The sequence below is a fragment of the Molossus molossus genome, unplaced genomic scaffold (genome assembly GCF_014108415.1).
Source record: "Molossus molossus isolate mMolMol1 unplaced genomic scaffold, mMolMol1.p scaffold_m16_p_9, whole genome shotgun sequence".
Lineage (NCBI taxonomy): Eukaryota > Metazoa > Chordata > Mammalia > Chiroptera > Molossidae > Molossus > Molossus molossus.
This window is the reverse complement of record NW_023425403.1, coordinates 2,154,634-2,226,449: the sequence shown is the minus strand read 5'-3', so window position 1 is coordinate 2,226,449 and position 71,816 is coordinate 2,154,634. Positions and strand designations below refer to the sequence as shown.

The window sequence follows — 71,816 nt, the reverse complement described above, 5'->3', positions numbered from 1 at the left end:
ATCATCAAACAACAAATGTTGGTGAGGGTGTGGAGAAAAGGGGACACTAGTACACAGCAGTTTTATCAAGCTTCCCTTGTTTATTTGGGCTACTTTTCCACCAAACATCTTCCAATATACATTTTCATGTACCATTTTGCTTTTTGATTTATTAGCAGAATTATTCAAACTGTTAAAACCAAGGAAGAAGAAGGAGGAGGAGGAGGAGGAGGAGGAGGAGGAGGAAGAGGAGAAAAGGAAGGAAGGGAGGGAGGGAGGGAGGAAGGGAGGGAGGGAGGGAGGGAGGGAGGGAACTGGTCCCATGTTCTGTTTTTAAAATAACTGACTTAATTTGTTATTTTAGAATAAATAATTTCTGGATCATTTGATTCAGCATAAAGTCCTTATTTTAATGAAGGACACTTATGCACATGAGCATTTTGATGGTCGGTTCGCACATATTAAACTGTAAGTGGTTGCAGGAAGAGCTGGCCGTGTGCAGCAGTGTGGGTGTGGAGTTGTGAATGCGACCTGTGTGTTCAGTGCTACTGTACTTTCTGGTTCTCTAGTTCCTCAGCCAGGTGGGAACACAGACTCAGGCTTACGAACACCGTCGGGGCAGGGACGGCAGCTCCCGACATCCGTGGGGCGGGGGGCACACCTCTCAGCGAATTAACAGGTGAAGAGAGGTGGCCCGATTGTGCTTTCGCGGATGTGGCTTCTCTGATCGGAAGAGAAACATTGTTTCTAAACCGTGTAAACACCGTGTGTCGAAGGTTAAATGAGTAGTATCCACACTTGAAAAATAAAAGAATTGAGTGAAATGTATTCTGAGAAAGGGTCACAGTAATATGTGCCACTATCCCCATTTGCACATGTGGTCAACAGAGAAATGATGAAGGCAGTGTGTCTCCCGGGGGCGGGCTCGCCTTCCAAAGATATGCGCCTTGCCCTTGGCTGCCGGCCCCAGCCAGGGATCTCAGGTTTCCTCCTCATTGGGAGGGTTTGGACAGTGCTCGAGGTGTGGAAGTCAGGGTCACCTACCCCTGGTAACAGACGGGCATTTCCTGCAGCACCTGACTGTCATGCACTTCTGTCCCCAGCGAGGGTGGAGGTCGCGGTCGCATCCCACACTCCCCAGGGGAATATGAAGGGGCTGAGTTTTAGCACTAAAACCACCAAGTTGGTCTCAAATACGTCAACCCACCTATGAGTAAGCGTCAGATAGCTATTTCACTGAGACTTTTTCCACGCTTTCTCAAAGTCAGCGATGTGAGCTGTGTAGTAGAAATGCCAGTTTTCATTCATAGTTCCTTGCTGGTGCGACAGATCTTATTAAATATTATTTTTGCCACTGAGTTTGCCAAAGGGCTTCCCTCAGATGGAATCATTTTCATCACACAATCCACATCGAAAAATATGGAGAAATGAAAAGACAAAATGGTGTCCGTTATACCAAAATATTTACAAAGTAATGTTTTGGTGCATTGGCGATGGATGTTCCTTTTCCACATGTAGTTATTCTAGGGGTACATGGCTAAGTGGAGGAGGCAGGGGAGCAGCCGTGGTGGTGGTGATGGTTTTCACCATAAGCTTGAACTTCTCCCCACACTCAATGAGTTTTATGCACTGAATGTGTACAATGTGTTACATGCATCACACCTGACATGATACGGCTAGAGCATATTTAATTTAAAACGTGCTGCTTTGTGGGAAAATTAATGAGCGTTAATTCACACAAAGCTTCAGTGTTGCTCAGTAACAAAGTAGGCACTTACGACCTACCCTTGACCCTCAAAGCCATGGCCCTCAGGTGAACTGAGCGGAGAGTTTAACCCCACTGGTCTCCAGACAGAGGCCCTCCGTCCTCACCAGGACAGCAGCCCAGGAGCTTATAAACAAGTGGAAGGGTATCTTGCATGTCCCACATCATGTCTGCCATTTACCTCCCAGCAGAAATGTCCTGCGTGTGATTGGTGCGGGAGTGGGTAATAGTTGCTTCAAAGTGGTTCATGGTGACGGCACATGGTTCTCCCCAGGACGCTGTGGGCCAGTGAGGTCATCGAGGCCTTTCCACGCCACACGTGCTGGTGTGCCGTCCCCTCGGCCCTCCCCTGGCACTGTGGGCTCTGAGGGCTCCTGAGTGACGCCCCCTGGCATTTTTCACAGGTTGAAGGGAGCTCCTCCCCCGAGGTCTCGCCCCTCCGGGGGCATCCAGGTGCTCTGGGCACGGTGGGCTCCCACAGTCCTCCACCCCTTGCCTCCAGTCAAGACATCTCCAAAGGGTTGATCTCAGCTCCCCAAGGCCAAGGCTTACTGATGGTTCGTGGTCCAACTCTTCCCTCCCTCACCCACAGGTTTGCTCCCCGAGATCGTGTCTCCAGGACTGTCCCCAAGGGGACTTTATCATCCCCTCTGTTTCCCTGGGAGCCTGACCCAAGGGCGTCGTTCACGAAGACCGATCACAAATGTAACTGTGTGGGGGCCACCCCCACCCCCGCCGGGAGACCTCTCTCCTCATCAAGGGTTTTGCTCTGTCCCTGCTCCCCTCCCGAAGCCCCTACGGACCGCACAGGCTGGAGGGGCTGCATCTCGAACGCCGGCGCAGTTTCTCCCACGGGCTCCCCGACGGCCGGCAAAGGCCAGACCCTGCCACTTCCTCAAGATCTGATGCAACTTCAGATGAAAGCATGGGATCCATAGGAGGAGGTCAGTTATAAAAGTTATAAATAGCAGAAAGGCACAGGTCAGGGGAACCACACATGGGAATTGGAAGGAGAGGGAGGAACCGCAGGCTCCCCCGGTGTGTGGTGGACACGGTCACTGTGGGCCGCGGTCCGGGACCGCGTGCTGGTGAATTGCTGAGAGAGGAAATCTCCAAAGTTCTCATCACAAGAAAAAGAGGCAGAGCCCGGGCGCAGGGAGAAATACCCGTCCTCAGGAAGAAGGGGGCAAGAGACATAGGAGCTGTGCCGCTCTTACTATCAGAAAACAGAAAACCCACAGAGAGCGGCATCGGGTCCCCGGCACAGAGGAGTGTTCCCTGTGCCTGGATGGGACGGGCGTCTCCCGGGGGCTTCCTGTCACTGGCTCTGAGCGAGGAAAGAAACAGACCTAGAAAGTGTGGGCGGTCAGGCCTGGGCCAGGCTCCACACCCCTGTTTCTGGAAACATATGATGTGTTCTCAACAAAAGCTAAAGAGGTGTGTCTGTCCGGCGACCTCCAGCCCGTCGAGTCACACGGTTTGCCTCAGTGGACCGCCTGCGCTATAGACCGGGTGTCCTTGCAGCTCCATGGGGCCTGTTTTCTCACCGACGACTCAGATTCTTACAAGGTACAAAGGTCTGATCTGCGCGGATACGTCTCACTCCGGGAACACACGTTTCATGTGCAACTAAAACCATTATTGTAGGGTTATTGACAGGAAGGGGCTGCGGGAAAGGGTCCTATGTACCCTTCGCTCAGAGGTTGTGTGGACTCTCACATGTAACGTGTGGTCAGGAAGCAACGCTCACTGAGGCTGCGCCCGCACACGGGTCAGGGTCAGAGCCGACGACCGGTGGCGGGGCGGATGCTAACCAGTGTCAGCTGCTCAGCACGTTTATTTCCCTGCAGCCTACGCACTGGATCTTGTTTTTTCACTTTGCAAATTTCACTTATTGATTTTAGGGAGAGAGGAAGGGAGAGGGAGAGAGAGATGGAAACATTGATGAGAGAGAACATCGACTGGCCACCTCCTGCACGCCCCCCACTGGGGATGGGCCCACAACCTGGGCATGTGCCCTGACCGGGAATCGCACCGGCGACCTCTTGGTGCAGGGTTGACGCTCAGCCACTGAGTCACGCTGGCCGGACAGAAGTTTGTACTTCTTCCCTCTCCCCTTTTCCGTCAGCACCCACCCAGCCCCCTCTGGCAACAGACAGTTTGTTCTCCGTGTCTAGGACTCTATTTCTGTTTGTCTTGTTTGTTTATTTTGTTCTGTAGATTCCACATATAAGTGAAATAAGACAGAGTATTTGTCCTCTCCGTCCAATTTATTTCACTTTATATAGTACTTTCTAGGTCTATCCTTGTTGTCACAAACGGCGAGATGTCATTCTCCTTTGTTCTTCAGCTTCTTGTCTGTTGATGAACGCCCGGGGTGCTCTCGTGTCTCGGCTGTTGTAGCGGGGCTGCCATGGACATGGGGGTGAAGAGGTCTTTTCAAACGACCGCTTTTCCTTTCTTTGGATAAATAAGCAGGAGTGGAATGGCCGGCTGTAGGGTGGTTCAATTCTTAGTTTGTTGAGGGGCCTCCGCTCTGTTTTCCATAGTGGAACCAGGGGACCCGAATGGAGGTGAGGAAGCTGAATTGCTCCCTCGTGCTGGTGGGGGTGCAGTGGGGGGACCCTCGAAGTAAGAGGGCGAGTTTCTTGAATACTTGCCTTAGTGGGACATGTGTTGGCACACGTTTACAAAGCTGATGATACAACGTCGGTCTTAGACTTTTTAACGACTCACCAAACATGAAATTATATTTCATAGAAAATCCATGTTAATTTTTTTAGCATTCTCTTGGAGACCCCTCTTCAGGCCTCACCCACATGCTCGGATGTTAGACCGAGTCCTGCTGCAGATCCTGAGACGTCCCACCAGCACACGATGTCAGTGGGAACTGCTCCCCGAGGAGCCCCCCAGTTCCCCGCTAGCAGCGCCGAGCCCATTCCTTACCGTTCACAGTAAAAGAGAGATCTGCAAACCCCGTGTCTGTCCCACATCTGCGTGCTCACTGGGTCGTGAGCATGGTGCCGTGTCTTGACGTTCACACCCTGAACCTCGGGAAAGGAGCAGTAAACCAGGCTGTCGGTTACACCGTCTGTGTCTGTGACTCCGGTAGTTGAACAACGTGTTTCCGTCCTCATGTGTTGGGGACACGCCTCGTCCCGCCCCACCTGCTAGCCAGCGCGCACCCCGCTTGTCTAGAGGTTCCTCTTACACTCCAGGCAAACCACCCTGGTCCTGTCGCATCCAAAGGAAACGCCTTTCTATGCAAGTGCATTTCATCGGAGACAGTGAGCTCCGCATCCTCCAGCAGAAAGTGACTTTTCTTTTCTTCTCAGCTTTTTATGTTGTTTTGCTGATTGAGATTTTTTGTTTGTTGGATTCTAGTAAAATGAAGGCACCCTGAGGGTCCTGGCCCTGGGCGAAGGGGACCTCAGTAGACGGATGTGGTGGAGCTTAGCTGGAGGTCCCTTGTCGGGGGGCCCTGGAGAAGGGCCTCCATCCATACCTGTCCCCAGCGGGCGGGGCGCGCCGAGCCCTGTGTTTGCACCCGTGCCCTAAAGGTTGGCGCTGGGTAAGTTGACTCGCTGAAGAAAGTCCATTAGCAGAGCCAGCACTTGGCATGACGTGCAGAAGCCTGAACATATGGCAGGTTCGGCAAGAGTGGCAGTTTGTCTTCCCCCGGGGCAGCTGCCAACATCCCGGTGTGCGTGATGACAGAAGGAACCTGAGCACGCCGTGGACGCAGACACTTACAAATGAGGCTCTGGCTGGGCTTGGGAGCTGACTCTCAGCCTTTTGCTCAGACTTTTGAATGGTCTTGACGTGCTTGGGCCTCAGAGCCCCGGCGTCTCCTCCATCGGGCGCACTGTGTGAGGACGACACAGACACCAAAGGGCCACGAGGACGCTGCCTCCGGAAGAAATGGCTGGTGGCAGACACACCGTTCAGATCGTTTAGTAGATGACAAAGGGTCTGTCCTTGCTGCAGCAGACCCACCAACGAAGCCACGTTGACGGAGGTGGATTCGCTGTGAGTTGCGCGATATTTCTCCGCGTCGGGGGGCCATTCTCTCCTTTCCTGCTTCGTTTTCCCCGATGTCCTGGTCACCGCTTAACATTGTTTCCATATTTCTGTAGGGGGTGGTCTGTCTCCCTCAAAGAGGCTGCATTCTAAAACATTAACCAGCGCACTGCACACTCCGTGCGTTTTCACGGAACGAGCGATTCGGGGGTGAACGCGCCGTGAAGAGCAGAGCGCGTCCTGTTCCGACGGAGGCGGGCGGGGCTTGTGTTCGCTCCTCTCGGTGCTAAGTGTCTCCTTCGCTACAGGTGGACACTGTCTCGGGGGGAAGGCGCGGGGCCGCGTTCCTCTGTCCCTCTGAGGAAAGATGGGCTGCAGCCCCGATGGTGTGGGAGCAGCCCCGGGAGCACAGGCCCCCTGGCACCTGGGTTCTCCCTGTGTCGCGGGGCAGCTGCCTCCTGGACCAGGTGGGACGGCTCCGGGTCGAGACCCCTCCCTGACTCCCCAGGGCTGCTCCCCGGGTTCCTCCGAGAGGTGCGGGCTGCTTCCCTGCCTCGGACCCGAAGCCACACCCGGGTCGCCACACCAGGGTCACCAACTTTATAGCATCAGAACTTCCCACAACCCTCTTCTAATCTAGGACACGTTTACTTTCCTATTTATTCATTTATTTTTCTTGATTGATTTTAGAGAGAGAGGAAGGGAGAGGGAGAGAGATGGAAACATCGATGAGAGAGAACATTGACTGGCCGCCTCCTACACGCCCCCCACGGGGGATCGGCCCACAACCTGGGCACGTGTCCTGACCGGGAATCGAACTGGTGACCTCTTGGTGCAGGGTTGATGCTCAACCACTGGGCCACACCGGCCGGGCAGGACAAGTTTACTTTGAAAGACTATTTCTAGAGTATGTCACCAGCCACGGAACACTTTCTCTCCTGATAGAGGACCACTCGCTCCGGCGGCCATGCACTGGTGCTGGGGGCCTCCAGGACCTCGACATGCCTCCACGGAGCTGCTGTGAGCCCTCAGAGCGGATCCGCGCTGGCCGGCTCGCCGGGAACGTGCGCAGGGGTGGAGGGGTGACGAGCTGGGTGCAGGCCCCCCGCAGGGTCTCGGCCTGCTCAGGGTGCAGTTCGCAATCTTGCCGGTGCAGTGGAGAAGGTGCCGGCGCTTAGCAGGGATGTCCTCACCGGCGGGCGGCTGCCATGTCCTCCTCCTCCTTCTGGGAGCCGGTTCGCTCTCTGCGGCGCTCGGTGTTGGGAAGCAGAAAGCAGTCACTCTGGGCAGAGCCTGCGTCGTGGCGAGCAAACCTCATCGTGTCCGTACAGCGGAAGCAGCTTTGCCTTAAAATGAACCTGCAGGAGGAGGAGAGCCCTCATCACTTCCAAACACGGCCGTCGCCCTGGCCGGTGTGGTTCAGCAGTTAGAGCGCCGGCCCGTGGACCCATGAGTCGTGGGTTCGATTCCAGCCAAGGGCACGCACCTTGGTTTTGTTTCTCTCTTTCTCTCGCTCTCCTTCCCTCTCACTCTATCTGAAGATCAATGGAAAAATATCCTCAGGTGAGGATTTTTAGAAAAGAACAGAAAACACAACCCTTGAGTCCGTGCGGTGCGCCTGTGGCCTCTGTTCTGGGGGCCTCTCTCTGGACAGTGCCCAAGAGGCGCCGCACCTGCGTTCCCTGGCGAAGGCTGCTCCCCTGGAGTGTCTGCCACGCTTTCTGGACGATTCTGGGGGGAAGGGGTGTGTAGGATGGAATACCGAGAACTCCGGACAAGAACGTGTCACCTGGAGACGGGACAGAGAGGTTAAGGTGACAGGAGAAAGGGACAGTGGGGGCCTCCGGGTTTCATGTGGGAACTGGAGATAGAAGCAAAATTGTCTCAATAACATCTTTACAGTGTTTATCATTTCTGGGGTTATTCACACAAACTGTATCTCGGGCCTCAGGCTGCTGGCGGGTGGATGGTTGAGACTTGACGATTGTCACCCGTTCTCAGGTGAGGGAATGATCGCTCTGACCTCAGACCGGCTTGGTCACAGGGATGGAGTGGCTGAGCCCTTACCTGCGGCCGCTCCCAAGACCCTCAGCGCAGCAGAGGTGGTCCGTGTTCTGTGCCTACAGCCTCACTCCGCACACAGTAGGAGTTTATACAGGGACATGGGTTCAAGGGTGTTGAGCCCTGGCCGGTTTGGCTCAGTGGTTAGAGTGTCGGCCCACGGGCCAAAGGGTCGCAGGTTCAAGTCCGGTCAAGGGCACGTACTTTGGTTGAGGTTCATCCCCCGGCCCTGGTCAGGGTCATGCGGGAGGCAGCCAATCGATGTCTCTCTCTCTCTCTCTCTCTCTCTCTCTCTCTCCCTCTCTCTCTCCTCCCCCTGGCCCGTCTGAAGATAAATGGAAAAATACCCTTGGGAGAAGATTTAAAAAAAAAAAGAACGTTGAGTCCTTTGAAGTGGGCTAGAATACAATTAGTCCTCAGTAGCTAAGAATCAGGAAGGTGTAAATTATGTTTTCTTTTTTTATTCCTAGAACCTAAGACACGGCTGCTTTGTTTAAAACAGTGAACTCAAATGAGCAGGTAGAAGCGGGCTCTCGAGCAGTGTGGAGGCCAGGAGCTCGGGGACCCGAGCGGGGAGGGGCCGCGCACCTCACGCGTCTGGTCTGCAACACGCTCCCTCGAGAGCCAAGACCACGGCTACAGCCGAGACCACGGCTACAGCCGAGACCACGGCTACAGCCGGAGACGCGTCCGTGCTGCTCACGCCCCTGTTTTCACAAAGCTGCCTTGCGTCCCTACCTCTTAGAGGCAAAAGGAGCAGAGTCCATTAGGCTGCAGCCGTTGTAATGAAGACTGTCTTAAAAGCCTTCATTTTCCTTCCAAGACAAACAATTGATTCTGTGTGGGAGCCGCAAAGTGCTCAGGAGATTAAATCTCTGACTTTGTGCGCTACATTGGCGCCTGGCTGGTTAGAAGTTGTCTGCATAGTTGTGTCTGTTTTGTTTTGTGGTTTTTTTTTTAATCCTCACCCGAGGACATTTTTCCATTTTTTATTCAGATAGGGTTGGAGGAAAAGAGAGGAAGAGAGAGAGAGAAACATCGACGTGAAAGGGACACATCGAGTGGTTGCCACCCGCATGACCAACCTGGGCCGGGGACAAACTGCAACCGAGGTACATGCCCTTAGCGGGAACCGAACCCGGGTCTCTCCAGACCGCAGGCTGACGCTCTAACCGCTGAGCCAAACCGGCCAGGGTGCATCAGGTTTTAAAAGTTTGAGTTTGAGTTACGGTTTAGCGTGGAAATTGTGGGTCTTTCTTAAGATTTGACTCATCAAAGAATAGGTTGTGGTCTGGCCAGTGTGGCTCAGTGGTTGAGTGTCGACCCTGCACCAAGAGGTCGCCGGTCTGATTCCTGGTCAGGGCACAGGCCCAGGTTGTGGGCCCGATCCCCAGTGGGGAAAATCCAGTCGATGTTCTGTCTCACCAATGTTTCCATCTCTCTTTCCCTCTTTTCCTCTCTCTCTCAAATCAATAAAGGAAAAAAAATTTGTTTTGAGTAGGTTGTGTTTGCATAAAAAAGACGAGTTCTTGGTGCCTCAGTTCAATTTAACGATAGTTTGTGATAAAATGCTTATGTTCGAAATAACCCTATGCCTTTAAGTTGGTCTGATTTGAAAAAAATCGAAGGATTTTTGTTTTTTCGAATTTGAATGTGAATTTTTATATAAGCTGGACCATTAGAATCACATCTAAAAATTTTGATTCCATTTCAGTCCTTGAGAGTATGAAACCGGGAAAACATATTTTCCTAAAGAAACTTTCTATTGTTTGATTCCCGAAAGCGAATCAGTGAAGAAAGTCTGCAAGGCTCCAGTAAGTCACAACGCTGCGTTCACGTGCTAAGCGGCATCGTCACTACTTCGGTGCGACCTGAGAAACGCACGTCATGAAACAGCGCCTGCCCAGGCCCACGAGTTCCCTCTGCTGCAAACTGAAGATGCTGAGATGGGTGGACACTGCTCGGGGAAGCGGGTCTGTGCGCTGACCCCGGCTGGCGCTGTCCGTGGTTCTGCTTGCAGGCTGGTGGCGGGGCTGGTCGCCCTGCGTCCAGTGTGTGTAGCACCACCACCGAGTCCGCACTGAGGAGGGCAGAGCCCGCCCAGAGGTGCTCTCCCTGCCCAGTGGGTCAGGCTCCGCACGAGAGCTGCGCCGGCGGCTCAGGACTGAACCGAAGTGTCTGGGGACAACCTTACGTCTGCGAGGTGATGAGCTGTCAGTGGCAGTGAATTGTTTGTCATTAGCGGAGGAACAGAGATAATAAGAGGGGTCGGTGGAGGAGGAACATGGGAGCGTGAGGTGAGGGCACAGCGCGTGGGAAGGGCTTTCTGGACAGGCGACAAGGGCCCCGGCTTCATGGGCACCTCGCTAGGTACTCTGCGTCGAGCTCGCCCCTGCTCGTCAGTGTGGCGTTGCGTCATCACAGGGAAGCTCCGCGGGCTGTGCCCCGTCCCGTGCAGGGAAGGTCGGTGGTTCGATTCCCAGTCGGGGCACATGCCCGGGTCGGGCTCTGTCTCTGGCAGGGACGTGCAGGAGCCCCCGATTCGTGTTTGCCCTCACCCCAATGTTTCTCTCTCTTTATCCCTGCCTTTCTCTCTAAAACAAAATCAATTAAAGAAAAAAAAACTTAAAAAAAAAGAGTCATCATAACAGCCCCATTAGAAAAGCGAGGCTTGTGCACCTGACCGAGGGGTGGCTCCGGAGAGGTGGCCGCGGGTCCCCCTGTGTGGTCAGGCAGTGGGCACAGCGCGGAGCAAAGGCTGTGGTCTGCGAGGTTGTCTTTACTGGAGCCGACGGCAGAGAGGGAGAGAGAAGGGACTGCGTGGGTGGCGCGGGAATGGGCAGCACATGAGTGGGTGGACACAGGCCAGCAGCACTCGGCTTCGTCTCTGGGATGAAGCCCTTGGAACAGCACCTGAGGGCACCGGGCACCACACGGGGTCCCTGTGCAGAATCGGTGCACAGAAAACCCATTCACACGTCAGCAGCTGCCTAGGTCAGAGGCGAGCTCAGACTCGTACTAACTAAACTCACTAAGCAGTAATGTATACATCAGAATGACAGGAGCTCAGACTCGTACTAACTAAACTCACTAAGGAGTAATGTATACATCAGAATGACAGTGTAGAGAATCCTAATAACAAGTGACGGTCAGGGGAAGGGCCCTGTGGTCAGTCAGTCGCACCTGGCTTGTAGGTTTGAGTTTCTAACACATCCATCCTTCCGATGCATGCTGTCCTCTGGCCATTCTTCAGGCACACTCACACACACACACACACTCATACACTCGCACACACATATGCACTCACACACTCACACATACACATTCACACACTCACATGTACACAACTAACGTACTCGCTCACATACACACATGCACTCACACACATACACAGTCACATACACACTCACTCTCACACACAGTTACACTCACACAGTCGCATGCACCCACACACATGCACACGCACACACTCACACACACATATGCACTCACACACTCACATTCACACTCACATACTCATACACAATTAACATGTACTCACGCTCACATACGCACACACTCATACTCACATATACACACACATACACACTTGCTCTCACACACAGTTGCACTCACACAGTCACATACACATACACTCACACTCACATACACACACATGTACTCTCATACACACTCACACACACAGAAACACATTCTTGGTCTGAGATACCGTTTCCTGGGTTTCACAAAGACAATTTCTAATTCTGTGAAAACTGAGGATTCTTCTTGACCAGAATTTGGTTCTTCCTAAAATTCTTCACACATTTAAAAATATTTCTAAGAACATGATCTCTCTATTGCAAGTTTGACAATTTTTTTCCTGATACAGTATTCTCAGGTAGTACTGCTAGCCACAGGTTTCAGACACACCATATACTGAACCAAAGCAGAGTCAGTGTTAATGCAATAATGTAATAAAAGACAACAGAAACAATTGGAAAATAACTGAAAAGCTTTAAACACAGGGACACGTGGTTAATGAAATGAGCCTGTCTTTATTCTTTAGTGCTAGAGAATGCAGCCTCTTGTATAACTTATACATGTGATCATTTGTTTTCAGAGGTACTCAAGCAGTTCTGATAGGCGCATGGCCCTTATACAAATTAAATCAGAGTAACTGAAATGTTCTGAGTCAAAGCACTCTACGGGGAAGTCTTCCATGGTGTACATGGTTTGCATTTGTTGGTGTATTTACCGGACCCTCCACTGGTGTTTCGTCCTGCCGTGTACATTTCACAGTTTCAGCTTTAGAAACCCAGCCCGACATCAGCACCAATGCCCACTGCCCTCAAGTATTGTATTTTTTTGCCCAGCTGGTGTGGCTCAGTGCTTGAGCATCAGCCAAGAGGTTGCTGGATGGATTCCGGGTCAGGGCACGTGCCCAGGTTGTGGGCGCGATCCCCAGTGGGGGCGTGCAGGAGGTGGCCAATCAATGTTCTCTCTCATCAGTGTTTCTCTCTCTCTCTCCCTCCCCCTTCCTCTCTCTCTCAAATCATAAAGGAAAAAAATTGTGTTTTTCACTTTGACTCCTACTGTTGAAGCACCATATAAACATGTTGCCTTACGAATGATGATGACTAAATAAAAGCAAAATAGTTCTATTTACTCAGACCATGCTCTAGATTGTCCCTGAGAATGCTGTATTACATATACAATGGTAATAAATGTTCCATCCACCTAATCTTCATCCTAAGAAGGATGAATGGAACAGATTCTACTATTTAAAACAGCCATTGATCTGGGTCCCTCTGGGCTGCTGCAATACATTACCGTGGACGGGGTAGCGTGGAAACCACACGCAGGTATTTCTCTCGGTTCTAGAGGCTGGAAGTCCGCGATCAAGGCTCCTCCGCGTCTGGTGCCGGCCTCTTCCCGGTTCATAGACACCGTCTTCTTGCCACGTTCTCCCTTGGCGGAAGGGACATGGGATCTCTGCGGGGTCCTTGTATAAGGCCACCAACCCCACTTGTGAGACCTGCTCCAGCCCAGAGGCCCCGCCTCCTGCTACCGTTGCCTTGGGGACTGGGTCTCCGCTGTGAGTTTGGGGATGACGCGCTCACTGGGACCTAAGCACAGTTGTACATTCATCACCACACAACTGGTCACTTAGTGCGAACCTTCGAGGGTACTGAGGTCACCTGGATCTGGGGTAGGACCAGAGATTCCTAACTTTGAACACGTTTCCAGTTGACGCGTAATGTGGGACCCACTGGGCAGCAAAGAGGTCCCTCACTACGTGGATCTTATTTCTTTAAAATGTGTGTATTCTGGTCATCGCGCTGTTCCCTGAATATCCGGCAAAGCAGTCCTGAGACAACGGCTAAGACCTAAAATTTTCGATGCATTCTATTATTACTCATTGGACGCAACCACCTATTGATGTTTGATCGTATTTAGACATTTTTCTACCACAATTTTTCTGTGTACCTCCGTTATGGATATAAACTATCAGATGTATTTTTCGACATTCCCTCATTTAAAAATAACAAAATGCTTTTAACTCCTGGTCATTTATTATTTAAGTAAGTTTGCGGCATGAACAGCATTTTGTTTACAACACATCAAGGTAGCATAGAATAGAAATAGTTTCATCGGAGAGAGAAACTTCAAACTTTTGTATTGCAATATTGATATTCATGATGACATATTGGTAATAAAATTTGACAATGATGCTTTTCTCTAAGCCTCACTGAAGGGAGATTCGTGACTTGGTGTGTCACTGGAGTTTGCTATTAAGAGCTGCCCTCTGACAACTACTAAATATCTATGCACCTGAGGAAGAGCTGTAGACTCAGCGAATGAGGAGGCGCCTCAGGAAAAGGGGAAGCTGATAGGATGGTGTTTGTGAGGAGCAGATACTTTTATTCCTTAAATCTTTTTTTTATGTATCTTACTGCTGAATATATTACAGATATCCCTCCTTCCCCCCCCACTGACCCCCTCCTTCCGCCCCCTTCACTGCACTGCTGTCTGTGTCCACTGGTTATGCACATGTGCTTGTCCGTTCTGTGGTTACCTCTCCTCACCCCTCCCAGCCCCTTCCCTCTGAGGTTTGTCCGTCTGTTCCCTGCTTCCATGTCTCTGGATCTATTTTGTTTGCCAGTTTATTTTGTTCATTAGATTCCACTTATACGTGAGATCACATGGTACTTGTCTTTCTCTGACTGGCTTATTTTGCTCAGCGTAATACTCTCCAGGTCCCTCCATGTCGTCTCAAAGGATAAGAGATCTTTCTTTCTTACAGCTGCATAGTACTCCATTGTGTACATGTACCACAGCTTTTTTATCCACTCATCTACTGATGGGCACTTGGGCTGTTTCCAGATCTTAGCTATTGTAAATAGTGCTGCTATGAACATGGAGGTACATATATTCCTTCTGATTGGTGTTTCCGGCTTCTTAGGCTATATTCCTAGAAGTGGGATCACTAAATCGTATACACTAATGACAGAGTTGTTTAACTTGGATAATAGGTTATCGGGTTCTAGTAAATTATTTTCTGTAAATTTTCTTATGCTTATTTTTATAAGAAAGAGCAGTAAATGAGGATATGCATGATACACGTTAGTAATTTTATTAGGTTTACTTCAAAACTTCGTATATAAAATGAGGTGCTTTATCTATCAGAAAAAGTTAAAAGACGTGATGTCCCGGGGTGGGAAATTGGTTCAAGCTCATCTGGAGTGAGGACCCATCCAGAACTAGGAGACGGGGTGCAGCTCTTCCCCTGCTTCTCGGCCTCAGGTAGAAGCCCTGGAGAGCCCCTCCTGGGGGAGGTCCCCCTCCCACTGCCGTTCATCATCTGGGCTTGCTCCTCTACCTGAGGCTGTAATACAAGTGAGTCAAACCCTGGCTGGTTGGCTCAGCAGCAGAGCATCGGCCTGCCGACCAGTGAGTCTCGGGTTCGATTCCAGCCAAGGGCACGCACCTTGGTTGCAGTTCGTCCCCGGCCCTGGTGGGCCTTGTGTGGAAGGCAGCCAGTCGATCGATGTGTCCCTCTCACGCCCATGTTTCTCTCTCTCCCTTTCTCGTCCTCTCTCTCCCCTGCTCTATCTGAAGAGAAGTAGAAGTGTATCCTCTTGCACATGTGTAGAGACAGAAAGATTCCTTCCACCACCCACTGTTGTGCCTTTTCCTGAGTGCATCCTGCTGGGTCTTTTACCCAAAACTCGGATGACCAGGGCCTCGTGCACTGGGCTGCTCCTGCTTCGTGCCGAACCTGTGTTTCCAAAGTAAAGCCTGGGATGAAAACATCTTCTTTCTGATCGCTGCAGCCCAGTATTGGGTTTGGTTCATTTTTTAAAAAAAATTTAAAGCCATATACCGCCCGGCTGGTGTGGCTCAGTGGTTAAGCACTGACCCATGCACTGGGAGGTCACCAGTTTGATTCCCGGTCAGGGCACATGCCCAGGTTGTGGGTCTGATCCCCAGTGGGGGGCATGCAGGAGGCAGCCAGTCAATGTTCTCTCTCATTGATCCTTCTATCTCTCTCTCCCTCTTCCTCTCTCTCTAAAATCAATAAAGAAAATAAAATTAAAAAAACAACAACAGAAAAACCATGTACCTCTTGCCCACTGATGTAGAAGCCAGAACTTCGAGCTGGTCCCTGGAAGGGTTTGGTTGTGACAGTCATGTTTCCCTCGGGGGCCTGGATATAAACTTGAGTACGGGAGGACCTTCTTCTTGTGCACTTGACCCACTGCATCCATCTAACACAAATCGGAGGGATTCGGATATTTGCTACTAAACCGATTCATAACCCCCCTCCCCCCGTGAAAGAAAACTCATCCTGGTACAGGCCAGAGTAAATGAAGCGTAATTGATTTAATTGAGAAAATGGGTTCCTCCACCTGGGAAATTACTATGTGCAACACTTCGGATCCTCACGTCTCTGAAACTCTCTCAGGCAGCTCATCGTGCAGCAGTCCGAGTGCACAGCCACCGCTCGCGGGCAGAGCAATGGCAGGTGATACGAGCGTCACCCGATTCCTCGGGGGAGGGGTGCGGCCGGCGGGCTCCCGAGACAGAGCACCGCGCACACATTTGCTTTTTCATCTAGAAGTTTAACTCACATTGGTCGTTCCTGATATTTTAAAAAGCAAGGGGAAAAAAATCAAAACAACCAACCTAGATCTTTCCTTTAATCAAATCTGAAACTATATATATAGAGAGATATATAAAATATATATATATATTTTTTATCCTCACTTGAGGACATTTTGTTGATATTTTGTTCAGATAGAGTGGGAGGGAGAGAGAGAGAGAGAAACATCGATGTGAAAGGGACACATCAAGCGGTTGCCACCCGCACGACCCAACCAGGGCCGGGGACAAACTGCAACCGAGGTACATGCCCTTAGCGGGAACCAAACCCTGGTCTCTCTGGACCACAGGCCGACTTTCTAACCGCTGAGCCAAACCGGTCAGGGCTGAAACTAAATATTGTTAGAACATCTTCAAACCATTTAGCTCTAGAAAAGCCATGCTTGTCTTTCAATAATACAACAGGTTAAGTAATTCAAGACTCAACTCCACTGAGATCTTCACGCCAATAAAATGAATCACTAGCCTGTATTATAGGCTATGCAGTAGGATCCAAAGATCAGAATTTCAGTCTTGGAGGGTTCCTTTCATTTTGATAGAGGAAATTAGTTTTTCTCATTAGAATACTTGAGAACAATAAAAGGGTATATGGCTTATAACTTTAACAAAACCAATTAAATTTACTTGAATTTGATATTTTTTATTCTAATTTATTTAATCCAGTACATATACATATAATGTTTTCATCGATTTTTTTAGAGAGAGAGGAAGGGAGAGAGAGATAGAAATATGACGTAAGAGAGAAACATCCATCTGCTGCCTCCTGCACGCCCCCTACTGGAGATCAAGCTGCAAGGCAGCATGTGCCCTGACCTGGAATCGAACCGGGCCCTCTCAGTGTGGGGGCGCTCACCTGGGTGTCCCCACGCCCCACACCGCTGAGCGCTGAGCTCACAAGCGGACCTTCGAGGTGGCCTGTTCTCCCACAGAGCTGAAGGCTCCTCTAGGGCTGAGTGTATTATTTTTTCCCTGAGTTACTGAAAGTGAGTCACAGTGCAGAAGAATTTTGTTGTTTTAATTCTCTATCAATGTTTTTTTTTTTTTTATGCATATAAGTTCTTTGGTTTATTTCTTCCCACCCCCCCAACCCCTTTCCCTTTGAGGTTTGTCAGTCTAGCAATGAATTTGTGCTTCTTTGGCTTCTTTTTTTTTTATCCTCACCCGAGGATATTTTTCCATTTTTTGTACAGATAGAGTGGGAGGGAGAGAGAGAGAGAGAGAGAGAAACATCGATGTGAAAGGGACACATCGAGTGGCTGCCACCCGCACGACCAACCAGGGCCGGGGACAAACTGCAACTGAGGTACATGCCCTTAGCGGGAACCGAACCCGGGTCTCTCGGGACCACAGGCTGACGCTCTAACCGCTGAGCCAAACTGGCCAGGGCCAATTTGTGCTTCTTAATCCCTTCACCTTTTTCACCCATTCCCCCAACCCCCTTCCCAACTGGCAACCAACACAATGTTCTCTGTATCTATGAGAATGTTTCTGTTCTTCCTGTTCATTTTGTTTGTAGATTCCATTGTCGATAGATATGTATTCATTGCCATTTTGTTTGTTCATACATTTTATCTTTTTCTTCCAAACGACCCTTCATCATTTCATATAATAACAGTTTGGTGGTGATGAACTCCTTTAACTTTTTCTTGTCTGGGAAAGTTTTTATATGTCCATCAATTCTAAATGACAGCTTTGCAGGATAGAGTAATCTTGGTTGTAGGTTCTTGGTTTTCATCACTCTGAATATTTCTTGCCACTCCCTTCTGGCCTGCAAAGTTTCTTTTGAGAAATCAGCTGACAGCCTAATGGGTACTCCCTTCTGCTAGGCCCTTATGCCTGCTTGTCCTATAGAAAGTGAGGGTGTACTGGAATCAGAGGCAATCAGTGGGGTTCTGGTCGGAGCTGCTCACCTGGGAAGCTTACATCAAGGCAGAGTCTCCCCACTCCCCCAGTTCCTCCATCTACTTCTCCCCGGATGTTCTGCGGGGACCCCTCTCAAATTCCTCCTGTGATATGAGCCTGGCTGTGACAATCTCAAGAATATAGCACAACTTTATGAATATCATTATTGGACAAGTACAAGAAATCCACAGTGAAATACACCAAGAAGCAAACTGCACACACATGCACGTGTGCGTGTGTGTGTGTGCGTGTGCGTGTGTGTGTTTGGAAAGAAGAGTGTACCAGTTGTTAATACTGTGTTACCTGGTCCAACAATGACAATTTTAATAAAAGGACATTTTGTGAAAATGCCATTGCAATTCAAAATTATAATTTTGGTTTGCAGGATAACTTTCTTTTAACAAAAACAGACTATTTTAAAGTCTATCTAACAAAAGAATTTATCTACCCGGCATCTGCTGCTACGTCTGTGTTGAGACCCTGACGCCCGAGGCTCTGTGTCTCGGCTGATGTCCCAAAGACCGGACCCTGCTGGCCTGTGAGCGGCCCTCTCTCCCAAGGTCACCTTCTTTACCCTCTTCCTCTGCAGATCACCGGACTGCGGACAGGCACCGTCCTTCGATCCCATCTATGTCGGACTGTCTATTCAAAACCAAAGTGTCAAAAGTTAATTTCTCACCTTTCCCCAAATGAGTTTCGCTGTCCATCTCCTGGTCAGGCAGGACTGACGCCTTTTCGGGGTGTAACGGTCGACCCCTCCCCGCTCCTCCCCACACCCGCCCACCGCGAGGGATGCCGTCTGAGAGGCCCCTTGCTGCCCCTCCTGGCTGAGTCCGTCCTCCCGCCGTCCATCCGCTGAGCCCGGTCAGCAGCCAGTCGACTTCCGTCCACGGAGTCTCTGCCTTTTTCTCTCGGGTTCGTTCTCGGTGACGTTATTTGGGAACCAGACACAAAGCCACCTCATGCAAATGGAGACGAAGGGTATGGGGCTTGGCTGGCCGGGGACTCGGCGTCCGTCGGGAAGAGTTCCTGGCCAGGTGGCTGCACTGCTTTCTGTCACCTGCAGACACGGGAACAGAAACGCAGCTGCCGGGGAGGGGGAGGGATGGAGCGGTCCGCTATGACTCAGGACTGGGGTCCCGGTGACCCAGGTGATGGTCCCTCGGGCCTGTACCTCGGCCACGTCGGAGGGAACCTCTCTCCCCTAATCCACACAGGAGCAGAGGCTGAAACGGGGCATTGGAACCTGCCCACGGTCACAGGGACAGAAATGTCCGAGTGGGGCTCCAACCCCAGGGCCGGCTTCCAGAGGTCGCACTCTGCCGTTTAAGCTGGGTTCCCCTGAACCTGATCCTGCGACCCCTCCGCTCCACCAGATTCAGTCTGTTCCTCTGAAGCCAGCTCCGATCTCCTCTCCCGCCTACAGACACCGGTCAGCGCCCCCAGCCCGCTGTCTGCGGCGGGGACCTGCCTGCTTCCCGGGGGACGTGCCCTGGGGTCCCAGGCCAGGCTGTGCCGCCGGAGAAACGGGCTTCTCCAGGTTTCTGCTCCCCCCAGGAGAGGCCTTGCCCTGGGGTGCGGATTCTCCCATTTCTGAATAACACTCTCCTGCCCTGGGAGCCTGTCTGGGTCCCTCCGACCACAGTGACCCGGCACGGCCTGAATGCCCTGGAACGTCACCGAATCTTCTGGGTGCAGAGCATAGTGTAGCCCGGCCTGCGGGGGACCGGGCGGCGGTGTTGTTCCTCTCGCCGGGCTTCGTCCCACAGCTTAGCGGCGAGGTCGCTGCGTCAGTCCGCACAGAGAAGTGCAGAGGGCAGGGGTCCGGAGCCCAGGCCCCAGGCCAGCAGCTGAGCTCCTGCGGGAGAATGCATGTCACAGCTCGCCGGAGGGCTGGCCCGGGAAATGAGCCGCCTCCGAGAAACCTGCGTGGGACCCGAGTGTCCAAAGGCCCCCGCGTGCTCAAGCAGCTCCGGAACAGCGCGAGACAGCAGGTGTGAAGTCCACTCAGAGCCACGTACATGGAGGAACACCTGCGTCTGAACGCGGCTGCCGAGGCCCTGCCGGTCATTGCATCCTTAATACAGCAGAAGTGTCCAGGCTTTGGTGCCCGAGCTCTGGAATGAGCAGGACCTGGGCACTGATTCTGCACCACCTCAGGGTGGCTGGGCCCTGGATAGGGAGCTCTGAACCTGAAGTCCCAGCTGAAGAGCAGCAAGGCGGACGGTGCCTCCCCCAGCGCAGGGGAGCATCTAAGGGGGGGGGTGCCCTGCGCTGGCTGCGGTTCATCTCATTATAGCATCATTGGGATCACGTTTAGTAAGAGTCTTTCACCCCTTTTTTGGCAATAAGTGGGGCCCTAGGAAAGAGACATTTAAGAGAGGGAGAGAAGGAGAAAGGGAGAGAGGGGGGAGGGAGAGAGAGAGAGAGAGGAGAGAGAGAGGAGCAAGAACATTATCCTGGCCTTTCATTGGGATCGTAATGCTGCAGAGAGCTTGATATTCAAAGGAAACCTACGTTCTCACAAAACCTGCAGGTCTGGCTAACGTTCGAGGAGAGAAGTGCACTTGCGCAGATACATTGATGGCAGGAAGACAAGTGTCCTGGCGAGAGATTCTGGGACCGCATCCTGGCTCCTTCTCTCTGCAGCTGGACTTGAAGGAGCAATTGAAACGTCAGTTGGACGAGAGCTTCGCAGTTTCAGTGCTGAGGTGACTGGCGTGCCCTGTGTCACTTAGGGTGGCAGTAACCACTCGGAGAGGAAGCAGGGTCCCTCCCACTCCTGTGGGACGTCCACCTCTCGTGCATAAAGGAGCCCGGATACCAGCTCTCCAAGCCCTTTGCTCAGCCCTGGGGAAACTTTTCTCCTGTTCTTTTCCACACTCGAATGAGCGATGATTTGCTTCTATAAGACCAACTTGCCCTCCATTCATTTCGATGGGACTGTAGACACTCCAAGCGTTTCCCAACATTTCACTGTCGTCCAAGTGGAGTGTCCGCTGCCTCCCAGGCCATGGCCGTCCTTGCTGCAGCCAGGCTCTCAGGAGATGCCAAGTCTGGGCAATGTTTGTGAGTGGGCAACAAACACACAAGAAACATGAGGGTCCCTGAGTGAGCCCTCAATGTGACAGGAGACACAGGATTCCATTCAACCATGGATGTCTTTTTCACCTGATGACCACTCATCTCAAACAGGCAAAACAATGTAAACAAGTATGAAACCATGTGAAACAATGTAAACAAAATGCATATGTTCATGTTCAGCCTTTATTTATTCTTCTTTCCCAACACTTTCCCAAACCTCCAATGGTTCTTCTTTTCTAGAAGTGAAACAGTGTTTCAAAGCTGTTAACCAAATGAGGAAACTTTATAGCCCAAGAATCTGCATCACATGATATTCCATCGCTTCCTTTTAGGGCCCGATTTAAAATAAACAAGAGAAAAATTATACAAACATCCGGAAAACCCTCAGGGTGAGCTGCCAATCACTGCATCGAAAGCCACCTTGTGAAATTCACAGCCATACAGAAGGACATGTCTGTGTTCGTGCTACCCGATTCGCCACATTTTAAAAATGATTTTATAAATTTCTTGACAGGTAGAAAAGAAAATCAAATCTCATTCTTGTAATATGGAAGGGAGTTTTTTAGGTAAATATATGTAAAAGTCCCAACATAAGTGCTCATCTATATTTTAACATGGATTGCAAATGTAAATAAAACATGAATTTTTTCTTACAAATGAAAACAACAACGACATATACATATTAATATTGGCCAAACCTGCAAACAAAAGCCTCTGCCATCTTAGCTTCTGCAAACCTGAGAAAATGGTCCTCAGAATATGCTTTGCAGGAAGCAGGATTTCCCACGTTGGTAAGGGGATGTGGACCTCGCAAGGAGACGGAACTAAATACCAGCTTACAAGACTTTCTGCTCGTTTCTGTGAGACCTTTCCTCCTGCTCTTTCCTTACATTTGTAAAGCTCCCAGACCAACATCACGTCACGTGAGGTCCGCGCTGTTTCTGAAATAGAAATAAGTAGCCTTGTCTGACGTGGTCAGAGATCATTGCATTAAAGACAGTTCCCATAACATTGCAGCAAAGACCGTAGGATTGGGTTTTGTTTTTTTGCTGCTTTACAGTTTCAAGTATTCTTATATCTGCCCTTTTTTTTCAGTCATGGGAAAGAGAAAAACAAATAGCCAGTGAGCAAATGCATGTCCAGTTGCGCTAAACATGCGGTGTACGCCCTGGCCGGTGCGACTCAGCGGGGCGGAGCATCGTCCCAGGCACCGAAGGGGGTGGGTTTGATCCCAGTCAAGGCATGTACCAGATTGTGGGTTCAAACCCCAGTCAGGGCACGTGAGGGAGGCAATCAATCATGTTTCTCACTCACATCGATGTTTCTCTCTCTCATCTATACAAAATTCAGTGTAGAGTATAGAAACACTATCTTCATTTCATTTCTTAATCCATGGGTGTTGTTCTGGTCAAACGCACAGTGAACTTGGTATCTCGTTACTCCATTGGGCAGATCACCTCCCAGTGTGTGCAAGTTGTGTTCACACAGTGATGTTCAGTTGTGGTTATTAACTGCTCCCTCCCTCCATCCCTCCTTCCATCCCTCCCTGCATCCCTCTCTCCCTCCCTCCCTTCTCCCATCTACCTTCCTTCCCTCCAGGAAATGGCTTGTCTGGGCCTGAGTGTGTGCAACCCGCTGGGTCTCAGGCCTTGACTAGGGTCAGCGTCACCCAACGTGACTAAGGGGCTCTTGTTTGGAGGAAGAGATGTCTCATCATGCAGCTTCTCCTTCTGCAAGTGTCTGTGTTCGTCGAGTGCCAGATGTATCAGGTTCACGGAATGACCTGTCTGGGTTACCCTTCCTTAGGATACAGTGTTCAGAGTTGTTGTCGTTGGTTTTTCTAGCACTGTTACAGGAAGGAAGGAAGGAAGGAAGGAAGGAAGGAAGGAAGGAAGGAAGGAAGGAAGGAAGGAAGGAAGGAAGGAAGGAAGGAAGGAAGGAAGGAAGGAAGGAAGGAAGGAAGGAAGGAAGGAAGGAAGGAAGGAAGGAAGGAAGGAAGGAAGGAAGGAAGGAAGGAAGGAAGGAAGGAAGGAAGGAAGGAAAGAAGGAAGGAAGGAAGGAGCAGAGAGGAAACAAGGGAGGAAGGAAGGAGGAAAGAAGGAAGGAAGGAAGGAAGGAAAGAAGGAAGGAAGGAAGGAAGGAAGAAGGAAGGAAGGAAGGAAGAACGAAGGAAGGAAGAAGGAAGGAAGGAAGGAAGGAAGAAGGAAGGAAGGAAGGAAGGAAGGAAGGAAGGAAGGAAGGAAGGAAGGAAGGAAGGAGCAGAGAGGAAACAAGGGAGGAAGGAAGGAGGAAAGAAGGAAGGAGGAAGGAAGGAAGGAGGAAGGAAGGAAGGAGGGAGGAAAGAAGCAGAGAGGAAACAAGGGAGGAAGGAGGGAGGAAAGGATGGAATGGAGTAACACCTCCTTTCCTAGTTTGGCTTAAAATCTACACTTTAAATACCAACCTCAGACTGATTCTAGTTATTTTTTTATTGGGGCATGTTTTTATTTTATAAAGAAATGTGGTGGACATTGGAAAAGGAGGAGGGAGACCTGGAATTTGGGGAGCAGCAGGTCCTGTCCCCCGTGCAGGTCCCGCCCCAGCCGTCTCCAGTTTGCCCCTCCCACAGGCAAGGCGGGTTCAGGGCCCCTGAGAATGTCGAGGAAGAGTGACTGTGGGCATGAGCCGGCCTGAGGGACGGTCCCAGCTCACTCGCTGCCCGGAGTTACTAAATCCTGGAGATGCCGGACAGTCGCAGCTGTAAAGGGGCCGCTCTGTTTATATCCTGCCAAAGGCTAAAAGCGACGTGAACTCCAGAGGGACGTCGCTCAGTGGGGTGGGGACAGAGTGCAGAGGCTGCCCAGGCATGATGGGATCCTGGGGGCCTGATGTACTGTCCTCTGTTTCCCTGGGGTCACTCTCCATGAGCACAGAACCCAACTGCACCTCAGGGCTTGGACTGGAAAGCTGTCCGCACATTAATAGACGAAGTTCCTGCCATCACAAGGCTGGAGGAGGGCTTGGGTTCGACACGCCCAGGGCGGGGGCCCAGGAAAGCCACCAGGACATTACTGTGGGGACCCCCGAGGGGTCTGCCTTGGGCGCACAGGAGAGCTTCGGTTGTTTCGAGGTGGTCTGCTGGAGTAGAGAGCTCTCCCGGGCGTCTGATCAGTCTGGGTTGTTACCAGGTTCTCTGCGGAGCACTGCTGTGTGGGGGGCCGGACACCTGCCAGGCTCCTGACTCTCAGACTCTGCTGGGTGGGGTGAAGCTGAGCAGGGCCTGTTCTGGAGGTGGACGAGAGGGGGCGCAGCTCCAGGGAGCGAGCCCACAGTGCTGAGCGGCCCTCCTCCTTCTCCCTCTGAGCGCAGATAATAGGGGTATGATTAGTATCCCCGCCCTTATGGTTGCTGTGGTTGTAGCATTTTTATCTGGAGCTGGATAAGCATCGCCTATTAAAAGGAAAGTTCAGGGACAACTCGGGACGGAAGTCGTCGGTGACATGGGCTGAGTACACTTCACAGTGGCGTTGGCTGCACCCAGGTGCCCAGAGCCCCGCGGGGGGCCTGCTGCTCCCCAGCAGCTGCCTGCGTCCTGCTCGCCCAGCCCGGCCTGGTTCCCTCCCCTCCCCTGTTCCAGTCTCCCTGCTGGTCAAAGCATCCTTCATGCACGTGCTGAGGGGAGTGATGCCCCAGGGGTGGTGGGGGGACAGCGCCTTGTGTGCTAATAGCCGCAGGAACCTCCCCTTTCCCAGGAGAACGACCCACGTGAATTTGTAACGTTTAAATGATTAAAATGCCATTTTCTAAGGGAAAAACGAGAACTCCCAAGGACACCAGGTTCCGGCGTGTGAGTGAACCAGCTTGCTCCCCTGAACAGGGGCACCTGTCCCGGGAACAGAAGCTTTGCACACCAAGAGGGAACGAGCTGAGGGCACTGGACCCAGAACAAGGGGCACAGTGGGGCGGGCCGATTCTGGCTCCAGTCTAAGGCGGACGACGTCTTCATGGATTGTGTGGTTAGACTTTGAAAGCACAGCCCGGCTCTACTAGAAACTACAGAATGTTTTCTCCTAGAAACCTATCGAACAAGAACCTGTTGTCGCAGGTGCAGATCACTGGGAATCGTCAGCACCATAGTCTCCTGTCTTTCTCTCATTCCTTGTGAGCCCAAGACTTTAAACCAAGAAATGAAACTCCAGAGCTCTCAGAGACGACTAGAATCCAAGCATCAGCCCGGGCAAGACCAGCAGCCCTGCCCGCTCACAGGCATCGCCGTCTGTCTCCGGAAGGCTCTGTTCGGGTACCTTCCCCACCAGGGCGCTCAGGCCTGGAGATGTGAAAGGGGCGTCGGAATTCCGAAAATCAGCAATTTCCCATCCGCTGGCTTCCTTTGTTCTTAATTCCGGTGTTCCGGGAACCGCCTCCCTGACTCAACTACTTTTATCCTCAAGGTGAGCATTGATTTCGGATACAGCTTCATCTTCCAAGGCCGTGCCGGGGAGCCTCCCATATTTCTATGGGGCTTAGTTTATCTTTTGATTAATGAAACGTCTCCCAAATTGTTCTGAGTTTCCTCCGAAGGAAATCTTCCTCTCGGCCTCTCTCATTCCCGTCCCTTGCTCCTCCGCACTGGCCACACTCAGTGTTCTGGGAACCCATCCAAGTAATTTCAGATACTTTGAAATTAGAAGAAAAGGGGTGATAAAAATGTCATCCAATTTTTCCTGTTGTCTGGTCATTAGGAGGGTAGTTAGAACACGCGTTTGGTAGCAGCTGTATTCTGAAGCATGCGGTCCGGGGCGCGGCTATTCCAAGGACTTCATCACCCTCCACCCCGGAACGCAAGCCCGGAACGCAGCTTCCCAAACTACCAAGCGTCGCAACTCTGGCCTGAGGTCCGGATGATGAGGTTGAGACCCCCTTAGGATTTCCGAGAGTAAATTAGCACCTCGGATGATCTCTCGTTCTCACTCTGACTGCTTAGGACACATCTCACACCTTACCCCGGTCGCTGTTATGCCTTCAGATGTTTTTCATTAATTAAGTTAATTACGACCCCCCGCCCCGCAGTCCTATGGGACGCTAATGTGTGAGCACAGCTTGGAACAGCCACTGGAACTTGAAAACCGTGGGTTCGTCTTCTGGGTTCAGACAGATGTGTCTGTATTCCCGCCTGGCTCTCAGACTGCAGATTGTTTTTCTAACATCGTCAACGTTTCCAAATGGGTCCTTCTCAGCAGCTTTAGAACACATGGGGTTTCCCCCATTTCAATGTGCACTTTTTTGGATGGGTGTCTCCCTTCAACCACTGTCCTTTGCTCTACTCCCTCCTGTTTAATACTCGGAGGAAGTAGTCAGTAGTGGCTTTTCCCCAGATTGTTATTCCTTCTCCTCCTCTCTCCAACCCACTCCCATCGAACGCTGCCCCAGTATTTCCATGACAACTCTCTTAAGGTGGACCTTCGGTGATCACAATTCCCAATACTGATTCGTAATCAATGCTTATTGTCTCTCCCCCCCAGGGTAGTCTGAGAGGGACAGCTCCTCTTTCCTTTCATATTTTGTCACGTGTCTTCCGTGACCCCTGATTCTTGTCCTGCGGCATGAGCTCCGAGTCCTCATGGCCGCGTCTCCTCTCTGCCGGGTCCCCATGTTGGAACCACTTAGCGAGGAGACTCACCTCTTCCCGCTCCCCCTTCACTTCCCAGGCGACGGTTCCCTCACCGGGATACTGACAGCTTCCAAGGCCACGTGTCCATGGCCGCCCTCACCCTTGGTCTCCAGCTGCCCGTTGACTCTCCACGCGGAGGTCAGGCAGGTCCAGGGACTTGCTCGGAGTCCATCAGCGTGAACATTTGGTGATGTCATCCCTGGGTGCTCCCTGCAATGCCCTCCCCTTCCTCTTCCTCCCTTCGTCTCGCGAAATGCCAGCTCCCCGTTCGCAAGCGATTTGAACTGAAGTAGCTCGACTGCGCTTAGTCGCCAGCAAACACCCTGCTTTCTGGGCAGGAGACATTTGGACACCTTCCTGGGTGTTCATCGATTCCTGTCACAGATCGGACCGTGCAAAGCAGCGAAGGGGGAGAGGGCGTATGTCGTACGGTCAAAAGGACTGGAATCGTGTAGAGACAGAGGGTGCTCTGACGAGCTAGCAGGGGGGACCCCCGCATCCATAGACATACCAAACATTCAGCGAGTTTTCTATGTGCCCGCTCTGTGCTCTGCGTTCTGTGCTTTACTTCACTCGATGACCAGACTGGAATGGGTCTCGCCCTAGGAGTCCAGGGTCTGGACACTGAGCCCCCCAATGCAGAGGAGACACGGACGGTCCCTTGTGTAATACGACGAGCGCCGAGGTAGTTAAGCACACAGCTATTTCGAAAGAGAGACTATAATACCAACTTTTTATTTTCACCTAAAGCAAAAATATGCAAGGATTTTAATCCATCCATCGTTAGATGTAGGAACATATACAGAATACATACCAGACGCGGAAACGTGCTGAAGGTCGGCATCTGGAGGGGAAGAGCGGGTGTCACTGAAGAAGCAAAGGTGGGGCCATAGGTGCAGGGGGAGCTGAGACGCTGGCTTTGCGTCTGCGAGCTGAGGGCGGCTCTGTGCTGGGCGCTGGGCAGCTGGACTTCCGGGGAGGTGGGTCCCGGAACGTGGCCCTGGGCACTGCCAGTGTTTGGATGCAGCTGGAGAGAGCACATGTCTGTAGTTCGCAGCTCTGTGTTTGCTGTTGCCCGAGCCACACCCCCGTGCGTCACGCCGGTTCCTGGTTGGAGCGCCGCGCCCTTCGGTATTTCATCCGCGCCCCTGTCTTTTGGGGTTGTCTCTCCTCCTTCGGGGAGCTGTTTAGATAGAGCGGGCACTTGGGATGATTTCCAGAGCTTTCAAAGTAGAGAATTATTGTTTGTAGGAGGTTTTTCTTCCGGGGTCTTGGTCCCTGGGTTTCTACAACACGTAATTAAGTGACCGAATACAGTGACAGACTGGACTGGCATACACAGGGCCAGTGTGGGGACTGGAGAGTCCGGTAGTCTGTGGCATGAGTTATTAATCACATATTGGTCATTTCACAGAGGCCAGGAGAGCTTGGGTAGGGCACCCAGGGAGATGGGTAAAGAAGGTTCTAGAGGGCCCTGGCCGGTTTGGCTCAGCGGTTAGAGCATCCGCCTGCGGTCTGGAGAGACCCGGGTTCGGTTCCCGCTAAGGGCACGTACCTCGGTTGCAGTTTGTCCCCGGCCCTGGTTGGTCATGCGGGTGGCAGCCACTTGATGTGTCCCTTTCACGTCGATGTTTCTCTCTGTCTCTCCCTTCCTCTCTCTCCCTCCCACTCTATCTGTACAAAAAATGGAAAAATATCCTCGGGTGAGGATAAAAAAAAAAAAAAAAGAAGGTTCTAGAGGAAGGGAAGGGGTCCTAGCTTCCTTGTCCCTATCAGCAACTAAAAGGCCCTGATGTTAACGCAAATCATTCTGCTTAGACGTTCACTTAACTCTCTGTTGTTATTCCGGGATGCCTCCTGGGGTTCTCCTTTGCCACCTCAATTATCTCCTTGAGGTATTGCCTCTAAACACACAGGTATGGTTCTCAGAAGGAAGTCACAGAAGCTCTGTGATACTTCCAGGTCTTTATACTTATAATACTGGCTTGAAATGCACCGTTTTTACAAGGTCTCTTGTGTTTTGGCACCCCAGGTCCGCTGCTGTGTCCTTGTCCCGGAAGCACTTAGCAGAGCTGAGAACAGGGAACCTGATCCCACTGCAACCCTTGCTGAGTGACTCCCAGGGGCGCTGGTGGGCGGGCGGGTGGGGAGCGGGTCTGAGCAGCTGTCATGGGAGGGAGGCAGCGCATAGGGCAGGAGGGGGCTGCAATCCCTACCGGGCAATGACGGGCCGGGCGTCTGTTTCATGCTGGTGTTGGTGAGAAGCCGCGAGTCTTACCTGTTGGAGAGGGAAAGCACCCTGCCCCTTCTGGTTGGCATTGCTGAGACTCTCTCTCCCCGGGGTCTCCCTTGCAAAAGGAAGCCAGGGACTGCGGAGGGCCCGGCGGCCCCGCCCAGGAGTGTGGACACCCGCCCTGGAGTGTGGACACAAGTCTGTTGCTATGTCCACAAGGCGGGGGAGCTATTTTTAACACTTCAGAGAGAAAGCTTTGGGTCATACTAACCATCTTTTGGGAATATGAAAAGCTGGTTTTTAAAAGAACACACTACCCACTTAGTTCCTATCTCTACAAAGGATCAAAGACAGGGAAAGGCAGGAAAAAACACCAAAGAGCTCCTCCGAATGGATAGGAGTGATGGAGCGGCAGCCAGAAGCCTCCCGCCTTGACATCAGGAGAGCGCTCGGCCCTACGGGCGCAGAAGCCAGCAGCCGGCCGGTGACCCTCGGACCATCTCGGCATCCTCGCCTTTTCCCTTCCCGGAGGCTCCCTTAGCAACTCCTCGGAAACCCCTCTCCGTTCCAATCAGCCCCCTAGAATACAATGCAATGCAAGATGTATATCACAATTGAAAACATATCAAATAATCCAGGACACACGTTTGCTGAATTGTTTTGGATCCAGGCAGATTGTTTACTTCGACTCCGAAAGCCAGGCGGAGCTCCCACGAGAAGACAGTGGCTAAGAGCTCAGCTCCGTCCGCTTCGGGAGCTACTCCGTGTCCTGGAGCCGCAGAGACACCCAGGTGCCTTCTGCCCTGGGAGGTTTCGGTTCCCCAGCTGCTACTAGAAACATCTGGAAAAGAGGAGCATGGAGTGGACCTGGGTTTCCTCGCTGTGCCCGGCGTGTGCGCTCACATCATCACCTTCTCTTCTGATCTCTTTCACAAAACAACAGGGAACAACAACAAATCCTGTGCTTGGCTGGTATTACCGTAAGTTCCCAGGCGAGAACATCATCGTCACCGCCATTCTCATTGGTCGCTGTGCTTGGACTTCCCGGATCGTGATCGTCCTGAGAGCGCTACCGGTCAGGGAGACAGTCGGGGGACGTCGAAGTCCATCCCGGGCGCTCCTGGGACTGCACAGTGAGAGCCGTCCTCAGACGCCCGGCCGCGTGGACTGACTCTTCAAATTAACCTTGTTATCTTTCTTCTTTAGTTTTGCTTTTATTCTGTATGTTTTGAAGGTCACCTTTATAAGACAAAGAGTACTTTGAAGATAGGCATTTCATGTGAAAAGTCGGAGTTGCAAGGAGCAAAAGCACATTTGTTTAAGAGAAGCAAGTGCGGACCTTCCAACGGACATTCTTTTAGCCCTTAGCTCGCCGTTATTTTAGGGACTTCACTGGTCCATTCTAATCATTTCTACAGCAGTGACCACCTTATCGCTTTAATCTGTGGGATTAATTTTCCATTCCTATTATATGTGGAGTTTTAAAAACAAAGTATACCATTGTCAGATTCTAGGTTATATGTGCCCTTATTTTCCAACACGCATGTGAGACATGATTGAAAAGACAAGGCTTTGCTCTGTATCGTAGCTTAAAGAATGGGCGGAGGATGTGAGAACCTGGTCATTGATGGATTGTATCTAGATATCTGGTTTCAGGATAGTGTTCAATAACGTCAAGTAAGCCCTGGCTGGTTTGGCTCAGGGGTTAGAGCGTCGGCCTGCGGACCAGAGAGTCCCAGGTTCAGTTCCTGCTAAGGGTGTGTACCTCGGTTGCAGTTTGTCCTTGGCCCCAGTTGGGGTCGTGTGGGTGGCAACCATTTGACGTGTCCCTCACATTGATGTTTCTCTCTCTCTCTCTCTCTCTCTCTCTCCCACTCTCTCTGAAGATAAATGCAAAACTATCCTTAGGTGAGGATTAAAAAATAATAATAATAATGTCAACTAAAACTACAGTCCATTAAGTCTTTGTGTGAAACTTACATTTATTTTTTTCCAAAGTAACGCCGCATGATGCGTCGTAGACTCCAAGGTCTGTAATAGACATTCATGGACAGAGAGAGATGCTAAGGCCCAGTACGCTGCTGTTCACTTCCCAGCTGCATATCCATGATGTGAGCACATATCTGAATGTGTTATGTACAGATCACAGCCCTATGTATATTAAAGCACACCTCCTGTGGAATAAAATAGGAGGTGCTCTTCTACTTGAAGGGTGGTGAGTAGCTTGCCACAGAGTCCGCAGCTCTCTTAATCTGGGGGATAGATGGGCGGCACATCGTTTGGATACAGCCTTTTAAAAATGACTCATCTGTTGGTGTTGATTTCCCAACCTGAAGTTTCTGTTTTTACAGCTGCTGAGTCACACTTTCGCTGGGAGAGGGGGGCCATTTTGATTAGAAAACCCTGAGCTGTTTTCTGGAGCAGGCGGCGTTGCTGTGGTTTCTCCTTGCCAAGGGGAAGCCTTTTAGGAAAACGCCGAATGGCGCAGTCTCGTAAGTGCAGATAGATCTTTTCCGTCTAAAGTCCCGTGAACGTGACTCGCTGATGCACGTTTGAGACCTGACACCAGCGCAGGGTGGAGGGAGCGGCCCGCAGTTTCGGCCTCCTTCCCGGCCCTGAAGGCCTCCCGCGAGGTGTGCAAACACGCACGGTCACGCTCCGGAACCCTTGCTCCGGGAGGACAGGAACGCGCTCTGACCCCCGAGGGCCAGCGGGGAGCAGGCACCGTTTCTGTGGCTTCCCTGCCATAGTCTAGATTCTTACAAGAATTACCAAAATTATCTTGATGATTTTGAAATATGTATACTTGCTGGGCATTTTTTTTTTTATCCTCACCCAAGGACATTTTTTCGTTTTTTGTTCAGGTAGAGTGGGAGGGAGAGAGAGAGAGACACATCGACGTGAAAGGGACACATCGAGTGGCTGCCACCCGCACGACCAACCAGGGCCGGGGACAAACTGCAGCCGAGGTCCGTGCCCTTAGCGGGAACCGAATCTGGGTCCCTCTGGACCGCAGGCCGACGCTCTAACCGCTGAGCCAAACCGGCCAGGGCCTTGGGGGACATTTTCGTCAGGATTATAAACAGACACTGATATTTGACCATTAGCTAAGGAAACTGATAAATCAGTTATTAATTGCTTTTTAAAGTTTTTCTTTTTCATAAAACCTACAATAGTAAGCAACTATATAAGTTTTCTATCCTACAAGCAATTACATTCTAATTTAAAAATTATACTCCAGAAATACATTTGGGGGATGAGAATTGTTTTTATTTTCTTTTTAAATTCTATTGGATTGTGATATACAGTGCTGAAGAATAAAATTCAAACAAGTTCAGCATAAAAAAGGATGAAATGAAAGGGATTCTGTTCGGAGGTCTGTCACATCACCCTCAGTCCTGGGCATCATGGGTATTGTGATTGGATCACCCCACAGAGCCAGTGAGGATGAGGTTAAGGCGGGGCTGAAAATTGCCGGAGATGTCTGGCAAAGCAGCCCCGTGCCGAATCCTCTCTTACTTCCCAGCGGGCTTCTCATGAGACCGTGTAATAGGTTCCATTTCCACTAATGCACTCGAGTAGATTTGAATGGTGTCAGGTGTCCGAGTCGATAGAAAGCTGACCTCTGTCCTTGTTGGAAGGAGATGAGTGTTGTGCCCGCGCTGCGGGGCTGCGTCTCCGTCTCCGACTCTCCTGACGCCCCAAGCGCAGAGAACAGGGTCCTGGCGCGGAGCTGAGAGCCCACGGCGCCCGGGTCGGGAAGACGGCTGAGTACACAGAACAGAATGTGCCAGTCCGTGTGTTTTCCAAAGGACACAGCCTCTGCTTCTCGGCCGAGGTTTCCAAAGCTGTGCCCTGGTAACGGTGGTGGGCGGTGGGTGCCAGGGTGGAGGGGCGTGAGCAGTCCCCAAATAAGCAAGTCGCTGAGTCCCAGTCCAGGTCATTTGCCCGACCGAGGGTGCCAATTGTTTTTTTTCCCTTTGGTTCCGTGAAATGAGCCGGCTCATCATATTCAAACTGCGAAGATTTCTCTCGAGTGAGGACAGTAGTGAGATACTGAGCCTGTCCCTGCCTCCCCTTTGGGCTAGTGCCCCTGCGTCTGGGCTTTGTCCAGAAAGAAGAGCAAACTCATTAGGTGTGGCTTGGAACATTTTACCCGTCAGGGCATCTTCCTGAGAACTCCCATCCTAACAGTTCTAATTAGGAAGGACATAGTGACTCAGGACCGCAGGACAAAATGCGCGTTCCCCGCGGTTGAAAGAGACGCCGCAGTGTTTAACTCAGTCTCCAAGTGTGCAGCATTGTGAGGGGTGATTATTTAGCTACTTTCTTTGGATAAAATATAAATCAATATGCATATTAAATATACTAAATGATCTTTCCCTCAAAATAACCTGTATATTTCAAAGTGGTTGGAAATCTAAGTAAGTCCCAATAATCAGAGACATACTGATTTCTACTGTGGAACAGTTCGTGGATATTCTTGCCCATAACCAAGTCATTAAAAATACAATGTTTCTGTTCATCTCAAACCACTCAAGCTTTATTACATAATGATGAAAGCAAACATATCTATTTCTTCATCCAACGTGGCACTGGGCACAGAGATACATAGGCGATGGAAACATGCTCTGCGTGAGTTGTTTAGATGTATGGGGACAGGCTACCCAGATTTTAACAGGACAATTTGAGCAGATTTGTGCTACAAGGCCTATATTTTTTGAGTTGCATTTGTGAGTTCCCAGATCTTGTTGATATGCCCCGTAAAAATCTCACATGGAACTTGAAAGGGTTATCATATCACAGTTTCAGAGATGAGCCTATGAACCCCAAGATTTAACCATACACTTAAATTCAGTTCAAATAAAACTAGTTTTCCTGTTACGTAGTCAGGGCAGGTTTTAGAGATGGGGACCCCTGCGTTTATAGAGATGAACATACTTGACCAAGGTCACTGGATACGTTAAAGCCAGGGTGACATGGAGCCTTGGTTTCTTTCTTGGCTCTGGGTCTTCTCTCTACCATCCCATAATGCCCCACGTTAAATTTTTTTTAATTATTTTTATTAATTTATTTTTATTACAGATGTTTCTCCTTTCTCCCCATTGATACCCTCCTCCCCAACCCTACTACCCCTTCCCCAGCTCTGTTGTCTATGTCCATTGGTCATGCGTACATGCACATAAGTTCTGTGGTTTATCCCTTCCTCCCCAAACCCCGCCTCTTCTGGGGTTTGTCAGTCTGTACCCCACCTCCATGTCTCTGGGCCAGTTTTGTTCATCAGTTTGTTTAGTTCATTATGTTCCACAAATAAGTGAAATCATGTGATATTTGTCTTTCTCTGCTTTGCTTCTTTCGCTTAGCATAATACTCTCCAGGTCCCTCCATGTCAGCTCACAGGGTAAGAGATCTCTCTTTCTTACAGCTGCATAGTACTCCATTGTGTACATGTACCACAGCTTTTTTATCCACTTATCTACTGATGGACACCAGTTGTTCCCAGATCTTAGCTATTATAAATAGTGCTGCTATGAACATAGGGATACATATATTTTTTCTGATTGGTGTTTCAGGCTTCTTAGGGTATATTCCTAGAAGCGGGATCACTGGGTCGAATAGCAGTTCCATTTTTAACTTTTTGAGGTAACACCATAGTGTTTTCCACAGTGGCTGCATCAGTCTGCATTCCCACCTGCCGTGTACTAGAGTCCTCTTTTCTTTTTTTTTTAATTAATTAATTTATTTTTTAATCTTTATTGTTGAATGTATTACAGATGTTCTTCATTTTTCCCCCATTGAAAAATATGGAACGCTTCACGAATGTGCGTGCCATCCTTGCGCAGGGGCCATACTAATCTTCTCTGTATTGTTCCACTTTTAGTATATGTGCTGACGAAGCGAGCACCTAGAGCCCCCTTTTCTCCACACCCTGGCCAGCACTTGTTACTTGATGATTTGTTGATGGCGGCCATTCTGACAGGTGTGAGGTGATACCTCAGTGTTGTTTTAATTTGCATTTCTCTGATGATTAGTGATGTTGAGCATTTTTTCATATGTCTCTTGGTCATTTCTATGTCCTGTTTGGAGAGGTGTCTATTTAGCTCCTCTGCCCATTTTTTAATTGGGTTCTTTGTCTTCCTTTTGTGGAGTTGTATGAGTACTCTATATATTTTTGAAATTAGCCCCTTAGCTGATGTAGCGTTGGAAATTATGTTCTCCCATATAGTGGGTTCCTTTTCCATTTTGATGGTTGTTTCTTTTGCTTTGCAGAAGCTTTTTAGTTTGATGTAGTCCCATGTGTTCATTTTTTCCTTTGTTTCTGTTCCCTCAGGTGATGTATCAGTGAAAATTCTGCTACATGTGATGTCTGAAATTTTGTTGCCTACATTTTCTTCTAGAATTTTTATGGATTCACAAGTTACATTTAAGTTTTTTATCCATTTTGTGTTTATTCTTGTGTTTGGTATAAGTTGGTGGTCTAGCTTCATTTTTTTGCAAATAGCTGTCCAATTTTCCCAACACCATTTATTGAAGAGACTGTCTTGAATCCACTGTATGTTCTTGCCACCTTTGTCAAATATTAATTGGGCATATTGTCTGGGGTCAATTTCTGGGTTCTCTGTTTTGTTCCATTGATCTATCTGCCTGTTCTTGTGCCAGTACCAGGCTGTTTTGATTACAGTATAACCTGATATCTGATAATGTGATTTCTCCTACTTTGTTCTTTTTTTTTTTTAAGATTGCTGTGGCTATTCGGGGTCTTTTTTGGTTCCATATAAACTTTTGGAGTGTTTGTTCTAGTTCTGTAAATATGTTGTTGGTATTTTGATGGAGATTGCATTGAATCTATAGATTCAGTGGGTAGTATGGACATTTTAATGATGTTAATTCTTCCAATCCACGGACAAGGTATATGCTTCCACTTTTTTATATCTTCCACTATTTCTTTTTTCAATGACCTGTAGTTTTCTGTGAAGAGATCCTTTACTTCTTTGGTTAAGTTTATTCCTAGGTATCTTAATTGTTTTGCTGCAATGATAAATGAGATTGTTTTTTCAGTTTCTCTTTCTGTGAGTTCATCATTGATGTATAAAAATGCCATTGATTTCTTGACATTAATTTTGTATCCTGCTACTTTGCCAAATTCATTTATTAACTCTAGTAGATTTTTGATGGAGTCTTTGGGGTTTTCTATGTACAATATCATGTCATCTTCAAATAATGACAGTTTGGATCCCTTTCCAATTTGGATCCCTTTTATTTTTCCTTCATGTCTGTGTGCTGTGGCTAAGACTTCCAGTACTATGTTAAATAAGAGTGGCGAAGGTGGGCATCCCTGTCTTGTTCCTGTTCTTAAAGGAAATGCTTTTAGTTTCTGTCCATTGAATATGATGTTGGCTGTAGATTTTTCATATATGGCTTTTATTATGTTGAGGTATGATCCCTCGTTTTTATTAAAAATGGGTGCTGGATTTTGGTGAATGCTTTTTCAGTATCTATTAATATGATCATATGGTTTTTATTTTTAATTTTGTTTATGTGGTGTATCACATTTATTGATTTGCGAATATTGTACCAGCCTTGCATCCCTGGGATGAATCCCAATTGGTCATGGTGAATAATTTTTTTTGATGTATTGCTGGATTTGATTTGCTAATATTTTTTAAAGGATTTTGGCATCTGTGTTCATCAGGGATATTGGCCTGTAGTTTTCTTTCTTTGTAGAGTCTTTATCCAGTTTTGGAATAGGATTATGCTGGCCTCATAAAATGAGTTTGGAAGTGTTCCGTCTTGTTAGATTTTTTTGGAATAGTTTGAGGAGACTGGGTATTAGATATTCTCTGAATGTTCGGTAAAACTCCCCCTTGAATCCATCTGAGCCTGGGTTTTGCTGGGAGTTTCTTAATTACATCTTCAATTTTCTTTGTTGTTATTGATCTGTTCAAGTTTTCTAATTCTTCCTGATTCAGTTTTGGGAGGCTGTGTGTTTCTAGAAATTTGTCCATTTCTCCTAGATTGTCCAACTCATTGACGTATAATTATTCATAGTATGTTTTGATGATCCTTTGTATTTCTGTGGTGTCAGTTGTTACTTCTCTTTCATTTCTGATTTTGTTTATTTGGTTTCTCCATTTTTGTTTCTTGGTTAGTCTGACGAAAGGTCCATCAATCTTGTTTATCTTTTCCAAGAACCAGCTTTTTGTTTCATTAATCTTTTGAATTATTTTTGGGGCTCTATGTAGTTTATTTCTGCTCTGACCTTTACTATTTCCTTCCTGCTACTAGCTCTGGGTGTTTCTTTTTGTTTACTTTTTAGTTCTTAAAGTTGTAGGGTTAGAAAGTCAATTAGGAACTTTTCTTGTTACTCGAGGTAGGCCTGTAGTGCTATGAACTTCCCTCTCAGAACTGCTTTCACTGTGTCTCATAGATTGTGTGGTGTTGTGTGTTCGTTTTCATTGGTTTCCAAGAAGTTTTTAATTTCTTCCTTGATCTCATTAGTAACCCATTCAGTGTTTAATAACATGCTATTTAGCTTCCAAGTGTTTGAATATTTTTGTGTGTTTTTATTGTAATTGGGTTCTAGTTTCATGCCACTGTGATCTGAGAAGATGTTTGATACGATTTCAATCTTCTTGAATTTGTAGAGACTTGATTTGTGTCATAACGTGTGGTATATCTTTGAGAATGTCCCATGTGCACTTGAGAAAAATGTATATTCTCCAGCTTTGGGGTGAAATGTTCTGTAAATATCAATGAAGTCCAACTGATCTAGTTTGTCTTGTGAGGACTCTATGTCCTTGTTAATATTTTGTCTAGAAGATCTATCCAGTGGTGTCAGTGGTGTGTTAAAGTCACCCACTATGATTGTGTTGCTATTGATCTCTCCCTTGAAGTCCTCCAGAAGTTTTTTAATATATTTGGTGCTCCCGTATTTGGTGTGTATATATTTACCAGGGTTATACTCTCTTGTTCGATTGATCCTTTTAATATTATGTAGTGACCTTCTCTGACTCTTATTATGGCCCTTGTTTGGAAGTCTATCTTGTCAGATATGAGTATTGCTACACCAGTTATTTTTTCATTTCCACTTTCTTGGAAAAATTTTTTCTATCCCTTCACTTTCATCCTGTGTGAGTCTTTTGTTGTGAGGTGGGTCTCGTAGACAGCATATATATGGGTCATGTTTTCTTATCCAATCAACTACCGTACGTCTTTTGATTGGAGCATTTAAGCCATTCACATTTAAGGTAATTATTGATAGGTAGTTATTAGTTGCCATTTTAATTTTATGCCTGTGTCCCCCCACCCCTTCTCTCTGTTTCTTCTTTTTCTTACAACAGTCCCTTCAGCATTTCTTGCAGTGCTGGTTCGGTGGTGGTAAATTCCTTAGCTTTTTTTTTTTTTTTTTAAATCCGTGAAGCTCTTTATTTCTCCTTCAATTTTGAATAATAGCCTTGCAGGATAGAGTAGTCGGATTCAGACCCTTGCCTCGCATTGCTTTGTACACTTCATGCCCCTCCCTTCTGGCCTGCAGCGTTTCTATCGAGAAATCAGCTGACAGTCTGACAGGAGCTCCCTTGTAGGTAACTTTCTGTCTCTCTCTTGCTTCCTTTAAGATGCTTTCTTTGTCTTTAATGTTTGCCATTTTTATTATGATGTGTCTAGCTGTGGGGCTTCTGGGGTTCATCTTGCTTGGGACTGTCTGTGTTTCCTGGACTTGTGTGACTTTTTCCTTTACCAGATTAGGGAAGTTTTCTGTCATCATTTCTTTAAACAGTTTCTCTAGTCCTTTCTCTGATTCTTCTCCTTCCGGTACCCCTATAATGCAAATGTTGTTATGTTTTGTATTGTCCCACAGCTCTCTTAAACTCTCCTCCTTCTTTTTAAACTTTTTTCCATTTATTGCTCTATTTGGGTGTTTTTCTCTACCTTGTCTTTTAACTCACTGATTTGGTCTTCAGCTTCTTCTAATCTACTATTTAACCCTTCTAAACTATTTTTCATAACAGCTATGTCATTCTTTATTTTCTCTTGATTTTTATGCATAGCTTCTACCTCTTTATGTGTAGCTTCTACCTCTTATTTTAACCTAAAGCTCTTCATAATTCTTATTAAGTTGCTTGTAGTTCTCACCAAGGGTGTTTGAGCACCCTTAAAATCATTGCTTTGAATTCTTTATCTGACAAGTTGCTGTCTTCCATTTCCCATAGATTCTTTTCCAGTGATTCCTCTTTTTTCTTTCCTTTGGGTGTTGTTTCTTTGTCTCCCCATTTTAGCTGTCTGGTAGCTCTATACCCAGTGAGGGGTGTTTACATGTGTAGGCAGTTCACTGTATATCAAATAAGGCTACTGTGCCTCCCAGACTGTTCTGTTGTGTGTCGCCACTTGCCTGCTGTGGATCCTGGGGGATTGACTACTGGGGGCTGGTATTGGTGTGTCCTGGTAGGTGCTGCTGCTGGGTTGCTTGGGTCCATCTGAAGCTGTGTTCCTAGCTGGTCGCTGGTGCCCCCTGTAGCTGTATTGCCCGGGCCCTGCTGGAGCCGTACTCCCTGCCTGCGCCTTGGGCAGCTGGGTCACACAGATCCCTCTGGATCCCTGGTTTCCCACCGCTCTGTGGGCAGCTGGCTTGCACAGGGCCCGATGGAGCTCCGGGCCCACTGCTGGTGGCTGGGAAGTGCTGCGGCCCAGTGAGGTTCAGCTTCTGCTCAGCCTTTGTTGTAGTTTTGGGGGATGGTTCTCTGCTGCTGGTCTGTGCTTTGCTTGCCTGGGGATGGATGTCTGCTCCCCAGCCTCTGTTGCTGGGGGTATATCTGGACTCTGATCAGGCTGCTACTGCAGGAGATGGTGCTGGGTTCCTGGCCCTTTGCATTTTCAGTAACTAGCACCTCGGCAGCTCTACTACTGTGCACTGGGCTGTGTGGACACAGGGTGTCCACTGGTCCGATGGTGTCAGGTGCACTGGTGGGCTCAGGTTGCTGGGCCCTGGCCACTCCCACTGCCTCGTCTCAGGGAAAACCTGGGATCTTCCAAAATGGTGAGACCTCCCCACGGTGCAGGGAGAAGCACCCTGGAGAGCCGCTTACCACGGTAGCCGGCTTCTCCCGTCCACAGCACAGGAACCTTCTGCTCCGTGGCTCTGCACTGCTTCGGCTTGGTCGTCCACCTCCACGTCCACTCACACTCTCTCGCACACTCGCCCTCCGTCCGGTCCTGCCCGCCACCATCTTCTCTTCACAATATCATTCACCCCTTGTTAATTTTTAATAAAATCTTAAGTCACAAAATATGGACCAAGATGATCTCTGAAAAGAATGTCAGCTTATAAATACAGACCTTCAGGGACATCTTTGAACATCACACTTTCCGTGGGCGATCGCAGGTGCTGGCCTCACATTCAGCGCCTGTCTCCGATTTTCCTGGAGAACATACTGTTCCGCGTCATCTTGGTGGGACGCACTTGGTTTTAGGGAGGAATCCCACAGGCTCTTCCTATGACATTTCCGAAAGCTGTTCAGCCTCTCCAAACATGTTCCGCGCATGTACGGATTACTAGCCAGCAGCAGGGAATGCCATTTTCCCTTTGAATATACATATGTCCCTGGCTTTGCGAACTGAACATAGGTAAATCCAGCGCCATAAACCAACGTGGCATTTTACGTGATAAAGCCTTTTTTTATTTTATAAGCAGGTTCACCCCAGGAACTCTTTCCTTAAAAGATTTAATGATTCGTAAATAAGCACTTAAATTTGATTAGAATGCCTTGTTATTTTTCCGGGAAAATATAGAAGAAAAACATTTCAGCAGTGGAAACATTAGTTGCCACCGACAGTCGGTAGAGTCGGTCACAACGGAGTCGAGTGTGTGAGGCTTATTCATACAGGGCGTCCCATTCCAGGCTTCGAACTACTTTAATGAGATAAAATTTTATTTACAGAAGTGTAAGGCAACAGTTCAAGTTCGGGAAAGCAAATAGTAATTTTTTCTTTCAAAATAACAAATGCTTATTGAGCCTGCCTCAAGTAATTTAAAACTCCCCGCTTTTACTGAAATTCATAAGTCAAATTACTTTTACCTGGGAGTACAGAATAAATGGAAGTCTAACTTTTGAATGAAAGCAGAAAAAGAGCCGGATTTTGCTTTACCTTACCTGTCTGGAAGCAAACTCAGCTCAGAATTCTAGAATATCTTGGAACGCTCCTGATAATTCTTGAAAATTGTTATGGAAATTTGCTGTTAGGTATTGGATGTTGCTGTTGTTTGAAGGACACATTTGAAGAAAATGAAAGACCAGCTTTAGAAGAAATAAAAGAGTCAATGCATGAACCTCATAAGAATACTCTGTAGTAAATTGGAAAATCATGGGGAGAGAAGGGGAGAGAGAAAATTATATCACAAAGTCAACATTTTTATTCAGATGCGTTGATGTATTTCCCCAGTCACGGCCATGACATGCACAAAACACAGACTTTTAGGCTTTGAGAGGGGTAAAGGGGTGTGACCCCCCCCCCCCCGGAACTGCTGCTGGTAGTGTCTCACTCACCTATCAGAGCATCTTGGTGCACAGACTGCTTTCTAACCGCATTCTAAATGCCCCCCTTTCTCCACCAGTGATAGCAGAGAGGACTTTCTCTTTACTGGTGTGTTCTCAAACACCTATCTGGTAAGCTTTGTAAATATCGGTGTCAGTGAGCATCCTTGTTCTTTTATAAAGTTGTATAGTTTCCCCCAAAAAAATCTCTTCATTCATTTATGTCTTGGTGTCTCTCTCTCTCTCTCTCTCTCTCTCTCTCTCTCTCTTTATTTTTTCCTTTATTAATTTTAGAGAGAGAGGGAGAGAGAGATAGGAATACCAATGAGAGAAAACATCAATTGGCTGCCTCCTGCGTGCCCCCCATCAGGGATCAGGCCCACAACCTGGGCAGGTGCCCTGACCAGGAATTGAACCAGCGACCTCCTGGTGCAGGGTCAATGCTCAACCACTGAGCTACACCGTCCAAACATGTCTCGGTGTCTTTAGGGAGTGTTTAAAAATTATCTTAAATATGGTTTTGCATATTTCTTGTGAAGTTTATCCCTTCCTATTTTAAGTTTTTATAGCTATTGTAAATGGACCTTGTTTTGCCATGAAATCTTCTGACTGGCTGTTATTTTTTATGTGAAAGCTAAAATTCTTTTATAATAATTTAGCTCCTGTTACCTTGTTCAAGTTTTTCTTAGTTTGCAGTAGCTATTTTTAAAATTGATTTTAGTCGCCTTTTCAGTATATAATCATATTTATAAGCAAAATATTTATCTCCTCATTTTCAAGGTTTATAAACTTACTTTATTGTCCATGCATATTGGCCGTGACTAGTCATCCTTCTGAAACATTCGGTGATGCTGAGGTGTTGGTGACCCTTTCCTAGCTGCGATGCGTCTGAGATTTCCACAGAAAGCTTGAGCCTGGGTTTGCAGGTGAGCTGGGCCCCCTTTATCATGTTAAATGTGCCAATCTATGAATACTTGGATGATTTTTAGCAATAATAATTAAAGAAATGTCATAATAGGAGAAGTAACCATGCAGCCTTCCTTAGTTAGATTGATTAATGGACACGGCTGCTATCGTACCTTTTTCTTATACTACTTTTGAATCGGTATTGAGCAAATCTGTTTCCTACCAATAGTCAAGTAGAGGTGTTCAGTGCTCTTGGACCTGGTAGTGTCAAGTTGCTCCTGGAGGGGGGTGCGACCTGGAATGACCCGTCTTCCAAGTTCATGGTGTTTCCCAGTCTGAAGACGCCTCTCTCTCGACACTGACGGTTTCCTCCGAATATGGCTCCTCTGTGTAATTCTTTGGTCACCCAGCGCCCTCTGGATCACACAGAACAGGGTACCCAACCCCTCCACTCACTGCCTTCCTTCACCGTCAGTGTCCTCCCTGACCCCCCCCCCACCCGGTTGTGTGTGCAGATCCCCGGCCCTTCCCCAGGTCCCGCCGCTGGGGCGTCTCACCGCCGCCCCCGCATCTCTGCACGGTGGCTTCCGGATCACTCCCGTGAACACATCCCCTGAAGATTATGTCCCCGTGTTCGATGTAAACTGCATTTTGAGGCCGAGGTGAGAGGGGGAGATTTCTTATCTTTTTTAAAAATTTTTTTATAGAGTTCAGAATTAAACAAAACCTGTCTCCTGCAGCTGGTAGACCAGAAGTCTCCCTTTCCACCGAGTTAGAATTGCCCACATTTATTTTTTGACCCATGGAATCTCATTTTTACAGTCTAGATGCCAGTTTTCCTCTCTCTTTCCTAGAGAAGTAATTTCAACCTACATTCACACGCGATTTGCTTTTTAACAAATTTGCGTTGCTAAGACATTTCTGAAAATGGCACGGAAAGGTAGCAAGGCTCTGATGTTTTTTTCCTATTCATTTAGACTTCCCTTTCTAGTTACTTCTCCTAAAACGACAGAATTAACTCATCGTGAGTAGGGCTCTAATTATGCAGACGTATTTTGAATTTAAAGTACACAGTTTCCTCAAGTGCTGGACAGACCAAGGCTAATTCCTTACTCTGCCACCCACTGGCTGCAAAGCTACCGCAGATCGATCAAGTGTAGCACCCAAGTACGGGGACTTAGAATGTCCATTTCTCTTCTGATTCCATTTTTCCTCTCATCCTACACGCGTGAAATGTCTATGTGCTATTGACTAGGTGCCCCTTCGTATCCCCCATCCCCGTTACTTCAGCTGTGTAGGAATGACTTGGGGCTCCTTGCAAAGACCCTTTGAACTCAGAAATGTATCAAACACTGGTTTGCTACCCACAGAGTAATTCTTGGTTCTGAAGGTCATAGTTTCTACGGCCCAAGGATCTAAATCCCTTTTGAGTTGACTGAGGAAGGCAGACTCGAGCATCAACTAGTCAGAGTCTGCTCGGAACCCTTCGCCTCCCCTCTTCTTAGAACAGTTTTAGGGTGTTGTGGGGCCGGGCCCCTCTTAGGAGAGAGAACGGTTCAGAAACCCCGCCTTCTCCTTGTGGTTGAGCTTGAAGTGCACGTCAAGGACAGTCTTGAAGAGGAAAAGGGCATTATGGTTCACTCAGGATGCGTGTGTTTTGTTGACTTTCGGGAGGTGGGGACAGAGCAGCCGTGGGCAGGTAGGACCCAGGACCTGGGGCTGGAGGTTGGCCACAGGACGCCTGGTGCCCCGTGAGGAGCCCGTGTTCCCAGTCACACCTCCACTTACCCTGTTGGCTTCTGCTCCACTTCAGCGTGTGGAGACGGAGGACAGAGAAGGGTGTGGCCACTGAAATAGGTTCCTCAGTGCCATGGTTCTCAAACTGTGTTCCTCGGGGCTTCCCTTTTGGAATTGTCCCAAAAACCACGTGGGGGGTTGGTGGGGAGGTGACACTTAGAGCTTCCTGCTCCGACCTGTTTTGTCAAGAGACGTCCTACTGTTGTGAGTTTTTTGTGAGAAGGTTACATACCCAAAACTACGGAATAACAACAAGACTGAAAGCCATTGCAAGGCCCTGGTGGGTCTGTCCCTCTCCAGTCCTCCCCAAACCAGCTGAGAGAAGCCCCCTGTGAGGATTCCTTCTGTACCATAGTACTGTGAGCAATTGGCTAATAAATCTGAAGCTAACTTGGACTAAAGTGTTAATGGCTGATAATGATTTAATGTGTTTTCCCACCCAGGAAATGCATTTGCATTTTAATAGAGGTCTTACTGACAATTTTCTTAAGTCAAGTGAATGCTTTGAGTGGTGGGCATTTGAGGTGCAACAGGGACAGATCTTGGCAGAACTTTTTCAGTATCCCTAACATCTCACCATGGGTCCAGGCAGCCCAGTATTCCTGCACCAGAGCCCGCTGGCTCACCCGTGTGGGCAGTGTTGATGTTTTCCTGAGCCTTGCTTGTGGGTTGAGTGCAATTTTTGAGAGCTGGGTTCTCTTGTCCATTATACAGCGGCACAATTAATCTATATCCTGGTCAGACCTCTCTGAAATGACCACTCGAGAAGCTATGTTCCTATATGCACCTCGACACGGGTGTGCAGGCCAGCAGTCTGAAAGAGGGAGAAACAAAGCGTATTGAGTATTCCAAGTTGGAACAGGACGCCTAGGTCAGGAGTCATTGCATGCATCTGTGACATGTCACTAACTGCCGATTTGAGAGCAGAAGTTCTATGCGTCCTCTTAGGAGAATAAATAGCTGCTGCTCTGATGGTCCTGGTTTCCCAAAGCCCATTCTTGCTTCCATTGTCGCCCCTTCTCCCCTCTGACCAGGCAGATGTCCCCCAAAGCAATGGCCACTGCTGATCCGACACGGGGAGACGGTCAGTTCACCCTTTAGGCAGCGGTTCTCAACCTGTGGGTCATGACCCCTTTGGGGGTCGAATGATCCTTTCCCAGGGGTCGCCTAAGACCATGAGAACGTATTTCCGACTCTTAGGAACCGAGGCCCCGCTCCTACGCCGTCTCCAGGCGGGTCGCCCCCACGCAGGTGCGCCCACAGGCAGCACGAGGGCTGTGTCGCAGGGCCGCGGCGTGGGGACGGCTGAGGACCACGGGCGGAGGACGCCCTGGCTGTCTCGGGGGGCCGTTTGCGTTCTACCTTCCAGGTGCTCAGGACAGAACCTCGTGCTGGGTTCTGCTAGCAGCCGTGAACATTGGAAACGGGGTTGGACGTGACCTCCCTGAACCACGTTCCCGGCAGTGGGCCACGCTCAGCCTGTGTGGTCCTCAGCCAACTTCGAACGATGAGGTTCTACTGCGACCCGAGCGGAGGTCCGCTGAAGCATCGCAGGCAGTGGAGCCCAGAGAAATTAAATAGACGAGATCGGTGGTCCGTGTCACCCCCTTCCGTCATGGCCAGGCCCCTGAAATGGCTGCCAGGAGTCAGTCATTCCTTCTTCGTGGCTCGTGACATGCATTTCATAGAATTTCTCACGAGCAGATGTCCTCTCTAGCCCCGCAGTGAGTCACATAGTCTAAGTGACAGAGTCAAGCTAGGACTTTCACCTCCGGTGAGCTGGAGACGTACAGCGCTGAGCCCACGTGGCCTTCCCACGTGGCCACGGCACGACTGTGGCTGGTACTCTGCACATCCTCGCCCCTTGTTCCCGTAGTGACACTGGACGGAAATACAACCCCAGGGGCCCAGGTGTTTCTCAGATCTTTGCATGTTGTCCTGCAGGGCGAGACTGGAGGGGGAGTTTGAAGAATGTTCGAGGAGAATTCTTTTGAAACAGGCTCAACGCCGTTATCAGAATCCAGAGAGAAAGAAAGAACACGCCCTCCGCAGCCACAGGTGCACGGTGGCCTTTCCCACCACGGACATCGCTTTAATATTCCCAACTTCAGATTCAGTACTAACGTTTTTCTTTTCCCTTTTCTCTGTTCTTTGTTGAAAAACTATCACATTGTTCCCTTGTACCTATTTTAGAATGGTTGTCCCAAAAATAGCTTCTCTGAAAGTCAATTTTGCTTTATAAAAATGAAAAGCGCTATTCATAACTTAAAAAAAAATGCAGCTAATACAAAAAAAATCCTTTTAACTAAGAATAAATGATGATAACCTGGCTGGTGTGGCTCGGTGGTTGAGCATCGACCCCTGCACCAAGAGGTCGCTGGTTCGATTCCGCATCCGGGCTGGATCCCCAGTAGGGGGCGTGCAGGTGGCAGCTGATTTACGTCTCTCTCTCACGTGGCTGTTTCTCTCTTCTCTCTAAAAAAATCAACAAAAACGTATAAAAATAAATAAAATAAACCGAAGCCACTTCATCGGAAAGCAGGTGCTACAGTTTCTCAGCAACAGCAAACAGGGGTTACTCTGGCCTGTGTTTGACAGAAAGAATGGAAAACACCTTAAAGGCACGTTATTCACGAGTGTCATTGTCCTGGCCACCTTATTTGCTGGGTGGTTTACTTCTTGTGCTTCGTATTTGAGTTTTGGAACGTGGCTAATAGAAGGGACATTATTGAAAAAAATTGAGCACAATTTTTACCCCTTTCCAAAGACTTCTCTTAAAATAACCTGCTGTTTAAATGGTTGTTTTCTGGAACGCGGTGCGATGAATCTGCCCGATTTTCTCACCGTCGGGGGACGCGGAGCCCGATGCCGGAAGCAGACCTGCCCGGCCTCTCAGGCCGTCCGCGTTCAGCCCGCTGCCCGACCGCCGGCACCAGGAGCCAGGACCCGGGCCTTGCGACGCTCTCAACATTTTACATTTAAACATTGCCTCCCCCTCGACTTCTCCCCGGCACTCTTATTAGATATATTTAGACATTTCTCTTTTTAGCCTCCGTGCCTCATAACATGTTTTTAGAAGTATTTTCTATCTTATGGTCTTCTGGGATTATGGGCCGTTCTCAAATTTTTCTAAATCCCTACTTTCCGAGTCAGCCTAGCTGCCTACCCAAACCGCGCAATGAGCTCGCTCTTCAGCGAGCCGTGTTCTTACTCCTAGAATTGCCACATGGATCTGGCATGTTCTTAGAAGGCGTTGTTTAGGCTACAGCGATTTCAAGTATATTTCTTTTACATCTTTGTGTAGATGTCTCAGTCATTTTTAGTTCATGCTTTGGTTAGTGGCCTGAGTGGACGGTGTCTTCATTTGTGGCTGGGGCTCACCTGCCACCATGTCGACAAGGTCTTTCTGTCCCCATCTGCTGTCTCCCAGCCTGGTCAGGGTGCCAGCTGGGGCTCACCTGCCACCGGGGTTCTGGCTGCGGGGCCTGCTGTGCCTTAGCCTGTGGCGTATCTCCAGGGAGGTAAAACGCTTATCTTCGCCGGGTCCCGACGTACTTACCGGTTCCCGGTTTTCACAGTCATCTCATGCCGGTGGGCCTCTGCTTTCAGAAACCACCGTGGATCCAGACCCCACACTCTGTTTCCTGATGTTCGAGGAATGTACTTGAACCTCACCAGACCTCACGTCCCTCAAGTTCAAAACGAGGCCTCGATGCTCTGACCTCCTGGGACTGTCGCAAGAACTGCAGTCAGATGACGTGTGCAGGGCTTTCTGGTGCACGAGGCAGGTTCGCAGAGCAAGCTGTTATTTTACTACTGTCCATGCCTTGCATCCTGGGTGTACTTGGAGTCTCGTTTAGTCTCCACAGAGCTGCTGGCGATCTGTCTAGATTTCAGATTGGACGGCGTGAAGTCCCAAATAAGATGGGTGGATGACGTCGCTCAAAGCAACGCTGAGGTCGCGGTCCTCTGAGCTAGTTTCTTGTTGCTTCAGCCCAACCCCCTCCGAGCTCCCGTTGGGTGAATTGCTCATTGCCTCATGAAATTAAAAGCCTCCAGGACTTCCTCTTATCATTTCACGGGGCTGCCCTTTCTATTTGTGAGACTGTCCTCCACTTGTTCAATCTGGTCAACAGTGTCTGTCCTCTAAGTCACAAGCGTGTTCTTTCCCGAAGGCTGCTCCCCCCTTCGCACGAGCCCCCCATCTCTGTCTCCCTCTGCCCACCTCGTTTCTTTCCTTTGTGAATCCCCATTGCGGTAGGAGCTATGGGTCTTCGCTCCCAACAGACGGATGTGGATTCATTAGACACCTGCCGACGCTGTGAACGGATGTGAATGTGGCAGAAGATGCATTAAAGGCCATCAACTTAAACATATTCTTTTACAGTTCGGTTCAATTCGATATGAGATGCAAGAATTTGAAGGGTTATCACATGGAAAAGGAGTTGTTTTCTCTCTTATGGTTCCATGGGGCAGATGGATGGCAAATGAATAGAAAGTAACAAGAGAGACATTTTAACTAAAGTACATTGTGAAGCCTTCAAACAAGGACCACTATCCACATATCCAGGAATATACTGGGCCCTGTCTGCAGAAATCAGACTTAATGGAGATAACGTAAGCACCGGTGGAGACTTATTAAGGAGAGTACTGTGTTGAACAGGAAAGGTCTCCCCTAGACGTGGTCTCCAGTCTCCTAATGAGCTCATGCTCCCACCCTGGCCGCAGGACTCTGGGGACTGGACAGTGCACCCAGCTTGGTCAGAGGGAGCTGGTCCACCCAACCAAGTTTCTCCCAAGGCCAGGCGCTCTCTAAGGGAGGAGCTTATCAATCCTCGTTTTCAACCATGTTTTGAAATACTCCTTTTTGTAGACTATAAATAGTGTCATTCTCAAAACCAGCCATGGATCTGTCTGAAAAGCAGCAGCCATGTTTGACGTGTCTAACAGTTCTGAAGGCTCCCCGCACGCTCGGCACACATCACACAGGTGGGCAGCTGGCGGACGGTCTGTCCGTCGTAGGGAGGTACCGTTCTAAGCAGGCACTCACAGGTCAGTGTGGCAGCTCGTTGGCTTTTTACTGCGTACCTGTGACGATACTTCTAGTGAAAGCCTCCTTAAACTCTCCCAGTCCTCCCTGTCACCATGTGGTTCTCAAAGGGGGCCCACCAGCCTGTCCTAGGAATAGGGCAACTGTACTCCGCTCGTCTGGAGCCCAGGGGAGCCTACTGATCTACTCTGACTTTCCTCCTGTAACTTACGGTAGGAGGCCTGCCGTTGGGAAGAGCCACTCATAGTCAGGAGAAGAACATTAGTGATTTGGTCAGGAAGCTTTGAATCAAAGCAGGGAGAATTTTATTTTTTATTTTTACTTTTTCCTCTATTGATTTTAGAGAGAGAGGAAGGGAGAGGGAAAGAGAGAAACATCGATGAGAGAGAACATTGATTGCTGCCTCCTGCATGCTCCCCACTGTGGATCCGGCCACAACCTGGGCATGTGCCCTAACCGGGAATCAAACCGGCAACCTCTTGGTGCATGGGTCATGCTCCACCACTGAGCCACACCAGCCGGACAAAGCAGGGAGATTTTTATTAAGAGGAACTATCTTCCAAAACGTGGAGTTATACGCGTTCCACATTATCAGCAGGGAGTGTTAGTTCCATGGTTTAAGATATTGAACTAGACGCTGATGAATCGAAACAGTCAAATATGGTTTCTTCCCCTGTTTTTTTCTTTTCGTAGCTGGAAGGATGAGTTATGCACGGATCATAATTAACAACTCAGAACAACATCCACTAAATATTAGACGTGGGCCAAGCAGACAGCCACAGGGTGAAGAGGTCTTCTGCTAAGACTTGACATGGTCTCCTATTGAGGGGGGCGTCTACACTGCACTTGGGACGTCCACATGGATCCAGAACAGAGCAGGGTGACGTGGGGTGTGGTGAAGGGACACTCGGAATAGAAGATGGATACACTTGACATGAGATATAAGGGCCAGAATATGTAGTTCCCTCTGAAAACCACTTCTTATCCTAACACTTTCTCTCATTCATATCCACTGAGTTTGAGTAGGGCTTCCTTGAAATTTTATTTTTTAGGGAATCTTTTAAATCAAGGGTATAGGAAATCTAAGTCTACTGTTACTCATCCTTAAGATTTGTTTCTCCAGCCTGGCCGGTGCGGCTCGGTTGAGCATCTATCTACCTATGCACCAAGAGGTCGCCAGTTCGATTCCCGGTCAGGGCACATGCCCAGGTTGTGGGCCAGATCCCCAGTGAGGGGCATGCAGGAGGCAGCCAATGGATGTTTTCCTCATCAATGTTTCTCTCTCTCTCTCCCTTCTTCTCTCTCTAAAAATCAATAAAAAAAAAAGAAAAGATTTACTTCTCTGGAAATATATAGAAATCCCTGGACTGAAATAATTCAAATACTTCCTGAATTCCAAATATTTAACACTGCTTTTGCAATTATGCTTTACTTCTAATTCATTTTCAAACCCATAAAAAGGGATATCAAGTTTAAGAACGTTCATGAAGTACAGGTATTTTAAGTAATTATAAATCCTCACTATTGTGTTGCTTGCAGGGTAGGTCATTCCCGCACAGTCCATCAGGAGTTACGGGTGACTGAACAGGGTTCGCTCACCTCACCTCTTCCCCTTTCGATGGGGACATGTGTCCCTCCCGAGGGGTCGAGGGAGCGAGGTGTGCTGACGGTACCTCCTCAGCTCCTGGGTGATGCTCACACACTCACTCCCCATTCTCTCCACCCTCTCCCCTCCTGCGCCCACCACCGAGACCCCTCGGCGTGCACCTCGTAGGCAGGAGCATCACACTCATTTTGCAAAGGAATCTTCAGTCTCTTCCAATGGATGTGTACAAGGTGTTTGTCGCTGCCAGAGTGTTTGTCTAAGTGATATTATTAATAGGGCACCTCACTCAGCTGCAGACTGTAAATGGTATACACTGATTCCGATAATCATTATATGTGACCATCAGAAATAAAAATAATGCCAGACTTTTGTTTTTGAGAATTTCAAATAATCATTAATTTTTCGAAGCATATATTTTAAGAGTATATTTGGAGATCCTAGGGTACAGTTCTCATCTTAAAATATTTTTTAAACTATAGACTCTATGATGGAAATGCCCAATAAAAATTTATTACTGACGATAATAAACTTGGTTCAGTACTGCCAGCAATTAAAGTATGAACACAAAGGAGGATTTGATAAATCCCAAAATTATTATTTAACTTGCTCCCGAACATTTTGTTGTTGTTGTTGTTTGGCAAATGACACTCATTTCTCAGAATGAACACAAGATTCTGCATTAAAGAATTCTGAGTGGTTAGCCTAAGAAATATGGTTGTGTTAATGGTTATTAACAATGCTTCTTGGAAACCCTTATCTGTGATTCTAAATTTGTTGTTGACTAATAATGAAATTTATTTCGTAATGAGCCGTGTGTCTTCATGCTCAATCTATTTCATGAATCATAATTCATGAATGTCCTGTGATATTTTAAGCCCATAAATATGTTCATTTTTCACGTCACTGAAGTGAACTGCTCGGACCGAGGGAGGCTGTTTGGCTTGTTCCCGTCTGACCTCCAAGAGCATCTCCCTCGAGGTCTGCAGTGAGATTGTGTGGGAAAACCTGTTAGAAAGGGGTGGTTACGTCAATTACCTGAAGTCTCATGAGCCCGTCAGGTAGCCCAGGGCCGACCAGGTCCGCAAAACAATGAAATCTACTGACTTGGGATGGAGTTTTGTGGGCTTTTCATCCAGAGGAGACACGGAGATTGTTTGAACCAAGTCTTAACCCGAGGTTTCTAAAACTTGTCGTAAGAAACTAATATTAAGATGTACTTAGGAAAAAAAAGATTTTTCTGAATCATCACCACTATACAACATTTTTAGGAGCGAGGAGGCTGGAGGAGGGGGCCCCGGCCCACTCAGGTTCGCGTCCACGGCCCTGAGCTCCTGACTCAGGACCGGATGCATGAGGAGGTCAGTAACTGTTTGCTGCAGAAGCAGCCCCGCATCACCTCTGCAAATACACACACGAATGCCTCCCCAGGGCCTCCTGTGGGGGGGCCTCCATGCTCTGTGCTGGGGACATGGAGGTGAGCTGCTGGAGGGGTCCTCCCCACTGGGCACTGAAGGGGGAGCCCAGATCATGACAAAGTGGGGAACTGTCCTGGGTGCCATGTAGAGGTACCCGAGGATGTGAAAAAGGGGCTCAGTCAACCCTTGTAAGGCAGAGTTTCAGAAACAGCATCAGCAGAAGAAGCTCAGTGTTGAGAGAGTACTTGCCAGACGCGTGGGAAGTGGACCTGAGGAAGGAAGGAGGCTGGCGGTCACTGCCCTTGAACTGGAGGCCAAGGGCAGATGCCTGGGTCAGGACCCTGCGCGCTGGACCGGGCTGGGGCTCACCTCGGCCATTCCGACTCCTTCATTCCACCACGCTCACCTCGGCGCTGCCTTGTTTACGTGTCCGCGGCTCCACCGCCCTCGTCTCTGCCGCGTCTCCCAGACCTGCCTGTCTGAGATGCTGCTCCCGCGCTGGACCGGCCACGATGTCACGTGCAGACCACGGCCCTGCCCACGCGAACCACCTTGCGGGGCATCTGGGCCCTCCCTCTGCGCACATGGCACACCATGGCGCCTCTCCCCCCCCCACCCCGTTCCCTCTTTCCTCCCCTCCCGGTCGCTTATATGGGATACCCCCTTTCTGTGCTCACGATTTCCATTCATCTTACAGGAAATCGTTTATTTTTCTATACAACAAAGTGTGCCCATTTCAAGGGCATCCTTTGATGAGTTTTTGAACAACGTGTGAATGGTTATGTAGATGTCGACGGAGACATGGCCCCTTCATGTTTTGTTTTGTTTTTTTTATCCTCACCCGAGGACATTTTTCCATTTTTTGTACAGACAGAGTGGGAGGGAGAGAGAGGAAGAGAGAGAGAGAGAAACATCAATGTGAAAGGGACACATCGAGTGGCTGCCACCCGCACGACCCGCAGGGCCGGGGACAAACTGCAACCAAGGTACATGCCCTTAGCGGGAACCGAACCCGGGTCTCTCCGGACCGCAGGCGAGCGCTCTAACCGCTGAGCCAAACCGGCCAGGGCTCATGTTTTAATTATTCCCCTTCTGGGTCTGTTGGTGACACCGGTTTCTTTATGAGTTAAAACCTTCAGTTGTGCTTAGGTGTTTGCCCCTTTGAAGGGTCCTGGCTCTCGTGTAGACATGTTTTGGGTATCACACACCCATTTTAACCATTTTCAATGTCATGAATATGCCGGTGACTATTGAACCGTGAGGTTTCATAAAGTAACCCTACACATTTATACATTCAAACCTTGTGAGAGCAAAGTCAAGTAAATGTTCAGGTTCGTCATACTTACTATTTATTTGTTTTTATAACCTGTGTTTATTATATATTGTATGACAATGATAAATAATAAATCATTTAATTCACCTCAATGTATAATATTCTACAAATTTGCATCTCTCCTCCTTTGCTCAGAAATCAGCGATTCTGTCTCTAATTCTTCTGAGATTTTATTACATTTGGTCCTAAGATTTCAAAAATTTGGCCCCATATATGTGGAACGTAGTTGTCTTCACAGGTAACTCACAAGGTTCTGCTCTTACTAGAAAAGTCACTCAGCTGCTGCCATTGTACGTTCTTTGTGCCTCTCTAAGAAGTGTCCTCGAGAAGAGGGTGGGGAGACGGAGCCCTGAGGTCCAAGCTCATGCTCTTATTTCACACTAGGTACCTAGATGTGAATAGCGCTCTTCCAGGACCTCTGAGGAAACGTAGTTCCTTTTTCTCGGTCAGAGTATTTAACCCCCTTTCCCTCCCTGAATCGTCAAGGCCGGGGGGTGGGGGGGCTGGTTTCCCACAGAGTCTGCCCGAATCCTGTCTTCCAATGACTCTTGATAGACATCAACACTTTATACATTCTCCGACAGGTGGAAAATAATGTCTCTGGACAATGACAATTTTTTAAATGTTCTCAATGTTTGTCTGGCATGTGTTTTCATGTCACACCTGATAAATTTCAAGATCCTAAAAGCAAGTCCCACTTCTCGTGTTTGCCTTTGTCCTGCGGACCTCTCGTCTACTCCCCAACGTCTCTCTTCTTTTAAGTGGAAATAATGCCACTGGACAGAGGAAACAAACAGAGATGTCCAGCGATATCATTCCGTGCATAGATATTCTAAAATGTAATTCAACATGTACTGCTGTCTGCTCTAAGAAACGAAGAGTAGAGGAAAATGCAAAAGAATTAGAAGTCGAGAGTTTGTCTCCTTGTGTGTTCCTGTTACCGCAGGAGGTAAAGCATGATTTTAATATCTAAAGCAGAAGAATATGGTTACATGCGCAGTCTTTTCTCAGTGTCTTGAGGAAAGAGAGGGAAAGTGATGATAGAAATTATTTATGGTCCAGAGATGGAGTCATATGTACTTATTTCTCCAGTCTAAACTTACAGTGAGAGAATTATAATAACGATGAATGTAACATCATCTGTAAATGTGTTCAAGTCTAGTTTCTAAATAAGCGATACTTTCTATGCGCTGAAGTTTCCTGATCTTCCATATAATTCCGTCACGTTTTAAATAAATCAAGTCACAATTTGAATAAAATTAATTTTTCATTATGCATTTTATTTAATAAGATATTTAGCAGTTAGTCCTGTAACAGTAACTTTGTTAATATTTGATGTACATCATATTTTATTTACATTGCTGGAGAAATATGTTCAAATTATTCATCAGGTGAAAAGCAGTTAGATGAAGAGTTACAGGAATACCCTTCTGACGGCTAACGGAGTGGAAACCGATGAGACTTTTCCTGAGAATTCATGTTTCCAGCATAGATTTAGAAGTGGGTTAGGTGTTATTATTTCCTAAATCGTCTAAGAATACTTGTGAAATAGAGGCAATGAGACCACGCGTGTTTATATTCAGTTAAATTAGAAGGAAAAATGTTTATATTCTTACCAGTTAAATTAGAAGGAAAAGCCGTGTGTGTGAAGATAAGTCCTGGCGGAGAACAGCGTGAGCCGCGTGTTGGATGGACAAGGCCCACCGTGGCTGAGACAAATGGCCTGGGGCCAGGCTTTACAGAGGGCGCCCTGAGGCTGGGCCTTGACCACTGGAGGACGCGTGATCCGTGAGAGGTGTGGGTGGTGGGTGACCTCCATCGGGGTCGAGGCAGTTTCCACGTGGGGTACTGAAGAGACAGGAGCAGACAGACTGCCTGGCACAGGGGGGGCATGTCGGATGGAAGTGGCGAGCAGTGTGGGTGAAATTCAAGACAGACATTTGAGGTTCTCCTTGAGAAAGAAGAAGTGTGTGAAGACCGTTGGCGCTGAGCAGGCTGGGGCTGGGGCAGGGGACATAACAGTCCGTCCTTCCAGTGGGACCCTGCAAGTCATGGAGGGATGGACCGCGGCGCCCTGTCCGTCCCGCAGGACGGCTGCGTGGAAGGGCGCACATCCCCAGGGCGAGGACTCGGTTTAGCTGGTCAAGGACACAATCAAGGACAACAAGCCCTGCGTGAAGGAAAGCAGCCTGCTCACACCTGGTGCAGCCCACGGTGCCATGGGCGTGGTGTGTGCCCTCAGGTAGGATGGCAGACCCAGCGAGGTCCACCGAACACTGAGCCTCGTTCAGGCGAAGGCACAGTGACACGGTTCCAGGTGACCAGGCGCAGTTCTGACCTATGGGGTGGGGTTTCGCGGTTTTCTCTCCTCAGAGGGAGAGACGAGTGGTCTTCACGCCAACCTAGGGAGGTTTTAGGGCCCGAGACACCTGGGACGGGTTCAGACGGCACAGCAGCAAGTGATTCGGTAGCGGAGACAGTGGTCCAATGCAGAGGCCTCGCCGGCTCGCTGTGTCCTCTGAGCACCTGGTCCTCTCCCAGGCTTCTCCACGGGGCAGCTCGGCTTGGAGATGCTGGTCCCAGCCCTGCCTCCCTCGGCCTTGGACTCCTTCCTTAAGGGTGCAGGTGCTGCCTCCTCCATCCCGGAATTGCCATCAGGGACTCCGTCACCTGTCCGACCCTGCTCATTCCAGAGCCAGTGTGCGCTCTGTGCTCAGAGGGTGGAAGTGCCGCCGGGGGACTTGCACAGGGAGAGTCTCTCAGTGCGGCGCCTGGAGGTGCTCAGGAAACGGCAGTGAAGCTCACTCATCCACAGCTCCCAGAGGCCCCGGCTCTCTCTCTGGATCTGTTTACTGAGCATACTCACACACATGCACGTACACACACCTGCACACAGCCGCATGTACACACACCTACACACAGCCGCAAGTACACCCACACACAGCCGCATGTACACACACCTGCACACCCACACACAGCCACATGTACACACACCGACACACAGCTGCAAGTACTCCCACACACAGCCACATGTACCTACACATGTGCATGTACACACATCTGCACACCCACACACAGCCACATGTACACACACGCATGTACACACATCTGCACACCCACACACAGCCACATGTATACACATACCCAAACTCACACACAGCCACACATATACACGCCTGCACACGCCACATGTACACACACCTGCACACAGCTGTATGTACACACAACTGCACATCCACACACATCCACATGTATACACATACCCAAACTCACACACAAGCTACACACACAAGGCACAAGTACATACACACAACCAGCACTATGTTCACAGACCGTACCCCAAATAGGACCCTACACCACACACGTTCACAGAAGCAAACTCCTCAAGCTATCACCTGCTGTAATGACATGTGTGCAAATCCCAGGTGTAAAAGAAAATATAAAAATATAGAAAAACTGTCCCTGTCTTACAAAAAGTTAAGAACTTGGGGATGAGCAGCACATGGAATGTGGTGCTATTTTCCATTTTACGAACATGTCCCTGTGCGAGCTCGTGGTCCCATCACGGACCCCTGGAAGGCTGTTCACACAGCAGTGAGCACACCCCTCACGCTGACAACGAATGTCAGTCCCCATGAAGCATCGGGCTCTGCACTGATGCAGATAAATAAGCAGATGCCCTGCAGTGTGGTCCAAGGCATGATGCTCGCTGTAAGAAGAGACCACCACACAGCATATGCAGATCAGAAATGTCCATGGGCTTGGGAAGTCGGTTTCATTGAGCACTTCTGGAGTTTTGTAAATATTTTGATCACTGATCTAATTTAATGATCTTGTTTCTTCTATAGGCAAAGTAAATGTTCAATGCAAATTATAGACGGCCATGAACACTTAAATTTAAACAGCACGGTTTACCTGGACAGGGCCAAGGTTTTAAGTGTGATCCGCTGCTTAAATCATCTTTAAACCGGGACGTTGCTTTATATCGCACGTAAGAAGTTGCAAATGTTAAGCGGTTGACGGAGTTTGGAACTACGGCTGAGTATGTGCTGCTTGTGGGATGCCCCTGCCCGCCCTGCGTCTCGGGTTGTCACACCGAATGGCCAACGCTTCCCTTCCGCACTGTGAGCTATTATATATAACACACACTTTTCAGAACGCTCATGTCCAGTCATTAAAACTGTCCCCAGGAAATCATGTCACCAGCCACTCCTGTCTGTCCCTGTTTCGTCGCCTTTGGTCTCATAATTTGAGCTCACTGGCTGAGCCCCCGTCAGTGGTCACTCGGAGACCGTAGGCGCTCGGGTCAGCTTCCCCCTGGATACACAGCGCTGGCCAGAGCATTTCACCTGGAGCCCAACGGTTCTCCACCCCTGGACCCGCCTCGTTCGCGAGTGTGATCGTGCTGAGCACCGGGACCAGCTCCTCTGCTCCCGCCTGGGCGATCGGGGTGCGTCTGTGGGGGCAGCGTCGTGAATCTTTGTGAGGGTGCAGCCCCCGTGGCCCCACAGTTCCACCCAATGCCTGTAACATGCTCAGAGCCTTTTCCGTACGTCTGTTTTCTAGCTCACAGTTCCCAGAACTAAGTTTATAGCGCTGTCCCCGGTCACACTCGGCGATTTTTATGGGGTGGTCCATCAGGTCAGCACAGTGGTCCGTGGGGTCAGCACGGTGGTCCGTGGGGTCAGCACAGTGGTCTGTTGAGTCAGCATGGAGTGGTCCGTGGGGTCAGCACAGTGGTCCGTCGGCTCAGCACAGTGGTCCGTGGGGTCAGCACAGTGGTCAGTTGGCTCAGCACAGTGGTCTGCGGGGCCACAGTGGGTTGGTCCAGTGCCGTGGGGCGAAGCTGTGAGGTCTGACGCGTGTGGGCAGCTCGCTCAGAAGATTGCCGCGGACCTTCCCCAGCGTGGAGCACGCCCACCGGGACGCGGTTCGCCGCGGTGGAAATGCAGGCAGCCGGGACTTCCAGGACGGCCAGCTTAAGAGTTGGGAGGAAACACCATCATGTTCGCCGTGAGGTCATCCTGGTCTGCGTGTTTGAGGGCTGTCGGGTTGAAGATGGGGACAGTCTCCAGCAAACCAGGACAGCTGGTGTCTGCCGTGGCCACACTGACCCCTTGTGGCCCTCTGGCCTCGCTCTGCCCATGGTCCACACCCTCTTTCTGGCCTTCCTTCGCCCTCATCTTTTTTGGAGTTTTTTTTTTCTCTCTCTCTCATGAACTCCCTCAACTTCCATGTCTCCAACGTAGCCATGAACCCCAAGGGACAGTGTCATTACTTTAACATGTTAGCCAGACAAAACACCTAGGGCTCGTGTTTGGGAAGTAAAGCTTGAGGTTGTTGAATCAATACTTTCTTCTTTTTTAAATCCCCCTTAATGAGTTTATCAATGTGATGGCTTTCTTTCACTCCTCACAATAGACCAGAGATTCTACATTAGCTCAATTTGAGTGATGAGCATAAGAAAACGGCAGTAGGAGAGTTTCTTGAAAACCCTTGTCTGTGCTTCTAACTGTGTCCTGACCAGTAACGAGGCTCGCCGGGTGCAGAGCGGCCTGGGCTCGCGCTCAGCCCATCGCGGATAGGACGCGGGTTGAATACTGACTCCGGCGTCATCGCGTCCTCGCTCCCTCCGTGCTTTGTCTTTCCCTCCCTGATGGTGTATTGGACGTGGCTCGTCACTGCGGTGAGCCTCGCTGACTTGTGTATATGTTAAAACTTGACCTTTGAGAGCTGCTTGTCAGTCAGCTTGATCCCACCTTCCCCCGAGGGGTTGAGGCCAGAGGCTGCTGGTTTCCATGGAGACAGCGGTGGTCCACAGCTGGGGCCGTGAGCGGGATGGCAGGCCGGGCTGTGCGCCCAGGGGGCCGTGTCCGGGTGGTTTGACGGGACTGTGGCGGGCAGTAGGTGGACTTCGGGAGATGGCGGGTGACAACCGCAGCTCGTTTGCCTAGATGGACGCTAGGGAGCGAGGAGGAAAGGCCCCCAGCCGGAGCTCATGCTTCCTGCTGATTTACAGGATTGGGTTGGGTGATGTGAAAACAGAGGCCGATTTAACCCTCTTCAACCTGATCTGTGGTGGTGAGAGTCTGAACCATGAGTTAAAGGTCAGAGGTTCTAATCCCCTGCCTGGGCTCACCCCAGGGACGTGTCTGCAGACCTAGGGGAAGGGTTGGAGAGTGTGCGCCTCGGGCTGGCGGTGACCGCACTTCCTTTGGCCACATTCTCCGAGCCCTCAGTTCCCGACTCCCAGGTAAGTGCCATGTGTCTGTCTTTCTATCATTAAGATGGGGAAAGGCTTATTTAAAAGTATCCCAGTACAGCCCTGGCCGGTCTGGCTCAGCGGTTAGAGCATCACCTGCGGTCTGGAGAGACCCGGGTTCAGTTCCCGCTAAGGGCGCGTACCTCGGTTGCAGTGTGTCCCCGACCCTGGTTGGGTCGTGTGGGTGGCAGCCAACTGATGTGTCCCTTCACATCGATGTTTCTCTCCTTCTCTCTCTCTCTCTCTCTCCCCCACTCTATCTGAAAAAAAAAATGGAAAAATGTCCTTGGGTAAGGATTAAAAAAAAACGTATTCCGGCGCAGTGTCAGAGGTGCGTGTTTCAAGGGTGACCTAGCGAGAGTCAGGCGTTCAGGTCCACATGAAAGGCTCCGCGTAGTTCTTCAGTCCGCAAGTCGACTTGCAAACGGGACTGAGTCTGTGCACCGCGCTTAGGAGATTTCCGAACTCGCCTGTTTCTGCGAACAGACATCCCTTGATTAAGAACTTACCCTGTTTCTGGAATCCTCTGCCATAACACAGACAAACTTTTCCAAGAAACACCAGACACACTCCAAAGTTATTAACCAACACAAGTTTTAAAAGTAAAGAATCTGGTATTCCCTCAAATTCTGCACCGTTTTGTCTCCCTCCCTCCCTCCCTCCCTCCCTCCCTTCCTTCCTTCTTTCCTTCCTTCTTGACTTTAGAGAGAGAGGGAGGGAGAGGGAGAGATAGAAACATCGATGAGAGAGAACATCCACTGGCCGCCTCCTGCACGCCCCCCACTGGGGATCCCGCCCACAACCTGGGCATGTGCCCTGACTGGGAATCGAACCAGCGACCTCTCAGTGCAGGGCCGACGCTCCACCATTGAGCCACACCGGCCGGGCCGTTTTGTCTCTTTCATCACTTACACTTCGCAGGGCGCTAAGGACACGGGATCGCTCTGTTGGGGAGGGAGGGGAGTGTCTGTACTAACCCTCATGTTACTTTGTACCTCAATTGTTTGCTCCACTGCTGGATGACCTTCCCGGGAGGGCAAGGGGATCCTGTCAGTGCTTCGCTTCTCTTGCTGGACTGGAAATGCTGACAGCCAGAAACGTTACAAAGTTAAGGACATTGTAGCACGTTGGCAAAGAAAGAGCTGCCATGTGACTTCAGGGGTGAGCGTGCGCAGACGCCTTGCGCCGTGTCCCAGTGACCGCCGTCCCCCCGGCCCGACTCTGCCGCAGCCCGCTGCCCGCGGCCCCATGAGCTTTGTTTCTTTATTTTTAATTTTCTTGTTTTGTGCTTAACGTGGTCATAAAACCCACTTCCTGAAGCGGGGCAGGTGATAACACGTGTAGCCGGTCCTTGAATAGATGTTTTCCTTTTTATCTGCCTAATGGTTTTAATCGTTCTTGTACACGTGCGATGACGAGGGACTGAGGCACCCCAAAGGCCCTGCTGAGGTTCCGCGGGCGGATCCCGCGAGCTGTGGGCTCGGAACCGCCAGCAGGTGGTTTGGAGACACCCGTGAGGTGTCGGAGTCACTGCAGGGAAGACCCTCCGTGCAGTTTACTGTGGCCGGGGAGCCGAACACAGGCTTCGGTCAAAAAAAGATTACTTTGTTTTATTGCATCACAACTGTTATTTCTCTTATACTTTATGTCCTGAACTGCAAAGGATCTCGCTGAACGTGTCCCTCAGCTTTTCAAAAACATACTGTACCATGAATATTCATGATCTTGCAGATGGTACGTTCAGTATTGTCCAAGAACAGGTCTGGGAAACAGCTCAGAAACAAAAGCCTTTTCACCAGACTTTTCGGTGATGATCTATATGTAGTGAAACATGCTTTCTAGTTGCTTAGGGAATATGCAGACATGTAAACGGCAACACGGCTTCTTCGAAGTTAAGAAAGCCAACTGCCCAGGAAAACGAGTGTTGTTGGGATCAAGTCTTAAACTGGCAATGCCGAGTTTACTTTTCTGCACATCCAGCGCTGGGAAACTGGTAGAATACACTTTTGTTGATGCTGCTTTTATCGGTTTAAGATGTGCAAAACTCGCCCTGGCCGGTTTGGCTCAGCGGTTGGAGCGTCGGCCTGCGGTCCAGAGAGACCCGGGTTCGGTTCCCGCTAAGGGCACCTACCTCGGTTGCAGTTTGTCCCCGGCCCTGGTTGGTCGTGCAGGTGGCAGCCACTCCATGTGTCCCTTCACGTCGATGTTTCTCTCTCTCTCTCTTCCTCTCTCTCCCTCCCGCTTTATCTGAACAAAAAATGGAAAAATGTCCTTGGGTGAGGGTAAAAAAAAAAAAAAAAAGATGTGCAAAACTCCCCCAACAGCGCAGCCTGAGGAGAAAAACATATTCACACGGAAATTCCCAGACGCAGGGCCTGCTCCATCCATTTGCTGAATCCAAGAATCTTGAGATTCATACATGATCTCAAGTTCAGAGCAAATTTATCAGTACCCACTCAAGGCACCCGTTCACTGCTCAAGATGGAATTACTCTGTGGGCGGCAGAATTGCGCATCCATGTGATCAGATAATGTAGTCCTGTAATTTACCATGGGTCATTCGTATCAGAATGAGAAAATGGCTATTTCTCGAAAAATTGGAATGTGAATGCTTGAACGAGCAAACACTTTGTGTGCTGTTAAACACTGTTATAGTCAAAGAGTTTACATCAAACTGTGTTTCCCCAACTGAGACCGTGGAGCACTGGACTCCGGTGATGCTGAGAGAGAACCCGTCTCAGAAAGGACCCGGAGCCCGCAGTCCTGGGTTCCACCCCAGCTCTGATTGACCGGCCGTGGGAGGTGGTGGATGATAGTCATACAGCACTGCATGGACCCCCTATGAAAAGAACTGTGTAAACAAAGAGCAAAAGGCCCCTCATTGGCTTCGCGTCCACGAGACTTTCAGTTGAACAGAAGGCAGGGAAAGTTCTTTTTTGACTGCTGCTTAGCTGGAGACCATTTAATTAAGAACCATTTTAGAGGAGTTTCCTTGGTATTTTAATAAAATTCAATCTATCATGCTTATTATCACAGTGCCCATGAGAGTCCCTGCTGGTGACAGGGGACACGGGTGGTTGCTCCTCCTTGGAACGGCCTGGTGGGTGGTATGTCATTAGTCCAGGCTCAGGGACACAGCCAGTCACTGTGCCCATGCATCGCTCCTCAGGCTTGGTCCATTGACCTTCAGCTCAAGTCCGGCTCATCCATGCTCACTGAGACAGAGGCACCCAGTGAGACCAACCTGCCTCTGGGCATTTGCGCCTAAGGTTGGAAATGTCGGGATAAGAGCTTTATTGAGGCTCCAAAGAACAGACTCTTCTCATGAACTCAGAGCAGATTTCTAGAGCCAAGTTCCTTGGCGAGACCAGCTCAGTCCCTCAGTTCCTACATGATTGTTACAAAGAAGACCTTCGAGCTGGGGAAAGGTGAACAAAATCTCAGGATGTTTCGTGGTCAATCGCTTCCGAACACGGAAGAGCGCTTTGAATGCAGGGCAGATGAGGCCATGCCGAGGTGGGAGCCGAACGGAGTGGTCAGGGTGTGGAGTAGCAACACTCCCGTTCTGTGTACGACCCCCCTTATCCAGGTTGACCCTATCCCAGGCCTCCTGTCACGTGAGTGTGTGTGAGTGCGTGTGTGCCCTGTGTGTACTAAAGGCACACGGAGGAGGAGAGGACCCGATGAGAGAAGCAGACATTGCAGAAGAGCCCAAGGTGGGGAGAGAGCATGGCAGTCTGACCATCTCTGACATCAGAAAGAGGGCATCTGCTGTAAGCCTCCAGCAACTTAACCTTGAGCAGCGTCTCCACCCAGCACCGGGCAAAGCCGTTGTGCACCCAGTACCTCCTGCGCAGCACCTACCCTGCTTATGTACAGTTTTCGCAGATTTTATTCCAAACCACCCCGAGCTGAGCCCAGAACTCTTCCCCGGCATCCGCTCCGTGGTCTGCTTTGCAGTGGCCTGGCTGGAGCCAGTGTGATGGGCATCATCAAATCGGAATGAAGGCTTGTTCTTTCCTTTCCATTCGACTGGGTCTTTTCTCTCTACGCTCAGAGGACACAGCCTGTTACTTCTTGTACTTGAGTCCAGTGCAGTCTGGGTCCACCATCCCCCCGCCGTCCACCTGCCTAAGAGCCTTTGCGTGATGTGTCCTCAGTGACCTCGCCACCATCACCACCTGAGGCCCCACCAGGCACCCTGTGGGCGCAGGGACAGGACGCACCTGGGCAGCCCATGCGGGGTCTCGCTGCTCCCGCTGAAGGTCTCTGCCTCCTCGGTAGCTGAGGTGCTCATTCCTGCTGACCCTCCAGCATCCCTTTTTACAGAAGCCCTTCCAGAGCAGAGAGTTGGCCTTGAGGGGGGCTGGGTCCCCTGAAGCCCAGCTCAGAGGTTTTTCATGAGTGCTGAGAATTCCGGCAGCCGGCCGAGTGCCAGTCTGCCGAGTGCCCTGCACCTGCTCGGCTGCTGGCTGGCACTGGGCGTAGGTTCTCTCCACTTCTGCGGGCTCTCCATCATCCCAGTGTGGGAAGGCACCCCCTCTGCTCTGGTCTCAGGCCATAGTGCCCTCAGTGTGCCCCCCCCCCCCCGTGATTTCACGTGAAGCTTCTGGGCCCTGGCCCTTCCAAATAGCGAGGCAAGGACTCGGAGCAGACTAGGAAGGATGTGTACGTAGGTGCGTGTGTTCTAACCGGCTCCTGAAAATAAAGAGGTCGATGCATCTTCATTCCTGCCGACAGGAAGCCGGCGACCCCTCAGGAAGGCTTTGCTAGTTTTGTGGGTGGGGAGGAAGAAGGGGGACCGGGACTGTTTCTCCTCCAGACACAGGAGACAGAGCGGGTGTCTCTCTAGATTACTCTGACATAAAGCACCTAATGAAACCACTCGAGGATCCCAGGCAGAGTAAAATTGCTAATTACTTCCTCTTGCAAAATAACATGGCGAAATTAGATTGAAAAAATAAGGTTATAAAATGAATAGTCTTTGCAGTCTTAATTCTCATTTATAATAAGTACAACAGGGTTAGAGATAATGCCATTAAACCCCTGCCTTTGGGTCTCCATTTTGAGACTCAAAATGCCCACAGCCCACAGAGAAATCAGACTCTTGACCACACCTGGAAATAAGCATGTCATTCTCACCAACAGATTTGAAATATCATTTTTAAAATGTGTTTTATTTATTCATTTATTTTTAATGGAAAGTTTATCTTTATTGTTGAAAGTATTATGGATGTCCTTCCTTTTCCCCCATTGACCCCTCCTCCCCACTCCGGCCCTGCCCCGCCCCCCCGCCTGCACCACACCACTGTCTGTGTCCACCGGTGGTACACATATGCACATCCGTTCTTTGTTTTCCCTCTTAGAGTTCATGTTAGGGTTTCACTTCCTTTTACTACATTTAAAATGTAATTGATTGTATCATCTTCTCTCCAATGAATATATTATTGATCAGATTGCTGTTATTTATATATAGAGAATATTCATGTCACTATGTTGTTTTCATGGAATATATGTGTTTTTCTTCCTTCTATCCATTACTCTCTCAACTGCTTTTGTTTCTATGTGAGAGCCCCTATACCCTTTCTCATCCCCTAGGTTCGTTTACAACATATACAGTGAATTCTGCCGTCCCCGTGATGGATTTGGTTTTCACTGATATTCGAAGGCAGTGAGGTGGTTGTTATTAGCTGAGGGCTGAGGACTCTGGTTTGAAGCTTCTGCTGTGGACTTGATTTCTGGGTTCCTGCTCCCTCCGGGCCAGTTCTGCTGTTTTCTCCTCCACGGGGGAATGTTCTTTTGTCCCTGCAATGGGAGTAATTGCTAAAATCAGAAAGACATTATTACTGCTGAATTTCATAATTTTGTTAAGTGATTGATTAATTTGAGAAGAAAAAGACTTTTGGTCTGTTACATTCTTTTACACGAATGAGCAGCAAATCTTTTTCACTTAGTGTTTTCAAGAATTTAAATGCAAATCAACTTACTGGCAATTTGTGATTAATTATTTACAGATCAAGATTTTTTAAAACATGTTTTATTGATTTTTTTAGAGAGAGAGGAAGGCAGAGATAGAAACATCAATGAGAGAGAAACATTAATCAGCTGCCTCCTGCACGCCCCCTACTGGGGATCGAGCCCACAGCCTGGACAAGTGCCCTGACTGGAAATCGAACTGGGACTTTTCAGTCCGTAGGACAATGCTCAGTCCACTGAGCCACGCCAGCCGGGCTACAATTCAAGATGTTTTTACATTTGTCACTTGACCTTACGGAGGCAGGAATTGAATGTTGGTAGTTTACTTAGATTCTTTTACTTTATTGCCTGAACAATCCTTAGATTCTGATAATATTATCCTTAGTTTGCACAAAAGTGTCCAAATGGGTTGTAGATTAACTAGAACAAAGTACCAAGTGTGTCCATGGCAAACATGGGTTTGCAAATAGCTCTCTCTGTACAAGTACCTCCAGCTTTTAAAAACCATTACATCTGGCCAGTGTAGCTCAGTGGTTGAGCATCGACCCTGCACCAAGGGGTCACCGGTTCGATTCCTGGTCAGGGAACATGCCCAGGTTGTGGGCCCGATCCTCAGTGGGGGGCATGCAGGAGGTGGCCAGTCAATGTCCTCGCTGATTGATGTTTCTGTCTCTCTCTTCCTCTCTCTTTAAAATTAATAAAGAAAAAAATTAAAAGAAGAAAACAAACTGTACCTGCCATGTTCTTCCTCAGAAGTAATTTGCTGGTATATAAGCTAATTGTATTCCTTTATTTTTCTGTGCCTATGTGTACATTGAAACACTATTTTATATTCTGCTTTTTCACTTATGCAAATGTTCCCAGATTTTACATTTTTGAAAACTTATTTTAAAACTTCTAAAACGCTATCATGTTAATGTTCAATAATGTATGGAGCCAATATCTAGTCATTAATGTTAGTATTGCCTCTGCTCTTACCATAATGAATAACCCTCCCTGTAACAATCTCCTCTGCGTGGGATTCTGCTCACGTTGCTAATTATTTCTTTAGCGCTCCTGAGCATGATGAGTGGTCCCCAGTGCACAGGCGCGTGGTTTGAGAAGTAGATCTCTACTCGTTCTTGTTTCTGCTGTCGTTTTGTAACTGTTTTAGGAAGCTTGGCATCTGGAAATGTGAATGATAGAAACCTATCTGAACAAATTGCCTAGAGACAGGGACATGGACGCTCGTGCCTCCGGCCACCTGGTAGACCCCAAGGGGCCTGCGTGTCTGGTCCTTACCTTGTCTCTGAACAAGGGCTTCTCGGCTTCTCTGTGAGTGGATCGGTGGACATAATCCCATAGCTGCTGACTTTGTTCTCCTAGCTCCAGGGCTAATGGAAGTCGCTGGCCTCTCTGCGCCTTGACCGCGCCTCTCCAGGTGTGGCTGGATCGAGCGTGTCCTGCAGTCCACACTCAATGTGTAGACCGCGGGGCTGCACTCTGAGCAGGGCGGAGGGAGCGTACTGGCCGCAGAAGCCCCTCCCGATGCCCTGTTCACCCCAGGGCACCGGGAAGCCACTGCTTCTGCTTTGGGTTCTGCGTTTTCTACCAAGAAAGACTGTTAACGTTTATCTTCGTGACTTTTCATGTATCCTTTGCTCTTTGGATGAGTTCGCCTGGAAAGGAAATCAAGGTAATTAGACTCTTTCCAGTCATCCTAAGCTGTTGCATGGACATGTTACCCTTAGAATAAACCAATGTTGCTGAAACACGTTGCTGGGTCAGAAAGGGGAAGTCTCGATCACTGGTTTCTGGTGACACACCAGTGCAAACACTGCAGACGGACTTAAGACGTTTCTTTATTTCTAACGTTCGGCCCCACACGATAAATTGAACAACGGGGTCATTTTATAGTCGATGAGAGTTGAGAGAGCTTGTGTGTGTGTGTGATATGTGAGAAAATCAGCACATGTTAAGCAATAATTAATTTTCTAGGAGAAATGGGAATAACTTTCTCTGAAAAATTTCCCAAGTTATTAGAAATATTAATGAAATATGCATTTAATACTTATTAGACTTTAAATAGAATATTTTAATGTGTTTGGCATAGTGACAAATCATTATTATATGCATTATTCATTTTAAGTACGTTTATTGAAGCATTAAACCGTTTTATTTTTTAAGAACCCAGCATGAATTGAACCAATATTACCTAATTCGGGAATCTTTTTGTTGGAATGAAAAGCTCCACACTGTTATGACCCATAGTATCCTAAAATCTGGAATTCTTTCTTTCTCTGTTTTTATTGTTGGAAGTATTACAGATGTCCTCTGTTCTTTCCCCATTGACCCCCTCCTTCCTGTTCCCAACCCCTCCTACCTTCCCCAGCCTAGTGTCCATGTCCATTGGTTGTCAACTCAACAAACTAAAGTCCGGAATTAAAAATACTTTCTAAAGCCATTACATTTATATGGGACCTTACAAAGAGCATATGTTCATTATTATCTTACTTGCCTTAAAATTTTTCCAGATAATAAGTACATCAGCAATCATAAGAAATAAATCATTCTAATTTGAAAGTGTGCAATTGAGGTCATAACTATGTAAACAAGTAGTTTAATTACAACATTTCGACTCATCAGAAGATGTGCTTATCGAAAGAGAGCACGTGAACAGTCCAGTCGGGTGCAGTTCCCCGAGGAGCAGGGAGGGGGAGGACCCACTGTCCACGGGGACCCCCCACATGGCCGGGCCCATGAGGCCCATGTGGGTCCATTTGAGTTGCAGTTTATTTCCTGCCCCTTATTGAGGTTCATGACCCTAGTGTCACTTACGGGGGTAAATTCCAGCATCTTTCCCAAAGGCGTTGCTGTTTTCAGGATGCTGTCCTGAGTGTCTGGTCTTCAGCCCTGAAGTCTGGCTGAGTGGTTTGGGGAGAAGGGGAAGGTTATCAGCAGGCTGTCTGCAGGCAGGCAATGGCACAGGGGTCACGGAACTGCCTTAGGCCCCCCATCGCTTGTGGCGCTCCCTGGCAAGCCTCCACGGCACCCCTAGGAGGGGCTTGGGCAGCAGAGGCAGACAGCTGGGATCCGGCCACAGCTTCGGTTCAGGGTTCAGGGTTTCTTCCAGGCTGTGGCTCCATTTCTCTGGGGTCCCTTCAGCTGTGCCCGCCGTGTGGGCTAAGGGTGACCCCTCAGGCTTTGCTCAGAATGGGGAGACAGCTGCTGGGAACGCCGAGAACCACAAGACTCTACACACGTGGCCACAGGGGAGAGCCTTTCTCTGCAGCCAGTGGACGCCGGCCACAGACGCCCCAGGGTAGGGCCAGCTTGGACCACGTACCCAGTCACACGCACACCCCATCCCGGCGTCTTGATTGGAGTAGCAGCCACATCTCCGGGTATCGGAAGGTGTGTCTGTGACTGGCTAGGCTCACTCAGGCCTGTCTGAGCACAGGACGGTCATTTCTCTGGAATCCACGGACTTGCAGAGCTGGGATTTAATTAAGACGGAGAAGAGAGGGAAGTAGATGCAGGGGGGCAGCAAGGGTGCCCATTGAACTGAGCAGATCATGTTGGCGGCTTCAACTGCTCTTAAGTCGAACAGTGCAGCACGCGCGTCAAATCCAAGAACACAAAGCAGGAGTTGAAAGCAAAGCAGGGTGGATTCATCCATCTAGACATCTAGGGTCTTAGTATCAAATTACCTCTCATTGCTAACCATTCAGTAGTTGAGGACTGATGACCTTGGGAGGACGTCTCATTAGCAGCTCATGCCTATGTCAAGAAATTTTGTGTTTTCAGATGAGGCTTTTATTATTTCTGATTACGGAGTCACAACGCAGTTACTGTTTCTGAATTTAAAATAAACACGAATATGCCCAGGTTGTGGGCCAAGTCCCCAGTGGACAGCGTGCAGGAGGGGGCCAGTCGATGTTCTCTCTCGTCGACGTTCCTATCTCTCTCTCCCTCTCTCTCTCTAAAATCAATAAAGAAAAAACAGTATCTAATCATGCTCCCTACTCCCCTTCCTCTCCCCGCCCACTCTGTTACCAAACAGGCTTCCCAGGGGCCACCCGTGGGGAGGTGGGACGCTGAGAACAGGGGTCCTCGCTGCGTGGCGTCTCCGAGGGCGGGGGAACTCAGCCACCGGCACTCATGTTTGCAGTAACGTTGGGAGGAAAGCGCTTGAGGCCGAGGTACGTGACCCCAGGCTGCAGACCCCTGTTACTTCTCCAGCGTCCTCCCTGTGCAGCCTCAGTGACAACGTGCACCTGTGTTTCAGACTCCGCTGAGTGACAGCCTGCAGCTGCGCGTCGGCAGTGTGCAGGTTGGCCCGAGCTGATCCCGAGCTCAGGGCTGATGCGGGGTAGACGTGTGGCTCAGGGTGGCCCTGTCCCCAAGTGCGTGCGACTGAAATGATTTAGGACCACGGACCGTCATTTCGCTGGCGTGAGATTTGTTCCATCCCTTTCATCTGTGGTCAGTGTTAGTATAGTCGAAGAATCTCCAAACAGCGCATAAGCTTTTATATGTAAAAGTCAAGAAGTGTGATTTTAAATCCATATCTTGTAGATGAAATCACTTGTAATTAATCTGAGAAATGGCCATCCACTTTTGAAACCAGTAAATGAGCATGTCAGCTTCAAATGTGTTTTCTGTAATTTGTGTACATATTACTTAAACATAAAGCTTCATTTAAAGAAATCAAGTCATGACAGAAATCACGTTTCAGGCCCAGGACACGGTGCTGGGCCTCTGGGCTTCTTTAGATGTATCGTTGGCTCCTCTGACCCCCAGGGAAGACACACCCACTAAAGAAGAGAGAAGTGGTGAACAGCAGGGGTCCTCGTGTGCAAACCAGTTTCCCTGCCCACAGCTGGAGTTTGGGGCTGGCTGTCGGAAGTGACTTCGAGAACAGCGATGGGTGTGTGTGGGAGGGGAGGAAGGTAGTCCAAAAATACACAGAGCTGAACTGCTGGGCTTTGTCAGTAAGCACGATGTCTTTTATGTTTTGAATTTCAACAACGCTCAGGAAAGGTTTCCTGTTTGAATGTTTATCACAAGTGAGGATGAGCTAACGTGTTGATCAGGAAGAAGGTTGCTTCTAACCTGAACACTGTTCACCCCGGAAGGTGTGCCATGGCGGCTAAGGGGGGCGCTCCCGGGCAGGGGCCCTGCACGTGCCTCCACCTCACCTTTGCACACAGAGGACACCTCTGCTCGGCCCCGTGTTCCAGCGGAGGGGTGGTGTGTCCTGAGAGACCCCTGCCAAAGGACCATGAAAGTGAGGTCCCCTGGGCAGTGACTGGGGGTGCTCTGGCCAATCCCTGCTGCCCCAGGCCTGGGGTGAGGGGTGGAGCGAGGCCGGGTTTCCGTGTGCCCTTTGCTGGTTTGGGTGGTGCCCTCTGGGTACGCCCATTAATTCCCTCTTTGGCAGCACCAGCTCTTGACTGTCCTCGGAGAGGGTTTGGCACACTGGGCTCTGACGGATTCAGCAACGGGCAGACCAGACCCTGGTCATGGATGTGCTGAAAGTACCTGGTGCGAACCGATGATAAGAGAGCATCCTTGCCATTGATGCCACTTTGCATCAACGGATGCTGAGGACAACGGGCCTCCGCACGCACCCTTCCCTCAGGTCCCCGTGCCGAAACGCTGACGTTGTCCTTTTCCAAAGGAAGTGGATAGATAGCACATCTCTCTCACAGCGACTCTATATTCAGCTTATCTCTTCACTCAGGTTTCTGGCTATACTATCAGATTCCTTCAACACAAAGGATTCTCTCTGAAACTCCCTGATCATGAATTCTACAGTAAGGCAAGAATGATCGTGTACCGCTGTCTGGCTTCATGCGTGACGATGAGCACATGCTAGTTCTTCAGCTACTGAAAAGCATTTCTTCTCTGTAGATGGGGGACTCCATCGAGCCCCACAGAACAGTTCATTCAGTTCCTGTGTGCGTGTGCGTCACCGTCACTGATGTAGTCGTGTATTCTTACAGCATTTATGTATCCTCGTACGTTCAACGCAAGGAGTATGTCTCTTTCATTCTATGGCCTCTAGTGCTGTGTCCCCGGGGGGCCACTAAGTAGTTTCATTCATCTCATAGTGACTTTGCAA

The 71,816-nt window shown here is 49.1% G+C and overlaps 1 non-coding gene across 1 annotated transcript; it reads right to left on the bottom strand.

Moving 5' to 3' along the window:
• Positions 1-34,634: 34,634 nt before the first annotated feature.
• LOC118623153 lies at positions 34,635-34,741 on the bottom strand. Its single transcript, XR_004958237.1, has one exon. It is a non-coding gene; the product is annotated as a U6 spliceosomal RNA (small nuclear RNA).
• Positions 34,742-71,816: the final 37,075 nt, after the last annotated feature.